This window comes from Hordeum vulgare, chromosome 3H, assembly GCF_904849725.1.
Source record: "Hordeum vulgare subsp. vulgare chromosome 3H, MorexV3_pseudomolecules_assembly, whole genome shotgun sequence".
Taxonomy (NCBI): domain Eukaryota; kingdom Viridiplantae; phylum Streptophyta; class Magnoliopsida; order Poales; family Poaceae; genus Hordeum; species Hordeum vulgare.
The window spans coordinates 91847087-91919175 of NC_058520.1; positions in this window are offsets into that span (position 1 = coordinate 91847087).

Here is a 72089-nt window from a genome sequence, read left to right on the forward strand (position 1 = left end):
GGTGTCGTCTCAACGGATTTAGACGGTGCCCTATTTAAAGTGAATGCTGCAGTTTCTAATGTGTATCCCCAAAATGATAGCGGTAAGGCAGTAAGGGACATCATAGATCGTACCATATCTAATAAAGTGCGATTACGACGTTCAGACACTCCGTTGCGTTGCGGTGTGCCAGGCGGCGTCAGTTGTGAAACGATTCCACACTTCCTAAGGTGTGTGCCAAACTCGTGACTCAAATATTCTCCTCCACGATCAGATTGTAGACACTTAATTTTTCTGTCACGTTGATTCTCGATCTCACTCTGAAATTCCTTGAAATTTTCAAATGTCTCAGATTTGTGCTTCATCAAGTAGATATACCCATACCTACTAAAATCATCGATGAGAGTGAGAATATAACGATAGCCACCGCGAGCTTCAACGTTCATTGGACCACACACATCAATATGTATTATTTCCAATAAGTCGGTTGCTCTCTCCATTATTCCTGAGAATGGAGTCTTAGTCATCTTGCCCATGAGGCACGGTTCGCATGTGTCAAATGATTCAAAGTCAAGAGACTCTAATAGTCCATCAGTATGGAGCTTCTTCATGCGCTTAACGCCGATCTGACCAAGGCGGCAGTGCCACAAGTATGTGGGACTATCATTATCAACTTTACATCTTTTGGTACTCACACTATGAATATGCGTAACATCACGATCGAGATTCATCAAGAATAAACCATTCACCAGCGGAGCATGACCATAAAACATGTCACTCATATAAATAGAACAACCATTATTCTCTAACTTAAATGAGTAGCCGAGTCGCATTAAGCAGGACCCTGATATAATATTCATGCTCAAAGCTGGTACTAAATAACAATTATTAAGGTTTAAAACTAATCCTGATGGTAGATGTAGAGGTAGCGTGTCGACGGTGATCACATCGACCTTGGAGCCATTCCCGACATGCATCGTCACCTCGTCCTTGGCCAGTCTCCGCTTATTCTGCAGTTCCTGCTTTGAGTTGCAAATATGAGCAACAGCACTGGTATCAAATACCTAGGAGCTACTACGAGCGCTGGTAAGGTACACATCAATAGTATATCACATATACCTTTAATGTTGCCGGCTTTCTTGTCTACTAAGTATTTGGGGCAGTTCCGCTTCCAGTGACCCTTTCCCTTGCAAAAGAAGCACTCAGTCTCAGGCTTGGGTCCATTCTTTTTCTTCTTCCCAGCATCTGTCTTACCGGGCGTGGCAACGGTTTTGCCGTCTTTCTTGAAGTTTTTCTTACCCTTGCCCTTCTTGAAACTAGTGGTCTTGTTGACCATCAACACTTGATGCTCTTTCTTGATTTCTACTTCTGCAGACTTGAGCATCGAGTACAACTCGGGAATGGTCTTCTTGTTGGGGTACGTAGCATAAATTCAAATTTTTCCTACGCTTATTCAGATCTTCCTATGGAGAGACCATTAACGAGAGAGGGGTAAGAGCATCTTCGTACCTTTGAAGATCGCTAAGCGGAAGCGTTGCTAGAACGCGGTTGATGGACTCGTACTCACAGCGATTCCGATCTAGTGCCGAACGAAGGCACCTCCGCGTTCAACACACGTGCAGCCCGGTGACGTCTCCCGCACCTTGATCCAGCAAGGAGGAGGGAGAGGTTGGGGAAGAAGTCTAGCAACACGACGGCGTGGTGTCGGTGGAGAGACGAGGTTTCCCGGCAGGGCTTCGCCAAGCGCCGGCAGAGAGGAGAAGGGAGAGGAGCAGGGCTGCGCCGAGAGAGAGAGATCCAACCGTGTCTCAAACCGCCCCGAACCTCATCTATATATAGGCGAAGAGGGAGGGGGCGCAGCCCTTAGGGTTCCCACCCCTAAGGGGTGCAGCAGCCCTTAGATGGGAGAGGGGTGGCGGCCAGGGCAAGGGGGAGGGGTGGCGCACCCCTCTGGTGGGCCTAAGGCCCACCTTAGTTAGGGTTCCCCCCTTCCCCCTTTTTTCTGGTGCACATGGGCTGGGTGGGGGGCGCACCAGCCCACTTCGGGACTGGTTCCCTTCCCCACTTAGCCCATCTAGCCTCCCGGGGTCTTCACCCCCCTTCGGTGGTCCCGGTGGTCCCGGTACGTTACCGGTGATGCCCGAAACACTTCCGGTGTCCGAAACCATCCGTCCTATATATCAATCTTTACCTCCGGACCATTCCGGAGCTCCTCGTGACGTCCGGGATCTCATCCGGGACTCCGAACAACTTCGGTAATCTCGTATAACAATTCCCTATAACCCTAGCGTCATCGAACCTTAAGTGTGTAGACCCTACAGGTTCGGGAGACAGGAAGACATGACCGAGACACCTCTATGGCCAATAACCATCAGCAGGGTTTGGATACCCATGGTGGCTCCCACTAGCTCCATGATGATCTCATCAGATGAAGCAGGTTGTCAAGGATTCAATCAATCCCGTATACGATTCCCTTTGTCTGTCGGTATAGAACTTGCCCGAGATTCGATCGTCGGTATACCTATACCTTGTTCAATCTCGTTACCGGTAAGTCTCTTTACTCGTTCCGTAGCATGTCATCGTGTGACTAACTCCTTAGTCGCATTGAGCTCTGGATGATGTTCTACCGAGTGGGCCCAGAGATACCTCTCCGTCACACGGAGTGACAAATCCCGATCTCGATTCGTGCCAACCCAACAGACTCTTTCGGAGGTACCCGTAGTGCACCTTTATAGTCACCCAGTTACGTTCTGACGTTTGATACACCCAAAGCACTCCTATGGTATCCGGGAGTTGCACAATCTCACGGTCGAAGGGAAAGATACTTGACATTAGAAAAGCATTAGCATACGAACAATACGATCTAGTGCTAGGCTTAGGATTGGGTCTTGTCCACCACATCATTCTCCCAATGATGTGATCCCGTTATCAATGACATCCAATGTCCATGATCAGGAAACCATGATCATCTATTGACTAACGAGCTAGCCAACTAGAGGCTTGCTAGGGACACATTGTGATCTATTCATTCACACATGTATTACTGTTTCCTGTTAATACAATTATAGCATGAACGATAGACGATTATCATGAACAAGGAAATATGATAATAACCATTTTATTATTACCTCTAGGGCATATTTCCAACAGTCTCCCACTTGCACTAGAGTCAATAATCTAGTTACATTGTGATGTATGGAACACCCATAGCATTATGGTGCTGATCATGTTTTGCTCGTGGAACAGGTTTAGTCAACAGGTCTCCAATATTCAGATCCGTGTGTACTTTACAAATATCTATCACTCCACTCTAGACATGGTCCTGGATGGAGTTGTAGCGGCGCTTAATGTGCTTCGTCTTCCGGTGAAACCTGGGCTCTTTGGCTATGGCAATGGCTCCAGTGTTATCACAGAAGAGTGTCATAGGACCCGACGCGCTTGGAACCACTCCAAGGTCGGTGATGAGCTCCTTCATCCAAATTCCTTCATGAGCCGCTTCTGAAGCAGCTATGTACTCCGCTTCACATGTAGATGCTGCCACGACTTCTTGCTTGCTGCTGCACCAGCTCACTGCCCCACCATTCAACACATATACGTATCCGGTTTGTGACTTAGAGTCATCCGGATCTGTGTCGAAGCTAGCGTCGACGTAACCCTTTACAACGAGCTCTTCGTCACCTCCATAAACGAGAAACATTTCCTTAGTCCTTTTCAGGAACTTAAGGATATTCTTGACCACTGTCCAGTGTTCCGCACCGGGATTACTTTGGTACCTCCCTACCAAGCTTATCGCAAGGTTTATATCAGGTCTGGTACACAGCATGGCATACATTAGAGAGCCCACGGCTGAAGCGTAGGGGACAGAACTCATCTTCTCTCTATCTGCTGCCGTGGTCGGCGACTGAGTCTTACTCAATCTCATACCTTGCAAAACTGGCAAGAACCCTTTCTTTGAGTTTTCCATATTGAACTTCTTCAGTATCTTGTCAAGGTATGTACTTTGCGAAAGACCTATGAGGCGTCTCGATCTATCTCTATAGATCTTGATGCCTAATATGTATGCAGCTTCTCCAAGGACCTTCATTGAAAAACTCTTGTTCAAATAGGCCTTTATGCTCTCCAACATCTCTATATCATTCCTCATCAATAATATGTCATCCACATATAGTACGAGGAAAGCTACAGAGCTCCCACTCACTTTCTTGTACAAACAGGCTTCTCCGTAAACCTGTATGAACCCAAACGCTTTAATCACCTCATTAAAGCGAATATTCCAACTCCGAGATGCTTGCACCAGCCCATAGATGGAGCGCTGGAGCTTGCATACTTTGTTAGCACCTTTAGGATCGACAAAACCTTCTGGTTGCATCATATACAACTCTTCCTTAAGATTCCCGTTAAGGAACGCTATTTTGACGTCCATTTGCCAAATTTCATAATCATAAAAGGCGGCAATTGCTAACATGATTCGGACTGATTTCAGCTTCGCTACGGGAGAGAAAGTCTCTTCGTAGTCAATTCCTTGAATTTGTCGAAAACCCTTTGCGACAAGTCGAGCTTTGTAAACGGTTACATTACCGTTTGCATCAGTCTTCTTCTTGAAGATCCATTTATTTTCTATGGCTCGCCGGTCATCGGGCAAGTCCACCAAAGTCCATACTTTGTTCTCATACATGGATCCTATCTCGGATTTCATGGCTTCAAGCCATTTGTTGGAATCTGGGCTCGCCATTGTTTCTTCATAGTTCGAAGGTTCACCGTTGTCTAACAACATGATTTCCATCACAGGGTTGCCGTACCACTCTGGTGCGGAGCGTACCCTTGTGGACCTTCGCGGTTCAGTAGTAACTTGATCCGAAGCTTCATGATCATCATCATTAACTTCCTCTTCAGTCGGTGTAGGCACCACAGGAACAACTTCTTGCGTTGCGCTACTTTCCTGTTCGAGAGGGGGTGTAATTACCTCATCAAGTTCTACCTTCCTCCCACTTACTTCTTTTGAGAGAAATTCTTTCTCTAGAAAGGATCCGTTCTTGGCAACAAAGGTTTTACCTTCAGATCTAAGATAGAAGGTATACCCAATAGTTTCCTTAGGGTATCCTATGAATACGCATTTTTCCGCTTTGGGTTCGAGCTTTTCTGGTTGAAGTTTCTTCACATAAGCATCGTAGCCCCAAACTTTAAGAAACGACAACTTAGGTTTCTTGCCAAACCATAGTTCATACGGTGTCGTCTCAACGGATTTATACGGTGCCCTATTTAAAGTGAATGCTACAGTTTCTAATGCGTATCCCCAAAATGATAGCGGTAAGTCGGTGAGAGACATCATAGATCGTACCATATCTAATAAAGTGCGATTACGACGTTCCGACACTCCGTTGCGCTGCGGTGTGCCAGGCGGCGTCAGTTGTGAAACGATTCCACACTTCCTTAGGTGTGTGCCAAACTCGTGACTCAAATATTCTCCTCCACGATCAGATCGTAGACATTTAATTTTTCTGTAATGTTGATTCTCAACCTCATTCTGAAATTCCTTGAACTTTTCAAACGTCTCAGATTTGTGCTTCATCAAGTAGATATACCCATACCTACTCAATCATCGGTGAGAGTGAGAACATAACGATAACCACCGCGAGCTTCAACGTTCATTGGACCACATACATCAGTATGTATTATTTCCAATAAGTCGGTTGCTCTCTCCATTATTCCTGAGAATGGAGTCTTAGTCATCTTGCCCATGAGGCACAGTTCGCATGTGTCAAATGATTCAAAGTCAAGAGACTCTAGCAGTCCATCATTATGGAGCTTCTTCATGCGCTTAACGCCGATATGACCAAGGCGGAAGTGCCACAAGTATGTGGGACTATCATTATCAACTTTGCATCTTTTACTACTCACACTATGAATATGTGTAACATCACGATCGAGATTCATCAAGAATAAACCATTCACCCGCGGAGCATGACCATAAACTATATCACTCATATAAATAGAACAACCATTATTCTCTGACTTAAATGAGTATCCGTCTCGCATTAAGCAAGACCCTGATACAATGTTCATGCTTAAAGCTGGTACTAAATAACAATTATTAAGGTTTAAAACTAATCCCGACGGTAGATGTAGAGGTAGCGTGCCGACGGCGATCACATCGACCTTTGAACCATTCCCGACGCGCATCGTCACCTCGTCCTTGGCCAGTCTCCACTTATTCCGCAGTTCCTGCTTTGAGTTGCAAATGTGAGCAACAACACCGGTATAAAATACCCAGGAGCTACTACGAGCGCTGGTAAGGTGCACATCAATAACATGTATAACACATATACCTTTAAAGTTGCCGGCCTTCTTGTCCGCTAAGTATTTGGGGCAGTTCCGCTTCCAGTGACCCTTTCCCTTGCAGTAGAAGCACTCAGTCTCAGGCTTGGGTCCATTCTTTTTCTTCTTCCCGACATCTGGCTTACCGGGCGCGGCAACAGCTTTGCCGTCTTTCTTGAAGTTCTTCTTACCCCTGCCTTTCTTGAAACTAGTGGTCCTGTTGACCATCAACACTTGATGCTCCTTCTTTATTTCTACTTCTGTAGACTTGAGCATCGAGTACAACTCCGGAATGGTTTTCTCCATCCCCTGCATGTTGTAGTTAAGCACAAAGCCTTTGTAGCTCGGTTGGAGAGACTGGAGGATTCTGTCAATGATGGCATCATCCGGAAGTTCGACTCCAAGTGAAGTCAGACGACCGTGTAACCTAGACATTTTGAGTATGTGCTCACTGACAGAACTGTTCTCCTCCATCTTACAGCTGAAGAACTTGTCGGAGACTTCATATCTCTCGACACGGGCATGAGCTTGAAAAACTAGCTTCAGCTCTTGGAACATCTCATATGCCCCGTGTTGCTCAAAACGTCTTTGGAGCCCCGTTTCTAAAATGTATAACATGCCACACCTGCCCAGAGAGTAGTCATCACTCCGCGCTTGCCAGACGTTTAGAATATCCTGGGGTGCTGCGGGAGCGGGAGGGTCACCTAGTGGCGCATTAAGGACATAAGCCTTTTTAGCTGCTTCAAGGATGAGCTTCAGGTTGCGAACCCAGTCCGCATAGTTGCTACCATCATCTTTCAGCTTGTTTTTCTCTAGGAATGCGTTGAAGTTGAGGTTGACGTTGGACATCTACAATATTTGTAAAGACAACTTTTAGACTAAGTTCATGACAATTAAGTTCATTTAATCAAATTAGGTATGAACTCCCACTTAAATCGACATCCCTCTAGTCATCTCAGTGATACATGATCCATGTTGACTAACCCGTGTCCGATCATCACGTGAGACGGACTAGTCACCATGGTGAGCAACTTCATGCTGATCGTATTCAACCATACGACTCATGTTCGACCTTTCGGTCTCTTGTATTCGAGGTCATGTCTGTACATGCTAAGCTCGTCGAGTCAACCTAGGTGTTTCGCGTGTGTAAATCTGGCTTACACCCGTTGTATGCGAACGTTAGAATCTATCACACCCGATCATCACGTGGTGCTTCGAGACAATGAACCTTCGCAACGGTGCACACTTAGGGGAATACGTTCTCAAAATTTTAAGAGGGATCATCTTATTATGCCACCGTCGTTTTAAGCAATAAGATGTAAAACATGATAAACATCACAATGCAATCATATAGTGACATGATATGGCCATTATCATCTTTGCTCTTTCGATCTCCGGCGTGACACCATGATCTCCATCATCGTGTCTCCGTGAAGTCGTCACGCCAACTACTACTATCACTACTACTATGGCTAACCGTTAGCAATGAAGTAAAATAGTAAGCACATGGCGTTGCATCTCATACAATAAATTAAGACAACTCCTATGGCTCCTGCCGGTTGTCATACTCATCGACATGCAAGTCGTGAAACCTATTACAATAACATGATCATCTCATACATCATACATGCAACATCACAACTTTGGCCATATCACATCACATGTCAAACCCTGCAAAAACAAGTTAGACGTCCTCTAATTGTTGTTGCAAGTTTTACGTGGCTGATTTGGGTTTCTAGCAAGAACGCCTTCTTACCTACGTGACAGCCACAACGATGATATGCCAAAGCTATTTACCCTTCATAAGGACCCTTTTCATCAAATCCAATCCGACTTGAGTAGGAGAGACAGACACCCGCTAGCCACCTTTATGCACGATGTGCATGTCTGTCGGTGGAACCAGTCTCACGTAAGCGTACATGTAAGGTCGGTCCGGGCCGCTTCATCCCACAATACCGCCGGAAAATAATAAGACTAGTAAGGAATGCAAATTGACAAACCATCGCCCACAACTTTTGTGTTCTACTCGTGCATAGAATCTACGCATAGAAAACTTGGCTCGGATGCCACTGTTGGGGAACGTAGCATAAATTCAAAATTTTCCTACGCTTATTCAGATCTTCCTATGGAGAGACCAGCAATGAGAGAGTGGTAAGAGCATCTTCGTACCTTTGAAGATCGCTAAGCGGAAGCGTTGCTAGAACGCGGTTGATGGAGTCGTACTCGCAGCGATTCCGATCTAGTGCCGAACGACGGCAGCTCCGCGTTCAACACACGTGCAGCCCGGTGACGTCTCCCGCACCTTGATCCAGCAAGGAGGAGGGAGAGGTTGGGGAAGAAGTCCAGCAACACGACGGCGTGGTGTCGGTGGAGAGACGAGGTTTCCCGGCAGGGCTTCGCCAAGCGCCGGCAGAGAGGAGGAGGGAGAGGAGCAGGGCTGCGCCGAGAGAGAGAGAGATTCAACCGTGTCTCAAACAGCCCCGAACCTCATCTATATATAGGGGAAGAGGGAGGGGTGCAGCCCTTACGGTTCCCACCCCTAAGGGGTGCGGCAGCCCTTAGATGGGAGAGGGGTGGCGGCCAGGGCAAGGGGGAGGGGTGGCGCACCCCACTGGTGGGCCTAAGGCCCACCTTAGTTAGGGTTCCCCCCTTCCCCCTTTTTTCTGGTGCACATGGGCTGGGTGGGGGCGCACCAGCCCACTTCGGGGCTGGTTCCCTTCCCCACTTAGCCCATCTAGCCTCCCGGGGTCGTCAACCCCCTTCGGTGGTCCCCCGGGACCACCTCCGGTGGTCCCGGTGGTCCCGGTACGTTACCGGTGATGCCCGAAACACTTCCGGTGTCCGAAACCATCCGTCCTATATATCAATATTTACCTACGGACCATTCCGGAGCTCCTCGTGACGTCCGGGATCTCATCCGGGACTCCGAACAACTTTCGGTAATCTCGTATAACAATTCCCTATAACCCTAGCGTCATCGAACCTTAAGTGTGTAGACCCTACGGGTTCGGGAGACAGGCAGACATGACCGAGACACCTCTCTGGCCAATAACCATCAGCGGGGTCTGGATACCCATGGTGGCTCCCACTAGCTCCACGATGATCTCATCGGATGAACCATGATGTCAAGGATTCAATCAATCCCGTATACGATTCCCTTTGCCTATCGGTATAGAACTTGCCCGAGATTCTATCGTCGGTATACCTATACCTTGTTCAATCTCGTTACCGGTAAGTCTCTTTACTCGTTCCGTAGCACGTCATCGTGTGACTAAGTCCTTAGTCACATTGAGCTCATGATGATGTTCTACCGAGTGGGCCCAGAGATACCTCTCCGTCACACGGAGTGACAAATCCCGATCTCGATTCGTGCCAACCCAACAGACACTTTCGGAGGTACCCGTAGTGCACCTTTATAGTCACCCAGTTACGTTGTGACATTTGATACACCCAAAGCACTCCTACGGTATCTGGGAGTTGCATAATCTCACGGTCGAAGGAAAAGATACTTGACATTAGAAAAGCATTAGCATACGAACAATACGATCTAGTGCTAGGCTTAGGATTGGGTCTTGTCCACCACATCATTCTCCCAATGATGTGATCCCGTTATCAATGACATCCAATGTCCATGATCGGGAAACCATGATCATCTATTGACTAACAAGCTAGCCAACTAGAGGCTTGCTAGGGACACATTGTGATCTATTCATTCACACATGTATTACTGTTTCCTGTTAATACAATTATAGCATGAACGATAGACGATTATCATGAACAAGGAAATATGATAATAACCATTTTATTATTTCCTCTAGGGCATATTTCCAACACTTCTCCATCCCTTGCATGTTGTAGTTCAGCACAAAACTTTGTAGCTTGGTCGGAGAGACTGGAGGATTCTGTTAATTATAGCATCATCCGGAAGTTCGACTCCAAGTGAAGTCAGACGACCGTGTAACCCAGACATTTTGAGTATGTGCTCACTGACAGAACTGTTCTCCTCCATCTTACAGCTAAAGAACTTGTCGGAGATTTCATATCTCTCGACACGGGCATGAGCTTGAAAAACTAGCTTTAGCTCTTGGAACATCTCATATGCACCATGTTGCTCAAAACGCCTTTGGAGCCCCGTTTCTAAACTGTATAACATGCCACACCTAACCAGATATTAGTCATCACTCCGCGTTTGCCAGCCGTTCAGAATGTCCTGGGCTGCTGCGGGAGCAGGAGGGTCACCTAGCGGCGCATCAAGGACATAAGCCTTTTTAGCTTTTTCAAGGATGAGCTTCAAGTTGCGAACCCAGTCCGCATAGTTGCGACCGTCATCTTTCAGCTTGTTTTTCTCTACGAATGCGTTGAAATTGAGGTTGACGTTGGCCATCTACAATATTTATAAAGACAAGTTTTAGACTAAGTTCATGACAATTAAGTTCATTTAATCAAATTAAGTATGAACTCCCACTTAAATCGACATCCCTCTAGTCATCTAAGTGATACATGATCCTTGTTGACTAACCCGTGTCCGATCATCACGTGAGACGGACTAGTCACCATGGTGAGCAACTTCATGCTGATCGTATTCAACCATACGACTCATGTTCGACCATTCGGTATCTTGTATTCGAGGTCATGTCTGTACATGCTAAGCTCGTCGAGTCAACCTAGGTGTTTCGCGTGTGTAAATCTGGCTTACACCCGTTGTATGCAAACGTTAGAATATATCACACACGATCATCACGTGGTGCTTCGAGACAACGATCCTTCGCAACAGTGCACACTTAGGGGAATACGTTCTCGAAATTTTAAGAGGGATCATCTTATTATGCTACCGTCGTTCTAAGCAATAAGATGAAAAACATGATAAACATCACAATGCAATCATATAGTGACATGATATGGCCATTATCATCTTTGCTCTTTTGATCTCCGTCTTCAGGCATCGCATGATCATCATCGTCACCGGCATGACACCATGATCTTCATCATCATGATCTCCATCAACGTGTCTCCGTGAAGTCGTCACGCCAACTACAAGTATCACTACTACTATAGCTAACCGTTAGCAATGAAGTAAAAGTAGTAAGCACATGGCGTTGCATCTGATACAATAAATTAAGACAACTCCTATGGCTCCTGCCGGTTGTCATACTCATCGACATGCAAGTCATGAAACCTTTTACAATAACATGATCATCTCATACATCATACATGCAACATCACAACTTTGGTCATATCACATCACATGTCAAACCCTGCAAAAACAAGTTAGACGTCCTCTAATTGTTGTTGCAAGTTTTACGTGGCTGATTTTGGTTTCTAGCAAGAACGCCTTCTTACCTACGTGACAGCCACAATGATGATATGCCAAAGCTATTTACCCTTCATAAGGACCCTTTTCATCAAATCCAATCCGACTAAAGTAGGAGAGATAGACACCCGCTAGCCACCTTTATGCACGGTGTGCATGTCTGTCGGTGGAACCAGTCTCACGTAAGCGTACGTGTAAAGTCGGTCCAGGCCGCTTCATCCCACAATACCGCCGGAAAAGAATAAGACTAGTAGTGGCAAGCAATTGACAAATTATCGCCCACAACCTTTTGTGTTCTACTCGTGCATAGAATCTACGCATAGAAAACCTGGCTCGGATGCCACTGTTAGGTAACGTAGCATAAATTCAAAAAAATTCCTATGCATATTCAGATCTTCCTATGAAGAGACCAGCAACGAGAGAGGGGTGAGTGCATCTTCATACCTTTGAAGATCGCTAAGCGGAAGCGTTGCTAGAACGCGGTTGATGGAGTCGTACTCGCGGCGATTCAGATCGCGGTGTGATTCCGATCTAGTGCCGAACCACGGCACCTCCGCGTTCAACACACGTGCAGCCCGGTGACGTCTCCCACACCTTGATCCAGCAAGGAGGAGGGAGAGGTTGGGGAAGATCTCCGGCAGCACGATGGCGTGGTGTCGATGAAGAGACGAGGTCTCCCGGCAGGGCTTCGCCAAGCACCGATGGAGAGGAGGAGAAAGAAGAGCAGGGCTGTGCCGAGGGAGATGGAAAACTGTGTTTCCAAAAGCCCAAAAGTACCCACTATATATAGGAGGAGGGGAGGGGGGTGCTGTCACGCCCAAGATGCGACCCTATCCTCAATTTGGCACGAGGGCCTTGTCAGGGATAGAAGCGCATCTCGTCGTGTCGCAAGAATGGATATCGTTACAAGTACATGTACTGAAAAGAAGAGATATATTAAGAGTTGGCTTACACTCGCCACAAGCTACATTAGAGTCACATAAGTACATTACATAAACATCAAGAATAAGAGCAGGGTCCGATTACGGACGAAAACAAACGACAAAAGAAGAACGACGTCCATCCTTGCTATCCCAGGCTGCCGGCCTGGAACCCATCCTAGATCGATGATGAAGAAGAAGAAGAAGAAGAAGCAACTCCAAATGAACAATCAACGCGCTCGCGTCAAGTAACCTTTACGTGTACCTGCAACTGGGGTGGTAGTAATCTGTGAGCCACAGGGGACTCAGCAATCTCATTTCCAAAGGTATCAAGACTAGCAAAGCTTAATGGGTGAGGCATGGTTAAGTGGTGAGGTTGCAGCAGCGGCTAAGCACATATTTGGTGGCTAAACTTACGAGTACGAGAAGTAGAGGGGGAAGATCTACGCATAGCGGACGTGAACTACAGATGATCAAATGAATGATCCTGAACACCTACCTACGTCAGACATAACCCCACCGTGTCCTCGATCGGAGAAGGAACTCACGAAAGAGACAGTCACGGTTATGCACACGATTGGCATGTTTTAATTAAGTTAACTTTAAGTTATCTAGAACCAGTGTTAAACAAAGTTTCCACATTGCCACATAACCGCGGGCACGGCTTTCCGAAAGATTTAACCCTGCAGGGGTGCTCCAACTAGTCCATCACAAATTACCACAAGCCGCATAGAAATCCTCAATCACGAAGCTCGCGATCTCGTCGGATTCCCTGGTGGAAAACCTCAACTCTGAGATTACCCAAAGCATCACCGGAATCCCGATGCACAAGATATCTCGTCAAAGGTAAAACTAATCCAGCAAGGCCGCCCGACGTGTCGACGATCCCGATAGGAGTCGCGTACCTCGTTCTCAGGACACGGCGGATAAGCACAGCGTACGGTGGCCTGATAGAAATCTCCCGAGTTGCCCCGGGTTGGCCCCGCAAACGGCTCTAGTTTTGGACCAGCACCAACAGCACTGGCCCCCCTGTAGTATGTAGAATTACTCCTCGGGTAGCGCTAACTCCCTATGCATTTCAATATTAGCAAGTTATTATGTTGGGCAAATAGTACCAATGTTGGGCCTTGCCAGACCAGCCTTAATCCAAACCGAATTATCGAGGGGGTCCCCGTAACAACCCCGATCGTGTTAGGAGCGCTCAATTATGGAACATAACACCGGTAACCGAAACTAAGGGGGCAAAGGTGGAACAAAACACCAGGCTAGAAAGGCCGAGCCTTCCACCTTTTACCAAGTATATAGGTGCATTAAATTAAATAGCATTTAATAGGATTATAACAAGGAACCCATGCTTTCACATGGAAGCAACTGCACCTGCAACTAGCAACGCTATCAACAGGGTTAAGCAAGCAGTAACATACCTAATCAGTGGTTTGCTAGGTTGAACAGGTTGATGGTTTCATGGCATTGTAGAGAGGCTGATATTTAACAGGTGGTAGGCAACGAGACGTAAACGATAGCAACGGTAAAGCTAGCATGGCAATGATAGTAATGGTATCTGGGGAAATGATCATCTTGCCTGAGATCCCGCTTGGAAGAAGAATGCCTCCGTGAAGCAGACGAACCGACGTAGTCGAACGGGTCCTCACAATCCGGCACGCTGCGAAACTCTAACGAGACGGAGAAACCGGAACCAAGCATCAACACACGATATTCACCACACGATGCACAACACATATGATGCATGAGCTATTGAATACATGCAAGTCACGGCATGACAATTCACACAATCAAACACTACACATTAAGTGAAGTTCAACATGCACGAGTTGCATATTGACGAAACTCCACGTTGATTATTTAGTTCACTCCCGGTTATTTACACGGCGATATTAATGTTGTCAAACATGCAAGAGGTGAAGCGGAAATTAAACTACCTATCTAGGCATTTTAAATGAGGTCGGAAATGACATATAGCATCTCCGAAACGACCTCACATGTTAATTTACAATTCTGTCCAGGTCTAAATTAATACCTTTGATTGGTTGTTAAACAGAGAAACAAATAGGTTCACGTGATTCTACGCGTCAAGGCAAGCAATCTAGACATAAAGAACATCTCCAACGGAGCTACGGATCAAAAGATACAGGCACCGCGAGATATGATGGCATGAATGCAATATGTGTGCAACGACGTCTACGAGCACTTCAACACATTCAAATAGCAAGAGAAAATGAAACTACACGAGATTCTAAGCAAGTTTCAAGTAGGACACGATCAAAACGGAGCTACGGTTCGAAAACTACGAGCAAAACAAGAAAACACTACAAACTGCCAAAATCAGCCACATAGCACTTTCTACGCCTCACAACTTCGGCTACACAACTCCGATAAACTCAAGCAAGGCATGGCACGGAAGAGGGCAAGAAGCACTAATACGAACAGCTGACAACAACTAGCGTGGCAACAAGGAGCACTAGGAAAAGAAGACACAAAATGGCATCTCACGCACTAAATCAGACTTGGTGAAAATATCATCTCCTGAAAGTGCAGTTTTCAGCCTGAAGCTATATTGACAGCAGCAAAACCTATAGCTACAGGTCTCCAAATGGCATGAAACTTCACAGCATGCTAGAGAAACAGAAGGGGTACAACTAACTCCATTGGACCAACCTCAAAAGAGCTACAGATCACAAGATGCAAGCGAGACAAGACAGCGACAAAATAATACCAGATTCCAGACTTAGAAATATTTCAGCTCCTCTAAAACAGCACTATTCAAGCAACTCAAGGGCAGTCAAACAACACCTAAACATGCATTTCTATTGCAACCAAAAATACCAGAGGCTATACAAAACATCCAAGATCAAATCACTAGTTGACAACTAACTCAAACGAGGCCCGGAATAAAACCTACGGATTAAACAAAAGGGCATCACGATAAAATATCTCGCGAACTAACTTCCTCAAAAGCTAAAACTAATTGCACAGAAAAATCCATGGGATTTTTCTACCCCGGAAACATATATAAAATGTGGGGTTTGCAACACAAAATCTTGCCACACAAAAAATGCGGGAGAATAACCTATATACGGGAAATAATCTAACGGGCAATCCCTACACACAAAAATACGAGTGACCGCTCTAAAATACGTAGAAATATGGTCCCTAAAACATGGACATTAACTCTATGGCATACGGGCAAACCGGATACGCACGGAAATTAACTACGGAATGTATCCTAGTTAAACAGCACGTAAAACGAGGCATTAGGCACTCTAAACAGCGTTAAACAAATATGCAAGTTTCAAAATCAGATTCTACGTGAAATTCTACACCAAAACGATATACGATACATCGCGAGTGGACTTACGGATATTAAACTACGGACGTTTAAATATACGTCTATATTCTGGAATTAATTAATTCCTAAAAACCTACATGGGCCAAAAGGGCAGCGATAAATAGCAAAAATAAAAAAAGGCGGGGAATAGCTCACCTTGGGGTGGCTCTCGGGCCGCTGGTGGAGCTGGGCCAGGCGGCAGCTGACCTGGGCCTCGGGGCGACGCAGAGGGAGGCCCAGGCGCTGCGTGCTGCCGGGCCGGGGCGAGCTGGCCCACGTGGCCAGGACGAGGCCGAGCCGGCCTGGGGCGCTGCGGCCCAGGCGCGCTGGTGAGGGCTCCCGTTCCTGGCGCTGGGCGCCGTCGCTCTTGTGACCGAGGCGCAAGCCATGGCGGCGGTTGAAGAAGTCCGGCACGAATCCGGCACGGCCGAGGTCTCCGGCGAAGGCTGACTGGATCCCGGCGGCGGCGGTTGCGGCGCAAGGCGGCGGCCGGCAAGGGCCCTGAGGACGACGGGGAAGGCGCGGGGCGGCGACTCCTTGACGGCGGCGGCGCTCCTTCGCCGGATCTGGCGGCAGCGGGTAGGCTGCATGGGCTGGCCGAGCTGAGGCAGGGTCGGGCCGGCTCCTCCGGCAGGGCGGCGCAGACCTCCGGCAGGGGCGGCGCTCGGGGCAGGGAGAGAGGAGCTCGGGCGCAGGGAGATCCATGGGGCTCGGCTAGGGTTTGCCTCGGGCCCGATGGGCTTCGGCGGGCTTGACCCTGGCTCTGGCGGGCCCGGCGGCTGGAGGTGGGAGACAGGGGAGAGAGAGTGGCTAGGGTTTGGTGGGGTGGCGCGGAAAACGAGGAGGGATTAGGGGGAGGCTGTCCCAAAATTAAGGAGGAGGGGGTATTTATAGACAAATGGGGGGCTCGGTTAACCGGAATCGCGATCCGGATCCAACCGCGGGGTCGGATTCGGACGATTCCGAACGCGGGGCGTGCTACGGCCGTGTTGTGTAGACATCCGGAGACGAGAGGGAGAGCGGGCGGCACAGCACGAGTTTTAACAACACCGATAGACGTCCGACGAATAACCGAAGACGGTGCCGCTACGGTCGACCGTTCGGGTACCAGTCGGTCTCCGATCGCGACGAAATTCGACAGGCGGCCTAGCTACATCAAATCGCAACCGCGTGCCAAGTTTCACCTCGATCAGAGAGAGTTTTAAACGTACTTTAAAAACAGGGTTTCGACGGTGCCGCGGGCGCGTGGGTGTGCGGTCGGGCTCGGAACGGACAACTACGGATACCGGCAACTACTAACGGATGCAAGTTTTGAAAACGGGCGGCAACGGAGATGCCGATGCAATGCTGATGATGCGCATGATGCGATGATGACACGACAAATAAAATAAGCCAAACGACGAAAACGGAAAGAGAGGGGAAGCTTCTAGAACGTCGGCATCGGGCTGTCACAGGTGCCACCCCTAGGATTCCCACCATAGGTGGTGCAGCAGCTCCCCCAGATGGGAGGAGCGGCGGCCAGGGCAAGGGGCAGGGGTGGCGCACCCCTCGGTGGGCCTTAGGCCCACCTGCGCCTAGGGTTTCCCCCCCTCTCCACCTCATGCGCCTTGGGCTGAGTGTGGGGGGCGCACCAGCCCACCTAGGGGCTGGTTCCCTCCCACACTTGGACCATCTAGCCTCCCGGGGTCGTTGCCCCCTTCCGGTGGACCCCCGGGGCCACTCCCGGTGGTCCCGGTGGTCCCAGTACGTTACCGGTGACGCCCGAAACACTTCCGGTGTCCGAAACCATCCGTCCTATATATCAATCTTTACCTCCGGACCATTTCGGAGCTCCTCGTGATGTCCGGGATCTCATCCGGGACTTCGAACAACTTTCGATAACCTCGTATAACAATTCCCTATAACCCTAGCGTCATCGAACCTTAAGTGTGTAGACCCTACGGGTTTGGGAGACAGGTAGACATGACCGAGACACCTCTCTGGCCAATAACCATCAGCGGGGTCTGGATACCCATGGTGGCTCCCACTTGCTCCACGATGATCTCATCAAATGAACCACGATGTCAAGGACTCAATCAATCCCGTATACAATTCCCTTTGTCTGTCGGTATAGAACTTGCCCAAGATTCGATCATCGGTATACCTATACCTTATTCAATCTCGTTACCGGTAAGTCTCTTTACTCGTTCCGTAGCACGTCATCGTGTGACTAACTCCTTTAGTCACATTGATCTCATGATGAAGTTCTACCGAGTGGGCCCAGAGATACCTCTCCGTCACACGGAGTGACAAATCCCGATCTCGATTCGTACCAACCCAACAGACACATTCAGAGGTACCCGTAGTGCACCTTTATAGTCACCCAGTTACATTGTGACGTTTGATACACCCAAAGCACTCCTACGGTATCCGGGAGTTGCGCAATCTCACGGTCGAAGGAAAAGACACTTGACATTAGAAAAGCTTTAGCATACGAATAATACGATCTAGTGCTACGCTTAGGATTGGGTCTTGTCCATCACATCATTCTCCCAATGATGTGATCCCGTTATCAATGACATCTAATGCCCATGACCAAGAAACCATGATCATCTATTGACTAACAAGCTAGCCAACTAGAGGCTTGCTAGGGACACATTGTGATCTATTTATTCACACATGTATTACTGTTTCCTGTTAACACAATTATAGCATGAACAATAGACGATTATCATGAACAAGGAAATATGATAATAACCATTTTATTATTGCCTCTAGGGCATATTTCCAACAACTGAGGGGGCGCCGGGAGTGAGGAAGAGAGACGGAGCGCACGTACGGGGTGGATAAGGTGGGCATAGCAGCAGTGCGGGTTGGTGCGCAGCGCTACAACTAAATAGACTAGCAGCAACGCTGGTTTAGGAAGTGCACTACTACTATACCTAGGCTATCGGGAATGGTGTGGCAGGTATAGTAGTAGCGCGTTTTATAGGAGACACGCTACTGATATGAGTTTATTAGTAGTGTTGGTTTTGTACACGCGCTACTGCTAAGTACCAGCAGCGTGTCCTTTTAAAAAGCGCTACTAGTAAGTTTCTGTTTATAAGGTTTTCCCTAATAGTGGTCAATTAAGTATCCCAACGTGTGGTAGTAGCTAGTCTTGGATCACATACACGGAACTCAGTTCCTAAGAACGGCTCCAATGAGACAACCCGCCATGTACTCCTACATAGCCTCTCCTCGGTACGTTTACCAAATTAACCTTTGTCATCGGAACATATTTATTCACTCAAGTCCATCACCCAGATGAAACAAGCCTGACACAACTCTAAGCATAGCAAGCATAGCATGTAAACACATCATGGCTCAAGCATCTACGAGGTATGTTAGGTTGCAAGGTTTAGCTATTTACTGTGAGACGGAAATGCAAAGGAAATAGGTCAACTACCGAGGAAAAATCATTTACCATGATGTGTCCTAATGCAATAAATGAGAGAAGGAGCGAGAACATGGGATTTTATCGAAATGCTCAAAAGGGGTGCTTGCCTTGTTGCTAAGCAGGGGAATATATCCCTTCAGTCGGGTAATCGGAGGTATCCGGTGGAGTAGGGCCTACCGAAGTAAACAACAACAATCAATACAATTCAAGCACGACGATATGATGCATGATCATGGCATGAAAATGAAATGTAACATGTGCTAATGTAGCTACCATTTCTTTAGTTGAAGCTGATTTGAATCAAAGTTCAAATATCACTTCAAATAAGGTATTTTTCAAATACCCTTTTAATTGATTTGACCTGATGCTCAGGTATAATTTTTTTATCATGCATAAAAATAGCACCATTAAATTCCTTGGATTTTTTTGATCAATTTTCACATATAAATTATTTTGATCTAAGTTACAGATTAATTTATATGATTTTTTGAAGTTTTGAACTAATTCTAGAATTGTTTTAATTACTGAAATCCAATTATTGCGCCAGCATGGCATCAACATTGTATGAGCTGGTCAATCTGGCCGTTTCTGGTCAAACCTGACCAGTGCGGCCCACTGGTGAGTGTCTTAGGCAATAATTTGAATTAAAATTAAGCTTAAGCGTTAATTAGCAGGGTTGGCCCGCTTATCAGTGTCCGATGAGGATTTAAATAATTAATTATTTTATTTAGATTAATATTAATTAACCAGAGGCTCACCCGAGCTATCATAGACTTAGGGGGTCAAACCCTCCGGCGGTGAGCCTCCGGCGACACCAGGAACTACGGAGGTCTCGGAAATGCTCCTCCAACGACCAAATGGACGCCGGAGGGCACCGTTAGAACGTTCGTTCGCCTGTGCATCCATTTTTGCAAGTCTCGGGGGTTGAAGAGGCCGGAGTCGACGCCGGCGAAGAGCTCGGCGGCTGCCAGAGCTCGAGCCTCGTCGAGGTCATCAAACCAATGCGCAAAACGGCGAGGAATTGGCTCCTATGGCATCTACTCGACGAGGTGGAGCTACAGGTGGCCTCAGAAGGACCAGCCGATCACCGGAGCCTCACCAGCGACGAGCTCCCGCGGAGGATCTCGTCAAGCTCCGGGGGAATTGGAGGCTACAACTAGGGGGAGAAGGGGAAAACGATGGGAAGGGGTTCCTCGGCTCACAAGGGATGCAGTGGCGTCAAGACCGGGCTCGATGACGGCTTCTAGACGGTGAATCGACAACGGCGATCTCGGTGGCCGGAGGTTGAAGACGACGGCTTTAGGGTTTTGCATGGGCTCTTGGCATCGTTTATTTGCACGTGGAGCTACCGATCGTCGAGGTGGAGCTATTGCATGGCTCAGAGGTGAGGTTGGAGTGCTGGAGCAAGCTGTCAACGGTGACCTTGCACGGCTGCCATGGCGGACAGAGAGGAAGCTAAGAGGAGAGTGAATGGGGAGATGAGAGCGACGGGGACGGCTTCATCGACTCTATATCCTCATTGCTAGCACGACGGATGAGGCAATCAAGCACGCAGCTGCGTGCTATGCCCATGGAGAGCGGCGGCCACCTCCTCCTCTCCCTACTGGCAGAGGTGGAAGACGACACGAAGGAGGGGATGGGCTAGGCCTAGCGACACATAAGCTTCTTCTTCTCTTTCTCCTTTTTATCTTTTTCTGTTTAATAATTTCTGACATTTGTTTTATTTGTTTTGGCTCCAAACTAATTCCTAAAATACTAGAATTATTTGTGGGGGTTTACTTAGATTATTTTCAAGCTCCACAAAATAACTCAGCATTTTATAATAACTAGGTAGTTATAGTTATTTATTTTGGTAATTTCTAGTGACTTCTGTGGATTAATTTAAATGCCAAAATTGTTTTAAAAATTTCCGTGTAATATTGTTGCCAACATTTAACAGAAAAGATGAACATTTTTAAGGCCATTTTGGGTTCATTGAATAAACACATCATTTGAATTGGTTTAGGTAGGGTGAGGTGCTAGGGTTTAATCAATCCCCATTTCATTCTTAATGCAAAAAGAAAATATGATGCACACTCTAACTAGGCACCAAGTAGTGAAATCTAGGGATGTGACAACTCACGCCCACTCAAAAGAATCTCGTCCTGAGATTTAGGAGTCATCGGGAAGAGCGCGAGGTACTCAAGTCGGAGACGGTCCTCCCTTTCCCAAGTTACTTCTTTTTCAGAATGATTTGACCACTAAACCTTGAGAAACTCGAGGTTTCAACGTCGAGTGGTATGATCAGCTTGATCAAGAATACGGACAGGGTTTTCTCGGTATGAAAGGTTATGCTGGAGATCAAGCTTTTCGTGGTCTACTTCACGGATAGGATCCGAGAAGAAACGCGTGAGTTGCGAGACGTGGAAAACATCATGAACCTTCGAAAGATGCGGTGGAAGTTCCAATTGGTAGGCAACCTCTCCTTCTTTGGACAGAATACAAAAAGGACAAATGTAACAAGGAGCCAAATTGCCTTTGATACTGAATCGATGGGTACCTTTCAAAGGTGTAACCCGAAGGTAAGCCTTCTCGTCAACTTTGAAGGTCATTGTCTTATGATGACAATCATATTGGCTCTTTTGACAAGATTAGGCTGTTTTCAACTTCTCACGAATAATGCGAACTTGCTCTTCTGCCTCCTGGATCATATCCAGACCAAAGAGTTGCCTCTCCCCGGTTTCTAACCAGTTAAGAGGTGTTTGACACCTTCGTCCATAGAAAACTTCTAAAGGAGCTTTCCCCAAGCTTGATTGATAACTATTGTTATAAGCAAATTCGCTAAATGGAAGACACTTCTCCCAATTCATTCCAAATGATATAACACAAGCTCGAAGCATATCTTCTAGGATTTGATTGACTCGTTCTACTTGACCACTTGACTGAGGGTGGAAGGCAGTGCTAAAGGAAAGATGAGTCCCCATGGCATTTTGAAAACTTTCCCAAAAACGAGAAGTAAAGATACTCCCACCATATGAATTAATTTCCAAAGGAACACCATGAAGAGACACTATTCGAGAAATATATAACTCCGCTAGCTGACTAGCTATTATACTTTCTCGAACAGGAAAAAATGAGCCACTTTGGAAAGACGGTCAATGACCACAAAGATAGCATTATTCCCTCTCTTGGTCGTGGAAAATCTGGTGATGAAATCCATACCGACTTTATACCATTTCCACTCAGGAATAGCTAAAGGTTGAAGGGTGCCAGCACGCCTATGATGTTCTGCTTTAACTCGACGACAAACGTCGCAATTTGCAACAAACTGAGCAATTTCTCTCTTCATCCTAGTCCACCAGAACCTCTAGCGTAGGTCATGATACATTTTAGTACTACCAGGATGAATCGTGAGAGGAGTTTCGTGAGCCTCCTTAAGGATCAATTGTCGCAGACGTTCGGTCTTAGGGACCACCAAACGCTTCTGGAAGAACACAACACCTTGCTCATCCATAGAGAAATCTTTAGCATTTCTGCTAGCAATATTCTCCTTGATCCGGGATATACCCTTATCATATTTCTGCACAACTATGATTTGATCCCTAAGAGTAGGTTTTCCCACCAAGGTGTAAAGTAATCCGTGAGGAACAATGTGGAGGTTTAACTTCTGAAATTCCTCATGGAGAATTGGTTGACTTTGTTGTAACATCAAATTGTTATAATAAGATTCACGACTTAGTGCATGAGCCATGACATTGGCTTTCCCCGGGGTGTAAGTTATACCTAAGTCGTAATCTGTGATCAACTCGACCCACCGTCTTTGCCTGAGATTCTAATCCGGCAGGTTGAAAATGTATTTCTGACTTTGGTGATCAGTCTAAATTTCACAACGATTACCCAAAAGGTAATGTCGCCAGGTTTTTAGTGCATGGACTACAGCTGCAAGCTCAAGATCATGTGTTGGATAGTTATCCTCACGTGGACGCAACTGTCGAGATGTGTATGCAAACACATGACGATCCTGCATGAGAATGCAACCTAATCGTTGTCGTGAGGCGTCGCAATAGATAACAAAGTCCTTGGAGAAATCTGGTGGTACCAACACAGGTGCGGAAGTCAGGCGTCTTTTCAATTCCTGAAAACTTTGCTCACGCTGTGGGGTCCACTCGAACATTTTATCTTTCTTGAGGAGTTGAGTTAGAGGCTTTGCAACCTTGAAGAAGTTCTTGACAAAGCGACGACAATAGCTTGCTAGGCCAAGAAAACTCCTAACTTTCTCAAGGATTCAGGTTGACTCCAATCAATCTTGTCTTCTTTGTATGTTTTATGTAACTTTTTATATCTTTTTGGGGACTAACTTATTGATTCAGTGCCAAGTGCTAGTACATGTTTTTCCATGTTTTTGAATCTTTTCAGATCTGACTTTGGAACGGAGTCCAAACGGAAGAAAAACCCCAAAATGATTTTTTCCCGAACGAAGAAGTCCACGGAGACTTTGGGCCAGGCCAGGTGGGCCCCAGGGAGCCCACAAGGGCCCACTCCGCCACCAGGGGGAGGCGGCGGTAGGCAAGCTTGTGGCTTCCCTGGCCGCCTCGTGACCTAGGTTTTGGGCTTATATATTCCCAAATATTCCGCAAAAAATCAGGGGAGCCTCGAAAATACTTTTCCGCCATCGCAAGCTTCCGTTTCCGCGAGATCTCATCTGGAGACCCTTTCTGGCGCCCTGCCGGAGGGGACTTTGGAGGTGGAGGGCTTCTTCATCATCATCATCGCCCCTCCAATGACTCATGAGTAGTTCACTTCACACCTACGGGTCCGTAGTTAGTAGCTAGATGGCTTCTTCTCTCTCTTGGATCTTCAATACAAAGTTCTCCATGATCTTCATGGATATCTATCTGATGTAATCTTTTTGGCGGTGTGTTTGTCGAGATCCGATGAATTGTGGACTTGTGATCAGATTATCTATGATATATATTTGAGTGTTTGCTGATTTCTAATATGCATGATTTCATATCCTTGTAAGTCTCTCCGAGTCTTGGGTTTTATTTGGCCAACTAGATCTATGATTCTTGCAATGGGAGAAGTGCTTGGTTTTGGGTTCTGCCATGTGGTGACCTTTCCCAGTGATAGAAGGGGCAGCAAGGCACACATCAAGCAGTTGCCATCAAGGGTAAAAAGATGGGGCTTTTATCATTGGTTTGAGATTATCCCTCTACATCATGTCATCTTGCTTAAGGCGTTACTCTGTTCTTATGGACTTAATACACTAGATGCATGCTGGATAGCGGTCGATGTGTGGAGTAATAGTAGTAGATGCAGAAAGTATCGGTCTACTTGTTTCGGACGTGATGCCTATAGAAATAATCATTGCGTAGATATCGTCATGACTCTGCACAGTTCTATCAATTGCTCGGCAGTAATTTGTTCTCCCACCGTCTACTTGCTTTCATGAGAGAAGCCACTAGTAAACACTACGGCCCCCGGGTCTACTCACATCCATCGTTTACAACTCCGCTTTTACTTTTCTTTGTTACTTTGTTACTTTCAGTTCTCACTTGGGAAACAATCTATAAGGGATTGACAACCCCTTCATAGCGTTGGGTGCAAGCTTTTGTGTTTGTGCAGGTTGGTGAGGTACTCTTCCGCCGGATTGATACCTTGGTTCTCAAACTGAGGGAAATACTTACCGTCTCTTTGCTACATCACCCTTTCCGCTTTGAGGGAATACCAACGTGCCGTAGTAGGAGTATTTCTGGCACAATTGCCAGGGGTGCACAGCAAACATCAGAAGTATTTCTGGCGCCGTTGTCGGGGAAGAGGATCGCTTGCCGAGGAGGATCGTGAAGAATATTCTCCCGACAACACGCCTATTTCTCGCACCGTTGCCGGGGAGGACAAATCAACATCTATCCAAGTAGGTCTCACAAACTCTTCTCTTGCATTTACTTTTTTGCCAATTGCCTCTCTTTTTCCTATCCCCCACTTCACATTTGCCGTTTTCATTCGCCTTTCTCCTTCGCTGTTTTCTCCTTTGCCTTTTGTCGTTCCCCCTTTTCTCTCGCTTGCTTTCTGTTCGCTTGTGTGCTATGTTCCCTCAATATGCTTGCATCTTTGCTTGCTGAAAATCTAGTGATATGGATCCTCATCCACTTGCTAGTCTCTTTAAGAGACCCACTCGTGTGGAACAAATTGCTATTGAGTTGAGGGAAATTGCCTAATTCTTTGGAGTTTTGCGTAAGATGCCTGAATCTGAAAATTGTGAGGAAGAAATTCATGAAGTGATTCACGAGGGCTCCATGGATGAAAAGCATGATTGCAATCGTTTCACTATAAATTCTATTAGTGATAATCATGCTAAAATTATACAAAACCCTAAGCTTGGGGATGCTAGTTTTGCTTTGTCCACTACTTGTTGCAATAATCATGATTAGGGTGATGATCTTTCTTATGATCTTGAAAAAAATTTCAAACCCCATGATGAATATGATATTTGCAACAATACTGAAAGTGGGATTGGAGAACGCATGACTTTATTTGATGATAATCCCACTATTTTTGAAGAGCGTCAACTTTGCATGCATGTGGATCATGAAAAGAATATCATATGGGATAGTTACATTGTTGAATTCGAATATGATCCCACATGTAATTGCTATGAGAGAGGAAAATATTTTGGTAGAAACTTTCATGTTACCAAATTACCTCTTGTTATGTTGAGATTGCTATTATCTCTTCCTTCTTCCTTGCATATGGCAACTATTGGTTGTCAAGACAATCTGTTTTCCTATAAAATGCCTATGCATAGGAAGTATGTTAGACTTAGATGTGATTTTCACATGCTTTAGGATGCTATCGTTGTGCTTCAATTCTTGTCTTTTGTGAGAGCATCATTGAATGCCTAGATAAGGGCGTTAAACAAAAGCGCTTGTTGGGAGGCAACCCAACGAATTTATCCTTTTCTTTCTGTTTTGTGTTTTCCACACTTTCATAATTCTGTTATGATTGTGTTTTTTGTGTTTATTTTTGCATTTGTGCCAAGAAAAACCGTTATGATTAGTCTTGAGGATGATCGTTTGGTCATGTTGGGAAAGACAGAAACTTTCTGCTCACGAAAAGAATTTTCATTTTTTTGTGTAAGAGCTTTTGAGTTGAGTCTTCTTGCTGCTGATTTCTACGCAAATTCTTCAGACTGTCGTAATTTGTCAGAAGTTTTGAAGTACCAGAGGTATACGAAACATACAGATTCCTACAGACTGTTCTGTTGTTAACAGATTCTGTTTTTGTTGTGTTGGTTGCTTATTTTGATGAAACTATGGATAGTATCGGGGGGTATTAGATTGGAAGTACAGTAACCCAACATCAGCACAAGTAGAATTTAAGTTTGCTACAGAACCTAAGGAAGTGGTGGTTTGCTTTCTTGTACTAATGTTATCACGAGTTTCTGTTTAAGTTTCGTGTTGTGAAGTTTTCAAGTTTTGGGTGAAGTTCTTATGGACAAAAAGATAAAGAGTGGCAGGAGCTCAAGCTTGGGGATGCCCCAGGCACCCCAAGAGATTCAAGGATGCCGTAAAAGCCTAAGCTTGGGGATGCCCCGGGAAGGCATCCCCTCTCTCGTCTTCAATCCATCGGTAACGTTACTTGGGGCTATATTTTTATTCACCACATATTATGTGTTTTTGCTTGGAGCGTCTTGTATCATAGGAGTATTTTATTTTTGTTGTGTCACAATCATCCTTGCTGCACACCTAGAGAGAGAGACATGCACACGCCGTGATTTTGTCGAGCTTCACTTATATCTTCTGGTAGACAATTCAGCTCACATGTGCTTCACTTATATCTTTTGAGCTAGATACTTTTTCTCTATGTGCTTCACTTATATCTTTTGAGCTAGATACTTTTGCTCTATGTGCTTCACTTATATCTTTTAGATCGCAGCGGTGCATGGCTTGGTAGTTGATCTATTCTTTGAAAGTAGTTTCAAAAGGGGTAGTTATCCAAAGGGATACGAAAACTTCCTCCTTCATGTGCATTGAATAGTTGGAGAAGTTTGATTCATCTCAATTAGTTTTGAGTTGTGGTTATGGTAATATTGAATTCATGCTAGTAAGGTGAGGTGGATCTAGAAATACTTGTGTTGAAGTTAGTGATTCCCGTAGCATGCACGTATGGTGAACCGCTATTTGATGAAATCTGAGAATGATTAGTATATTGATTGCAATCCTTTGCGTGGCCGTCGGGATCGCGCGATGGTTTATACCTACCAACCCTTCCCCTAGGAGTATGCGTTGAATGCTTTGTTTCGATTACTAATAAAACTCTTTGCAACAAGTATATGAGTTCTTCGGTTTAGATGCAGTTTCACCTTCCACCGTCACTATCTTCTTAGTGCCGTGCAACTTTCGCCGGTGCACAAAACCCACCATTAGCCTCCCTCAAAACAGCCACCATACCTACCTACTATGGCTTTTTCAAAGTCATTTCGAGATATATTGTCATGCAACTACCACCATGACATGTGCCACCACGTCTACTTGCCTTTGCATGATCGTAAGATAGCTAGCATGATGTTTCCATTGATGACTATGCCATGCTAGATCGTTGCCACGGTACACTACCAAAGGCATTCCATATAGAGTTATAATTGCTCTAAGTTTTGAGTTGAAAGTGTGATGATCATCATTATTGGAGCATTGTCCCATGTGAGGAAATAAAAGAGGCCAAAGAAGCCCATAAAAAGAGGCCAAGGAGCCCACAAAATTGAAAAACAAATGAGAGAAAAAGAGAGAAGGGCCAATGCTACCACTTTTTCCACACTTGTGCATTTTGAGCACCATGATCTCCATGATTGAGAGTCTCTCGTTTTGTCACCACCATATAGCTACTGGGAAATTCTCATTATATAACTTGGCTTGTATATTCCAATGATAGGCTTCCTCAAAATTTGCCTGAGGTCTTCGTGAGCAAGAAAGTTGGATGCACACCCACTAGTTTTCTTTAAGAGCTTTCACTTACTTGTAGCTCTAGTGCATCATTTGTATGGCAGTCCCTACTCACTCAGATTGATATCTATTGATGAGCATCTCCACAACTCATTGATATGCCTAGTTAATGTGACTATCTTCTCCTTTTTGTCTTCCAACCTCCACCATACTCCACACCATATATAATGCTATAACCATGGCTCACTCTCATGTATTGCATGAGAGTTGAAAATGTTTGAGAAAGTAAAGGTGTGAAACAATTACTTGGCCAATACCGGGGTTGTGCATGATTTAAATTCGTTGTGCAATGATGATAGAGCATAACCAGACTATATGCTTTTGTAGGGATAACTTTCTTTTGGCCTTGCTATTTTGAAAGTTCATGATTACTTTGCTAGTTTGCTTGAATTATTATTGTTTTCACGTCAATAGCAAACTATTGTTTTGAATCTAATGGATCTGAACATTCACTTCACATAAGAGGAATTACAAAGGACACCTATGCTAGGTAGCATGAAAGCATCAAAAATTCATTCTTATCACTTCCCTACTCGAGGACGAGCAAGAGTTAAGCTTCGGGATGCTTGATATGTCTCAAACGTATCTATAATTTTTTATGGTTTCACGCTGTAATCTTGTCTTCTTTGTATGTTTTATGTACCTTTTTATATCTTTTTGGGGACTAACTTATTGATTCAGTGCCAAGTGCGAGTTCCTGTTTTCCGTGTTTTTGACTCTTTTTAGATATGATTTTGGAACGGAGTCCACACCGAAGAAAAACCCCGAAATGATTTTTTTCCCGAACGGAAGAAGTCTAGGGAGACTTTGGGCCAGGCCAGGTGGGCCCCAGGGAGCCCACAAGGTCCCACTCCGCCACCAGGGGGACGCGGCGATGGGCAAGCTTGTGGCTTCCCTCGCCGCCTCCTGACCTAGGTTTTGCGCCTATATATTCCCAAATATTCCGCAAAAAATCAGGGGAGCCTCGAAAATACTTTTCCGCCGCCGCAAGCTTCCATTTCCGCGAGATCTCATTTGGAGACCCTTTCCGGCGCCCTGCCGGAGGGGACTTTGGAGGTTGGGGGCTTCTTCATCATCATCATCGCCCCTCCAATGACTCGTGAGTAGTTCACTTTAGGCCTACGGGTCCGTAGTTAGTAGCTAGATGGCTTCTTCTCTCTCTTGGATCTTCAATACAAAGTTCTCCATGATCTTCATGGAGATCTATCCGATGTAATCTTCTTTGGCGGTGTGTTTATCGAGATCCGATGAATTGTGGACTTGTGATCAGATTATCTATAATATATATTTGAGTCTTTGTAGATTTCTTATATGCATGATTTGATATCCTTGTAAGTCTCTCCGAGTCTTGGGTTTTGTTTGGCCAACTAGATCTATGATTCTTGCAATGGGAGAAGTGCTTTGTTTTGGGTTCTGCCATGTGGTGACCTTTCCCAGTGACAGAAGGGGTAGCAAGGCACACATCAAGCAGTTGCCATCAAGGGTAAAAAGATGGGATTTCATCATTGGTTTGAGATTATCCCTCTACATCATGTCATCTTGCTTAAGGCGTTACTCTGTTCTTATGGACTTAATACACTAGATGCATGCTGGATAACAGTCGATGTGTGGAGTAATAGTAGTAGATGCAGAAAGTATTGGTCTACTTGTTTCGGACGTGATGCCTATAGAAATAATCATTGCATAGATATCGTCACGACTCTGCACACTTCTATCAATTGCTCGGTAGTAATTTGTTCACCCACCGTCTATTTGCTTTCATGAGAGAAGCCACTAGTAAACACTACGGCCCCCGGGTCTATTCACATCCATCGGTTACAACTCCGCTTTTACTTTGCTTTGTTACTTTGTTACTTTCAGTTCTCACTTGGCAAACAATCTATAAGGGATAGACAACCCCTTCATAGCGTTGGGTGCAAGCTTTTGTGTTTGTGCAGGTTGGTGAGATACTCTTCCGCCAGATTGATACCTTGGTTCTCAAACTGAGGGAAATACTTATCGTCGCTGTGCTACATCACCCTTTCCGCTTCGAGGGAATACCAACGTGTCGTAGTAGGAGTATTTCTGGCACAATTGCCAGGGGTACACAGCAAACATCAATGACCAGTATCAAAAAGAACACAGGTTGGGTGACGATTGACAAGGAGCGTACCCAAGATGACGTCGGGATCCTCCGCAGCTTCTTCCGTTGAAACATAGTTCACGCGGCCACGCGCAGGAGTTGACTTTACATAAAATGCTTTGCCTGGCTTGACACCCCAACAGACTTTCTAGGTTGTTTGGCAGCATTATTCTGAGGACACTCGCGTGAATAGTTACCTGGTTCTCCACACTTGTAACAGATCACTTGATTGGCACGTGGTGTAGCATTGGCAACTGGACCACCATAAGTCTTGGCTGGAGGGTTGGTATGATTTGCAAGAGGCACCACATAGGATGGCCTCGCGGTGTATCTTGGTGGCGGAGAACTATTCGGGACCCACACCCGACGCTTCTGAAATGCTGAGCCGGATGAGGAGCCAGAATCATGAGAGTGCTTCTTTATTTCTTCATAGTCAGTATGACCAGTCTCAGCACTGATCGCCTTGTTGACAAGAACTTGGAAGCTCATACATTCATGAAGGCACAGATCACGACGAAGTTTGGGGCTCAGTCCCTTGCGGAACCTTGCTTGCTTCGGGGAATCCGTTGAAACCTCTTTAGTTGCATAACGGGGGAGGTTTCCAAACTCACGGCTATATGCATATAGAGTGAGATTCCCTTGAGTGAAAGCACAGAACTCCTCTCTCTTGCGATCCATTAACCCTTTTGGAATGTGATGCAGACAAAAAGCTGCGCTGAAATCAGCCCAGGTGGCTTCTGGTCCGGCAGGACGCATAGCTTCATAATTCTCCCGCCACAGATTGGTGGGGCCTTCCAGAAAGTAAGCAGCAAATGTCACCTTATCAACCTCAACAACGTTGGCAGAACGTATCTTGCATGAAACTACAAAGCCAATCATCAGCGTCGAGGGGGATCGACGGAATGATGAAACTTGGGTGGATTGAGCTTCACGAAGTTATTGAGGGTCACTGCGTCATTTTGCGGCTGACGAGCCGTATTCTGCTCAATATGCTCTAACACACGGTTGCTTTATCTCTTATTCTTTTCTGCCTCCAGCATAACCTCCGCTAGAGAGGGCGGGTGAGGCAGGTTTTCCTCAGCTACTTGACTACCCTCTCCCTGCTCATGGGCAGGAGCACGGTTGGGCCTAGTGAACACCATTGTGACAAACAAACTCATAGCTTAGACTAGATCAACATCAACTCTAGCTAAGGAATTAAGAAATGCACTGAACAACATGGAATGCAGAAATGAACATCCGAACAACATGGCAACAAGCAAACTGCTAAATATACACCATGGTTCATACACTCCATAACATAGTTCATTACAAACTCAAGCTAAAGAACAAACTGCTAAAAAGATGATACTACTCATCAGAGGATTTTCAAGCTTCCTATACATTATTTATCTATGCCTCCGGAACTCATCTCACACCTCATTCATATTCCACAAGACACGCACGACTGTGGACAATATAACTGCTACAATACTACTGTTCCACTCACAAACTCAAGCATCCGCGTAGAACATCTTATACAGGTTTCCTCCGTGACCTGGGAGCTGAACCTGAGGGTCAGGAAACACCCTAGCCTAAGATCCCTAGAAACAAGAAGGACACGGATGTGGCCTCGGTCCCCTGACTGGTGGCAACAGAGGTCCACAAAGAGTGGTGACACCTCCAATAGCAGGCCAATCAACGTGAGATAGCAAATGAGTCCTAACTGGGTTCAACATCTCCATGTCTCTATAACCTGTCTCAATGACAGGTGTCAGTCGTGTCAAAGTTGTCCACACACGGCACGAGTAGGATAAAGCTCCATGCGAAGAGCACGAGCATCTCGGTCTCTATTCTCTAACATCTGGGTGGTAACCTGTAGCAACGGGTCCTCCAAAGAAGAATCAAAGTAAAATCCACTGAGATAACCTTCTTCTCCTCGCTGAGAAGCTGGAATATAACAGAACTCTAAATTCTGCAACAGTGCATGATTTGCACTCATGATGGTCAACATTGAATATGCGGCATCCTGGACCGCCATGTCAACGGTAACCCCCAATCCAGAAGACCAATGGATTGGCTCCTCAACTCCACGGTAATCTGGATATACCCTAACAGTACACATATACGGCTCTGGTTAAAATAACGATACTGCTCCTCCACTATATACTCTGGGTACCAGCGGTAACCAGCTACTGATATCATCCTGACCCGGTACCTCAATGCACCTAGTCAAACGGACTACCTCACGAGCAGGACGACGAGGCATCTAAAATTGGAAATAATGCACAGGCATTAGAGCTCTAGCAAAATCAGACATAATAACGTCTAGAAATGCTCGAAAACAATTTTGAGACATCCTGCAAAAGATGGGATAGCAAAACCACTCAACTGTCACGTTCAAGGTTCCATGGTCAACAAATATATTTTTTCCTCAACAAACTGGAAAACTCGAATTGACTCTCGAACCACTTTCCTACAATCCATAGGGTAGTAACACGCGATCCTCAGAGATAGGTAAGAAGCCTAGTTTTTAATCCTCGTAGAAAAGATGAGGGAGACCAGAATAGCATTACGTTCCCTTCCACAATCAATTACCTTTTATATAACTAAAGAATTTCTAGACTCGACTTCGACCAGTTTGGCTTGGTAATCCTACAGTCAGTTAGGCTCTGATACTAACGCTGTCGGGGCCCCGATCCTAAGCCATAGGAATCTAGCCTATAACGCACAACATCACATTGTGGTCTCAAGTACGGTTAACCCCACGACTGTCACCTTACCTTGGTCAGGACCGTTTGCGTCTTTTGACTCACGTATGCAATATGTCGCTGGCATTCCAATGTCAAAGAACCCGGGTCGACATAACTAGTTATAAAAGCAAGTGGCACATCCGTACAAAGACAGGCATACATAACCCATCAAAGGAGGTGTCGGTCATGAGCGTGTGTAGACGAGTCGTAGCGAGATACAAGGACTCCATTACACCGCGTGACATTTCCCCGGAGGAACAGACACAAGAGCTAAGAAGGATACATGCCGGTCAACCAATGTGTAGAGAGGCTCAGTGGAATCACAAAGGGGCATTTCTCTGTAGAGAGTACAAATAAAGGTGCACAACTAGGTGTTGAACCCCATACATATCACAACACATCACACATACGCATGACATACTCAATATGCATAGATACAACAATGGCATCACAACATAACCATACAACATCACAACATTTATTTAGAAGACTCGGAAGAGCCTTGCATAATAAGTTCATACAGGTAGGGGTCACATAACCCGACATTCAAGTCATACAAACAAAATCATATAAGTCATGCGGAAGCATTAGCTATCTGAGTACACACAGATGAAAGGAAAATGCGTAAAGCATGACTATCTACAGATCCCTTCTGAAAGGGCCAGGTCGTAGCTGGGACAACAACTACTCGTCATCATCGACGTCTAGGTAGAACCCACCATATGGTTCGTGGGTGTCTTCTGGAACATTTATTATGCAAACATGAGTACAAAGTACTCAGCAAGACTTTAAATCAGATCTATCTACTCATGCACAAGTATCAACAAAGGGGGTTGTGGGGTTTCGTGCAGCAAGCAATCTTTGACTCTTGTCTAATCTATACTACGACTTGAATTATTTTGAACACGTTTTGATAAGTCGTTCACGAGTCCACTACCACCACAACAATACACTATCATGGCTTCTTTCTCGTTTCCCTACGAGAATGCCGTTCATGATACTCACACTTATCTTGATACTTTTACGAGTAGCCATTAAAGTTAAATATGAACAACATATGTCTCCAAGTCGTCCATATCCGCGAACGCGGCTATTCGAATAGATCATTACCCTGCAGGGGTGTACTTCTTCACACACGCTCTCGCCACTTATCGCCATGTTCACTTTATGCACCTCGGCAACCTTCAAGAGGAAGCCCAGCGAGGTAGTCGCCCACGACCGTTAACCACGCTAATACCTAGTCCAGGTTTATCGCCTATTTGAGACTGAACCCGCACGGAAGTCTGGCCGAAGTTTCCGCTACGGCCCCAAAAGATGTGTGGAGGGTTCCCAAGCCCACCATTCGGGTGCTACTTGGTACACCGTGCCACTGCATACCGTGTCACACTCCACCTCTAAGGTCAGCACCGTGCACGGCCTCCAGCATGACTACAAACACCAGAAACTACTTGCAATTCCTTGAGCGAGTACTAGGCGATTAATAAGCCGAGAGGGTCAATTAAGTATCTGAACGTGTGGTAGTAACTAGTCTTGGATCACATACACGGAACTTGGTTCCTAAGAACGGTTCCAATCAGACAACCCGCCATGTACTCGTACACAACCTCTCATTGGTAACATTACCAAATCAGGTTCAACACTTAACCTTTGTCACCGGAACACATTTATTCACTCCAGTCCATCACCCAGATGAAACAGGCCTAACACAACTCTAAGCATAACAAGCATAGCAGGTAAGCACATCATGGCTCAAGCATCTACCAAGTATGCTAGGTTGCAAGGTTTAGCTGTTTACTGTGAGAAGGACAGGGCATGCAAAGGAAATAGGTTCAACTACCGAGGCAAAAGCATTTATCACGATGTGTCCTAATGCAATAAATGAGAGCAGGAGCAAAAACATGGGATTCTATCGGAATGCTCAAAAGGGGTGCTTGCCTTGTTGCTCAGCAGGGGAATATATCCCTTCAGTCAGGTAATCGGAGGTATCTGGTGGAGTAAGGCCTACCGAAGTAAACAACAACAATCAATACAATTCAAGTGTGACAATATGATGCATGATCATGGCATGAAAATGAAATGTGACATGGGCAAATGTAGCTAACATTTCTTTAATTGAAGATGATTTGAATCAAAGTTCAAATATCACTTCAAATAAGGTATTTTTCAAATACCCTTTTAATTGATTTGACCTGATGCCCAGGGATAACTTGTTTTATCATGCATGAAAGTAGAACCATTGAATTCCTTGTATTTTTTTGATCAATTTTCATATATAAATCATTTTGATCTGAGTTGCAGCTTAATTTCTATGAATTTTTGAAGTTTTGAACTAATTGTGGAATTGTTTTAATTACTGAAATCCAATTATTGCGCCGTCATGGCATCAACATTGCATCAATTGGTCAATCTGGTCGTTGCTGGTCAAACCTGACCAGTGAGGCCCACTAGTTAGTGTCTCGGGCAATAATTTGAATTAAAATTAAGCTGAAGGGTTAATTAGCAGGGCTGGCCCACTTGTCAGTGTATGATTACGATTTAACAAATTAATTATTTTTATTTAGGTTAATATTAATTAACCAGAGGCTGACCCCACCTATCATAGACTCGGGAGGATCAAACTCACTGGCGGTGAGCCTTCGGCGACACGAGGAACGGTGGAGGGCTCGGAAATGCTCCTTTGGTGACCAAATGGACGGCGGTGGGCACCGTTAGAATGGTCGTTCGCCCGTGCATCCATTTTTGCAAGTCTCGGAGGCTGAAGAGGCCATAGTCGACTCCGACGATGAGCTCAGCGGCTGCTGGAGCTCGGGCCTCGTCAAGGTCATCGAACCATTGCGCAAAACGGCTGGGGCTTGGCTCCTGCAGCATCTACTCGACGAGCTGGAGCTACTAGTGGTGTCAGAAGGACCAACCGATCACCGGAGCCTCACCGGCATGAGATCCCGCGGCGGATCTCGTCGGTCTTCGATGGAATTGGGGGCTACAGCTAGGGGGAGAAGGGGAATACGATGGGAATGGGTTCCTCGGCTCACAAGGGATGTAGTGGCGTCGAGAGCGGGCTCGGGGATGGCCTGGAGATGAGGAATCGACGGCGGCGAGCTTAGTGGTCGGAGGTTGAAGACGACGGCTTCAGGTCATTGCAGGGGCTCTTGGCGTCGTTTCTTCATGCGTGGAGCTGTAGATCGTCGAGGCAGAGCTATTGTGTGGATGAGTGGCGAGGTTGGACGGCCGGAGCGAGCTGTCGACGGTGACCTTGCATGGAGGCCATGGCGGACAAAGGGGGCGAGAAGAGGAGAGTGAATGGGGGAGATGAGAGCGACGGGGACGGCTTCATGGAGTGTATCTCCTCGTTGCCAGCGTGACGGAGGAGGCAAGCAACCACGCAGCTGTGTGCTGTGCCCATGGAGAGCGGCGGCAACCTCCTCCTGTGCCTACTAGCAAAGGAGGAAGACGAGAAGAAGGAGGGGATGGGCTGGGCCTGGCGACACGTAAGCTTCTTCCCCTCTTTTTCCTTTTTATCTTTTTTTGTTTTATAATTTGTGACATTTGTTTTATTTGTTTTGGCTCCAAACTAATTCCTAAAATACTAGAATTATTTGTGGGGGTTTATTGGGATTATTTCCAAGCTCCACAAAATAACTCAGCATTTTATAATAACTAGGTAGTTATAGTTATTTATTTTGGTAATTTCCAGTGACTTCTATGGATTAATTTCAATGCCAAAATTGTTTTAAAAATAATATTCATCCCTCTAATATTGTTGCCAACATTTAACAGAAATGATGAACATTTTTAAGGCCATTTTGGGTTCATTGAATAAACAAATTATTTGAATTGGTTTAGTTAGGGTGAGGTGCTAGGGTTTAATAAATCCCCATTTCATTTTAATGCAAAAATAAAATATGATGCAGACTCTAAGTAGGCACCAAGTAGTGAAATCTAGGGATGTGACAACTAATATGATTCTTATGTGTGTGATTATGATAGTCTCTTTGATCTATTGAAATAGTTTGGGCAATTAGATTGATATTTCTTCGGTGAGAGAGGTGCGTTGTAGTAGGTTCAACCTAGCGAATTTCTATATCCTAGTGACAAAAGGGGACAATATGCGGCTTTGTGTTTTCACTACTAAAGAGAAAACGATGGGTTTATTCATATACCTTGAGTTCACTTTGTCTACATCATGTCATCGTTCTTCGTGCATTACTGTGTTTTACTTAATACTCTAGATGCATGTTGGATAGCATTCGATGAGTGGAGTAATAGTAATAGGTGCAGGTAGGAGTCGGCCTATTTGTTTGTGGACATGATGCCTATATACACATGATCAGTGCCTTGATTATCACATAACTATATACACATGATCACTTTGCCCAATAGTAATTTGTTTACCCGTAGTATGCTATTTTTATGAGAGATGCCATTAGGGAAAAAGTATGCCCCCTAGGTCTATTCCCAATATATTTACAAAACCTTAAATACCTTGCTGCCATTTACTTTTATTTTACTTTATTTTTCAATTTACAATTATATACAGTTATCTACACACCTCACTCGCTTGCAAATAACAAGTACAAGGGGATTGACAACCCTCTTGCCCATGTTGGGTGCAAGTTGTTTGTTCTTTGTGTGATGCCGCTGAAGGTGGTTGTAGTTGATATTCCTATTAGTTTGATAAATCTTGGTTTCATAACTGAGGCAAATACTTACCCACATTGTGTTGTGATAACCCGTTCCACTTCACGGAAAACCCAACACATGTCACAATTATCACTCGGCGACTTCTCCAGACCGTTTGTGTCAAAGGTCCACTCGCAAACTATTCCCCCCCCCCATAAAGGAGTACTTCCCACAGAGCAAAGGTGCAGATGTGCAGAAGAGCGCCATAAATGACATCAAGCCATCCACAAGAGACCTTGTGTAAACAATTCCTCTGTAAATTTATTTTTAATATCCATAACAGTTGTTTGGGCAGTTTGGATTGTATGGCTAGAAACCACGAGTTAATCAGAAATAAAGAGCAATCTTTACAGTTCAATGTGTTCATGTTGTATCACATTTTCTACTTCTTTTCCCCTTTTTCCGATATTTAACACTAGCACAAGCTTGTTTCATACACATGTTAGATGCGATTGGCTAATCGCCCGGGGCTTGGCTATTACGCTCGCCCTAAGCAACATTCCAACAACATCTTTTATCACGTATATTTGGTGTCTTGGATATTGTGTTATATGCATTGATTCTGAATTATGTCTTGGGTCAATAGTTGGGTTGCCCGACTGTTGTGCTTACCCCGTTATGTTCCGCTTATGCAGCTAAAAGCGTAAAGGGAGAACTACTGCTATTGTATGTCTAGCTCATCTCGTTATGTACCTCAGTGGAGAAAGCTAAAAACCGACCGTCATAATAAACAAGAACTGGTGTGCGATCTGATCACTAGTATCAAAAACTGATGGGGGTTCACCAAATTATATGGAAGGTTTGAATTTATACAAACCAAGTGACAATGGTTTTAATACCTCGGTATGTCTGAACATCACACTCTACAAGGGGGCTCGTAACTAGTGTTCGCAGTTAATCTCATATGGTCAAGTGAAAGCAATAAAGCCACATAGTGTGATTGCCTTGTTTCCTTCGGCACTACCACCTCCGGGCACCAAGACGTTGTCCAAGGGTAACGATGCAAAAGCCGGAAACACCCCTGATAGCATCTACCAGGGTGTTGAAGCCGCCTACTGGAAACTTTCAAGTTAAAACTGTCGCACAAGAGTCAAAATAAAACAAAAAAAAACATGGTATACCATGCAAAGCTAAAAATCATTGTAGAGAGGTTTAAACCATTCATACATGATAGTATATTCGTTCAATGATTACATCCTCGGAGCACTGGGCTTCTATCGCCCGAGCACCCTCCATGACATTGGAAAAATATCGCTCGGGGCGCCTATTCTTCTTTCTAGGCGGTGGAGGTGCGTTGGACATCTTGGTGGGACTTACCTCCGGCCAGTGCATCGTGGTTCTTGCGATGGCCATCCGAGCTCCCTCTGTGTACACGGATTGCTTCATGATGTTAATCTGTGGCGTGACAGCGATCAGTATCTGCACCAGATCAAAGTAGCTGCTCGACAACGGATGTGTAGGCCATAGCCTGACGCAGAGATCCTTCATTGTTGTCTCTGCTATCCGATGCAGGTCCATTAGCTGTTTCAACTCATCAGAGACAAGGAGAGGTTGCTCCCGGGCATGGAATTGCGCCCAGAACAGCCTTTCCTCCGTATCACTCTCATGGGATTCGTAATGCTTTGAGGCATCGACCTCACTCTTTGAGAGGTTCGCAAACATGCCCGAAGAATGGCATACTCGGGTAAGCAACGCAAACTTTTTTCCTCCAAAAACACACTAGAGTAAGTATCTCATTGTGACATCCTCGACTTTTGCAACAGTAATTATTGTAATTAAGCTACAGTGATCAACCGCTAATGATGCCACGTCATCGAATTCCCATCTCTGACCCGCGTGGATTCAAGTCTGTCCGGATCCAAAATTTGAAAACAAAAGAAAAGTATTTTATAAATCCATGTTAAGTATTAAAAGAATATGTATATGAAAGAGAGAATTAAAGGTATGTATAATAAATTGTAAAAGAAAGTATAATAAAAGAAAGTATTTAAAAAGAAAAATCAAATAGTAAAATAAATAATAAAAGAAAGAAAAGAAATTAGAAAGAAAGAAATAATAGAAAAGGCGAAATAAAACAAAACAAAACAAGACAACAAAAAAAAAGAAAAAGAAAAAGCAACCCCCCACCCCCCTGGCCGAGCTGGGCCAAAAGGCCCAACTGGCCAGGCCCCCGCGCCCCCTCCCGCTCAAACCCTAGCCCCCCTGGCTCGCTCCCTCTCCCTCCCCTTAGCGCCGCCACCCCCCCACTCCCTCGTCCCAGCCCCTCACCCCACGAAAGCCCCCACCCCCCACGCTCTCTCTCTCCCGTAACCCTCCCCCACGAAAGCCCCCACCCCCACGCCAGATCTCCTCCCTCCCCCACGATCCCTCCTCTCCACCTGCTCCCACTCCACCGCCCGATCCCTCCTCCTCCTCCCTCCTCGGTCCTCCCGCCGGCGGCCTCTCTCCCCGTCGGCTCCTCTCCTCCCGCCGGCGAGCTCCCCCGTCGCCCCCCCCCCCCCCACGGCCTCCTCCCTCCCGCCGGCGGCCCCAAGATCTCCTGCCGGCCGAGGCCCTTGTTTCACCCCGCGGCACCACCCCCCCTGGAGACCGACCCCAAGAGCCCCGCCGGCCGAGCCCCTCCCCGTCGGCGGCTCCATCCCGGGGGCCCCTCCTCACCGGGGCCCCTCTCGGCGAACCTCCGGCCGGCTCCTCCTTGCCGGCACGACCGACCGTCCTCACCGGCATCACCACCACCGTGTCATCACCGCCGTCAACCCCGTCCTTCCCGCGAATTCCGGCTTCACCGGCCCCTCCCGTCAGCGTCGGTGAGCCCCTCCTCGGGCTCCTCCCACCGTCGCGTTCCCCTCACCGCCCTGGTTCCGTTCCGGCAAACGGGACCCCGATCCGTCGACGGTAGACTCCGGTAGGAAGGATTGAACTTTTGGTTCTTCTAGGTGGAGTTAGCAAAGAACCTGTGTGTTTATTTGTTAACAGAGAGAGGGAGATGAGAGTTTTGAGAGAAAATAAAGAAAAAACAAATGTTGTATTCGGTATGTATGTATGTATGTATTTGATACCCGTATATATGTATGTATTTGCGTATATAGGCATGTGGAGAAATACGACATGTGTATGGTTATGTATTTGTGATTGATGAAATGAGTAAATGGCCTTAGGCCAGTTACCAGTGGGGCCAACGCACCCGCTGTCTATGACAGGGAGGCCCCACGCGATAATTAAAAATAATAAATAAAAATAATGTTTTTATTAAATAAATAAATAAATAGATATATTAATTAAATTAATTAATTAGAATAATGAGAGAATGCCACGTGGGTCCCTCATTAAATTAATCTGATAAATCAATATTTAATCGATATTAAAACTTGTGCCTATGACGTTCGGGACCCGGTGGTCAGTTGACCAGTCAACTGCTGATGTCAGCATGACATCGCGATGATGTCATAATGGGATTTTATTAAAATAGATAAATCTGTTTTTAATTCCTAAATAATTAAGAAAACTTTGAAAATTAATATAAAATAATCCGTAAGTCAGATCGAAATATTTTCAACATGAAAGTTGATCAGCAAAACGAGACGAACCCGGATACACGGCCCGTTCGTCTGTCACGCGTCCCTAGCATAGAAAACAGGGAACTTTTCCATCGTTTCCAGTATAAACGGTAGTAGCCCGAGACCCGGAAAATATCGTCAGATATTCTTCCGACCCGTCTATGACGGATGTTGCTGCGTTAGCTCATGTCTAGCCTGCATCTTGCCATGTCATGCTTTGTGTTGCATCGGTGCTATTATTTATTGTTTCTTCCCCCTCTTCTTACCGATAGACCCCGAGACTGACGCTGCTGCCGGTTACATCTACGACCCTGCCGATCAGTCCTTTGCCGCAGAGCAGCAAGGCAAGCAAACCCCCTTGATCATTCCTATATCGCCTATGTCTTTCTTCCTACTTCTTGCATTAGTATTCTGCTACTGTTGTAGTTAGCTCCTATATCTGATGCATAGCCTATTTTTGATGAACTGCTACTTTTAGTCCTGTACTTTAATATGCTTAGTATAGGTGGAGCAGTCATCCCCTCTGACCCCGTAGATCAGTTGCCCCGCTTGTTTTCAAATCTCGATCTCTGATCGACGAGCCAGACCCGACACAGCACATTCACCCCCCTTCGTTGTACGACGCTATAGGGATACTATCGGGTACCGAGGGTGACACCTCGTTAAGTACTCCTGATGATATCTCTGTAGTATAGCTAGTCGGTCGTGGTTATCGAGGGTGATTCCTCTTTCACCATTCCCGACGATGCCCCTATCGTGCAACCCCGCGAGTTTGGGACCCCCGAGGGTGATTCCTCTAAGCCCACCTTGACGGGTACATCGTTCGGAATCCAACGAGGGTGATACCTCGGATTCCCCCCGATGTTACAACCACACAGTTACTCGACCATGTTACTGGGATCTTTGGGGATTAGTTGTAAGACGGGTGGATTCCCGTGAGATTGTGTTGGTGGCCTAATTAAAATGCTAATGGACTTGGGTATTAGATCTGGGTTGGTCGGAGACCTTTTCGCACTAACCGGCTATGCGGGAAGAATTATGGGTACTCGGAGTCGCGGTATCAACCGAAGCTTTTCAGAATCCAGCAATGTAGCGGCGCGCGCCCGAGTGGTCCCGAGATGCATTGCGCTTGTGATTAAGGGATGCCAGGACTGACGTCGGCTGCCCACGCCACGTGCAGGAGCGTGAAGGGGAACTGGGCCCACGAACCCTTTGTGCTTAGGATTTAGACCGGCGGGCTGGCCTCTCTGATTAGTCTTAGGTGGGGCTGCGACGTGTCGATATTCCGAGGCCGGGCAGGACCCAGAAAAGTATGTCCGGCCAGAGTGTTATCGAGCGTGACGGGACATGTTGTGCACCCCTGCAGGGATGAAAATTAACTATTCAGATAGCCGTGTCCACGGTTACAGGACGACTTGGAGTTGTGCCCCGATCTTTTACAACTACAATTGTTACTTAACTGGAATTAGTTTGCCTCGGGATTGCTTCCTCGCAGGGAGTCAAGGGAGGATCTTTAGGCGTGACCTCACTTTAATTTTGCTGCAACAATATGACTATTTATGTTTTACCCGTGTTCTACTCTCGTCTATTGCTGCAAGACCCTGAAGATGCTAGTCTTCGATAGGAGTAGGCCTTCTCCCTCTATTCTTGCTTTGCTGCAGTCAGTCCACATATAAGCCCCCCCTTCTTTGATACTGATGCATAATTAGAATAGTTCTGATGTAAGACTTGCGAGTACTTTGGATGAGTACTCACCGCTGCTTTGCTCTCCCCTTGTTCCCTTGATCCGTTTGCTGCGACCAGATGATGGAGCCCAGGAGATGGACGTCCCCGCCGCCGACGACTTCTACCCCGACGGTGCCTACTACTACGTGGAGGCCGCTGATGATCAGGAGTAGTTAGGAGGTTCCCAGGCAGGAGGCCTCGCCTCGTTCGATCGTTGTATCTTTTGTGCTAGCCTTCTCTAAGGCACCCCATGTTTTATGTCTGTACTCAGATATTTGTTGCTTCCGCTGACTCGTGTGTTTATCGAGCTTTCGTATTCTAGCCCTCGAGGCCCCTGGCTTGTAATATGAAGCTGATGTAATTTTCATTTGTGTCTAGAGTTGTGTTGTGGTATCTTCCCGTGAGTCCTCGGGTTTGATCGTACGCATTTGCGTGTATGATTAGCGTACGATTAAAACGAGGGCGTCACAAGTTGGTATCAGAGCCGACTGCCTGTAGGTAGCCCCCTTTCCAACTCCTTGGCCGAAGTTGAGTCTAGTGTTTGAAAAACATTACTAACACTGATGTTGTGGCTTACGGGCCCACATCTCAATTGGGTGGTATTAGTATCTTTTATTCCTTTCCTATACTTTGGGCTCTACTTTCTCTTCTCTTTCGGGTCAAAGATTTTACTAACTCTAACATTAGGTTCTCGAATCACATCGATCCGGAGCGCTGGACTATCTACTCTTTTTCTCCTGAATATGTATTACACACACTGTCATTGACATCCGTCAATCTTATTTTCAGATGCGTCCCGCAAGACAGCACGTGCGCCTGACACAGGCCACTGAGACGACTGGGTTCCCGGCCATTTTGGTCGATCTCCTGACCAGGCTGGGATATCGCTGGTACCCCGAGTACACTGTCTTCGAGGATTTCCGCGAGTACAACCAGTACTAGTACCAGGCTGAGGTTCGCATCTTCGACCAGAGGGGCGGCGAGACCCTCGAGCGCCACGTGTTCTGTGGTATTGGAGTGTCGGTCGAGATGGCCGTCCATGATGCGGCCTACATCGCTATCACCCGTCTCCGTGGAGCGTACCCTCACCTGGAGGAGAGCCCTTTCAGATACATCCCGCATGCTCCTGCTGGGGATGAGACTGGGTCTGATCTCACTGCCTACGCTTCTGACGTGCGGGAGTGCAGCGACCGTTCCTACGTCGCTGTCTGCGCCCCCTACATGACGCGTCGCTACGACGCACGGATTCTGGTGTAGTACACTGAGGCAATGGATCGTGCTTTCCGAGCTCTGAGTGTGGAGTTGTATGCTACGCGCGCTCGTCTTTACGACGCGTTGACAGAGCTACAGCCATCACACTGTCCGAGGGTTCCACCTATTTGCATCCGCGAGCCGAGCAGGACAGAGCTACCATCAGCTCTCGAGTGGACTGATGTTGGGGGTAGAACCCCTGCACTTGGACCTCAGCTGCTCGACTGGATGCGGTACCCTCACCAGAGTCACAACGGGACACAGGGTCATGTCCCTACCTTCTATCACCGCCAGCTACCAGGATTCGATCGTCCTCTCCGACGTTGATGTAGCCTTATCGCTACATCTTGTTGTGGTACTCTTCCACCGCGTGCCTGCGCGCCGCCTAGTGAGTCCAGGGTATCGTCTAATGCGTCCGGGCTATCGCCAAATTTCGAATTTTTAATCGTTAGTCTGTAATCGAACTTATGTATGGGTCTGTATGTCGAACTCAACTACTATGGAGTATCTATCGCATTCCCCTTTCATTATGCTTAATTACTTCATGAATGCGTGCGATGCCTTTGCAATTACTTTAAGCTAACTACCCCTGCTAAATATTTAACAGGATGGTTAGACCAGCTGGCCGCCCGCGTGCCCCTACCAACGATGCACCACCCCCGCCTCCTGAGTATATGGCGGGGATGATCCAACAGTTTGAGCTGAACCGCCAGTTTATGCAAGGGCTCATGGATCTGTTCCAAAGGCCGAACATGAACCAACCACAAGGCGTGACACTGCAAGACTTCTGCCGTCTCAACCCTGCGATCTACGCAGCTCAACTCAGCCTCTTGATGCTGATGACTGGCTCCATGACATTTCTTATGAGCTGGAGTCTGCCAATGTGCCCGTGGCGAGCTATGTCAACTTTGCCGTCTACTTTCTGAAGGGTCCCGCTGCTCAATGGTGGGACAGCCACAGGCGCTCTCAGCCCGATGGAACTATCATCACTTGGGCAGAGTTCAAGGCTGCTTTCCGTGCTCGATACATTCCCCATGGAATCATGGACCGGAAGAAGCGTGAGTTCCGCAACTTGGTCCAGGGCAACAAGACTGTGGATGCTTATCAGCAGGAATTTCTGGAATTATCTCGCTATGCTGAAGAAGACATTGCGACTGATGCACGTAGGCAGGAGAAGTTCCGTGAAGGCCTCCACCCTGATATCAAGCTGACACTCCTCGTTCAGGACTATGTTGATTTCGCCACCCGGGTGAACAAGGCTATTCAGGTTGAGATTGGTCTGCAGGAATACAAAGATAGCAACAAACGCAACCGTGACATGGGCTCATCTTCGGGCTCATCTGCACAGAAGCGGAAGATCTGGATTCCCAACAACATGTACCATGCACCTGCTCCTACTCCGAGGCCGTCCTATGATGTACCTCGCCTGCCTCCTCCACCACCTAGGCAGCCGAGGCTTCCAGCCCCACCACCTCGAGTTCCTCCTTCCCGTCCTGAGGACGGGCTGTGCTTCAAGTGTGGTCGTCCAGGTCACCGTGCTAGAGACTACAGGCAGAATCGGAATCAGTTGGCACTTCCCGCAACTGGCAGTGGCAACAACCAGAACCGCAACTTCAACACTAAGCCTGCTTATGTTCGTGGTCAGGCCAACAACATTGATATGGGTCAAGCTCAAGACCAGCCTGCTACCTTGATGGGTACACTTCTCGTTAACTCACTACCTGCTTCTGTATTGTTTGATACAGGAGCATCGCATTCCTTTATGTCGGAAAATTTTGCATACATGCATGACATTAGGAGCGAAGAGATGAACATCCCGATAGTGGTAAACACCCCTGGGGGCGAATGCCGAACCTCTGTGGTTTGCCCCCATGTTCCAGTTGAAATTGAAGGATTAGAATTCCTTGCCAACCCCATCCTACTAAAGTCATCCAACATTGATCTCATATTGGGGATGGACTGGTTGAAAGCTCATACGGCATCGATCGTTTGTGCCACCAAGACCGTCCACCTCCTACACCCTTCAGATGAAGTAATAAGCTACCATGTGCATCTCGTCCATAATGCTGAGGCACGACTGTATGCTTTGAATGCATTAAATGCGTCGCCTCTCGAAGGGATTGAAAACATACCAGTGGTCCGAGAATTTCAAGATGTCTTTCTAGAAGAACTTCCGGGGATTCCCCCTGCTCGAGCTGTCGAGTTTGTCATTGACTTGGTACCCGGTACCACTCCTATTGCCAAGCGTCCTTATAAAATGCCACCACATGAACTCCTTAAACTTAAGCAAGAAATTGACAACTCGCTCCGTCTGGGTTTCATTCGTCCGAGTTCCTCTGCTTGGGGAGCACCTTCTCTCTTTGTTAAGAAGAAGGATGGGACAAATCGATTGGTTCAAGACTACCGTCCTATCAACCAGGCCACTATTCAAAACAAATATCCTCTCCCTCGGATAAATGATTTGTATGATCAACTTGCTGGTTCCACCGTTTTCTCTAAGCTCGACTTGAGATTGGGATACCACCAGATCCGTGTTCGCAAGGAGGATATTCCAAAGACCGCCTTTGTTACTCGATATGGATCATACGAGTACACCGTCATGTCCTTCGGCTTAACCAATGCACCGGCAACCTTCTCTCGACTGATGAATTATATATTCATGGACTACCTCGACAAATTTGTCGTGGTATATCTGGATGATATTCTGGTATTTTCGAAGAACAAAGAAGAGCATGATGAGCATCTTCGTCTTGTACTCGATAAGCTTCGGGAGCATAAACTCTATGCAAAGTATTCCAAATGTGAGTTCTGGCTAGACGAAGTGACTTACCTTGGTGATGTGATTTCCAAGGATGGTATTGCGGTCAACCCCGAACGTATTCAAGCTATTCTTGACTGGACTCCCCCGAAGAATGTCAAGCAAGTCAGAAGTTTTCTCGGACTCGTCAGCTATTGTCGTCGATTCGTCGAGAACTTCTCCAAGATTGCCAAGCCCATAACCAACCTGCTTCACAAAGGTGTTAAGTATGAATGGACTAATAAATGTCAGGAAAGTTTCCAGGCGCTCAAGGACAAACTGACGTCCGCTCCAATACTTGCTCCTCCAGATACGAAAAGGGATTTCGTCATATACTGTGATGCTTCTGGTCAAGGAATAGGTTGTGTCCTAATGCAGGATCGCAAGGTGATCGCTTATGCTTCACGTCAACTGCGTGCTCATGAAGAGAACTACCCAGTTCATGATCTCGAGCTTGCCGCAGTCATTCATGCATTGAAGGAATGGCGACAATACCTTGTCGGTAATCGCTGTGAAATCTACACCGACCATTAAAGTCTGAAGTACTTGTTCACTCAACCAGAGCTGAACCTGCGTCAACAAAGATGGATGGAGCGTATAGCAGATTTTGACTGTAGTATATCTTATACCCCTGGCAAGGCTAATGTAATGGCTGATGCCTTAAGTCGCAAGTCATACTGCAACCACCTCCAGGTTCATCAGGTTCACGATCGTCTGCAAGAGGAATTCCGTAAGCTGAACCTCCACATTGTTCCTCAGGGTTACCTTGTTCCCCCTCCTGAAGATTGTCAAAAGATGAACCTTCGTGTTGTTAATCAGGGTTCCCTCAGTAACCTAGTGGTTGAACCAGATCTTGTGAGCTCCATAAAGAATCTGCAAGACTTTGACGATGATGTCGAGAGGATTAAGAGCTATATTGTGAAGGGTAAACCCTCCTTTTTCACTGTTGATGAAGGTGGCGCCTTGTATTTCAAGGGTCGCCTATTCGTCCCAAATAAGAAGGAAAATCTCAGGATGACTGGGAAGGTGATGGAAGAAGCTCATGACACACCATTGTCTATTCATCCGGGTAGTACCAAGATGTACCCAGACATCCGGCAAAGATTCTGGTGGCCCAATATGAGACAAGACATTGCACACTATGTGGCAGAATGTGATATATGCCGGCGTATCAAAGCAGAACACCAAAAGCCTGCTAGAACTCTGCAACCTATCTCTATTCCCGAGTGGAAATGGGACCACGTTGAAATGGACTTCGTCACTGGTTTTCCCAGGTCTCAGAAAGGTAATGATGTTATTCTTGTCGTCATTGATCGACTGTCCAAAGTTGCACATTTCCTGGCCGTCAAAGAAACGATTAATGCTAGTCAGCTGGAAGATCTTTATATGTCAAGAGTTGTTTCACTTCACGGTATTCCGTTGGTAATCAGTTCGGACCGTGGCAGCTTGTTCACTTCAAAATTTTGGGAAAGTTTTCAGAAGGCTATGGGGACTCATCTGTCCTTCAGCACTGCATTTCACCCTCAATCCCAGGGACAAGTTGAACGAGTCAACCAAATTCTCGAGGACATGCTTCGAGCTTGTGTCATTTCTTTCGATAAGAAATGGGAGGAATCTCTCCCGTATGCCGAGTTCTCTTACAACAATAGCTATCAAGCTAGTCTGAAGATGGCCCCTTTCGAAGTATTGTATGGGCGAAGGTGTCGAACTCCTCTGAATTGGTCAGAAACTGGGGAACGATCACTCTTCGGTCCGGATATTATTCAACATGCCGAAGATCAAGTCCGCATTATTCATGGGAATCTGAAGGCGGCTCAGTCTCGTCAGAAGAGTCAGTATGACCGTCATCATGAAGATATGGTCTATCAACCTGGCGAAAAGGCTTATCTTCGTGTCACACCAATGAGAGGTGCACACCGTTTCGGAATCAAGGGCAAGTTAGCTCCTCGTTATATTGGTCCTTTCACCGTTCTCGAAAGGCGTGGAAGAGTGGCTTATCAATTGGAACTGTCGGCGAACCTTTCTTAGGTTCACGATGTCTTCCATGTTTCTCAGCTCCGTCGCTGCTTCAAGGACCCTATTCGAGCAGTGGATCACGATATGCTTGAACTACAACAAGACCTCTCTTATAAAGAGCATCCGGTCCGCATTCTCGACCAAGCTGAACGTAAGACTCATCGCAAGGTCACCAAGTTCCTTAAGGTACAGTGGTCAAATCACTCTGAAGATGAAGCCACTTGGGAACGCGAGGATCATCTTCGTGATGAATACCCCGGGTTCTTTCCATTTACCTCTTAATTCTCGGGACGAGAATTCTTGTTAGTAGGGGAGAATTGTGACATCCTCGACTTTTGCAACAGTAATTATTGTAATTAAGCTACAGTGATCAACCGCTAATGATGCCACGTCATCGAATTCCCATCTCAGACCCGCGTGGATTCAAGTCTGTCCGGATCCAAAATTTGAAAACAAAAGAAAAGTATTTTATAAATCCATGTTAAGTATTAAAAGAATATGTATATGAAAGAGAGAATTAAAGGTATGTACAATAAATTGTAAAAGAAAGTATAATAAAAGAAAGTATTTAAAAAGAAAAATCAAATAGTAAAATAAATAATAAAAGAAAGAAAAGAAATTAGAAAGAAAGAAATAATAGAAAAGGCGAAATAAAACAAAACAAAACAAGACAACAACAACAAAAAAAGCAACCCCCCACCCCCCTGGCCGAGCTGGGCCAAAAGGCCCAACTGGCCAGGCCCCCGCGCCCCCTCCCGCTCAAACCCTAGCCCCCCTAGCTCGCTCCCTCTCCCTCCCCTTAGCGCCGCCACCCCCCACTCCCTCGTTCCAGCCCCTCACCCCCACGAGAGCCCGCACCCCCCACGCTCTCTCTCTCTCTCTCCCGTAACCCTCCCCCACGAGAGCCCCCACCCCCACGCCAGATCTCCTCCCTCCCCCACGATCCCTCCTCTCCACCTTCTCCCACTCCACCGCCCGATCCCTCCTCCTCCTCCCTCCTCGGTCCTCCCGCCGGCGGCCTCTCTCCCCGTCGGCTCCTCTCCTCCCGCCGGCAAGCTCCCCCGTCGCCCCCCCCCCACAGCCTCCTCCCTCCCGCCGGCGGCCCCCAGATCTCCCGCCGGCCGAGGCCCTTGTTTCACCCCGCGACACCACCCCCCCTGGAGACCGACCCCAGGAGCCCCGCCGGCCGAGCCCCTCCCCGTCGGCGGCTCCATCCCGGGGGCCCCTCCTCACCGGGGTCCCTCTCGGCGAACCTCCGGCCGGCTCCTCCTCGCCGGCACGACCGCCCGTCCTCACCGGCATCACCACCACCGTGTCATCACCGCCGTCAACCCCGTCCTTCCCGCGAACTCCGGCTTCACCGGCCCCTCCCGTCAGCGTCAGTGAGCCCCTCCTCGGGCTCCTCCCACCGTCGCGTTCCCCTCACCGCCCCGGTTCCGTTCCGGCAAACGGGACCCCGATCCGTCGACGGTAGACGCCGGTAGGAAGGATTGAACTTTTGGTTCTTCTAGGTGGAGTTAGCAAAGAACCTGTGTGTTTATTTGTTAACAGAGAGAGGGAGATGAGAGTTTTGAGAGAAAATAAAGAAAAAACAAATGTTGTATTCGGTATGTATGTATGTATGTATTTGATACCCGTATTTATGTATGTATTTGCGTATATAGGCATGTGGAGAAATACGACATGTGTATGGTTATGTATTTGTGATTGATGAAATGAGTAAATGGCCTTAGGCCACTTACCAGTGGGGCCAACGCACCCGCTGTCTATGACAGGGAGGCCCCACGCGATAATTAAAAATAATAAATAAAAATAATGTTTTTATTAAATAAATAAATAAATAGATATATTAGTTAAATTAATTAATTAGAATAATGAGAGAATGCCACGTGGGTCCCTCATTAAATTAATCTGATAAATTAATATTTAATCGATATTAAAACTTGTGCCTATGACGTTCGGGACCCGGTGGTCAGTTGACCAGTCAACTGCTGATGTCAGCATGACATCGCGATGATGTCATAATGGGATTTTATTAAAATAGATAAATCTGTTTTTAATTCCTAAATAATTAATAAAAATTTGAAAATTAATATAAAATAATCCGTAATTCAGATCGAAATATTTTCAACATGAAAGTTGATCAGCAAAACGAGACGAACCCGGATACACGGCCCGTTCGTCTGTCACGCGTCCCTAGCATAGCAAACAGGGAACTTTTCCATCGTTTCCAGTATAACCGGTAGTAGCCCGAGACCCGGAAAATATCGTCAGATATTCTTCCGACCCGTCTATGACAGATGTTGCTGCGTTAGCTCATGTCTAGCCTGCATCTTGCCATGTCATGCTTTGTGTTGCATCGGTGCTATTATTTATTGTTTCTTCCCCCTCTTCTTACCGGTAGACCCCGAGACTGACGCTGCTGCCGGTTACATCTATGACCCTGCCGATCAGTCCTTTGCCGCAGAGCAGCAAGGCAAGCAAACCCCCCTAGATCATTCCTATATCGCCTATGTCTTTCTTCCTACTTCTTGCATTAGTATTCTGCTACTGTTGTAGTTAGCTCCTGTATCTGATGCATAGCCTATTTTTGATGAACTGCTACTTTCAGTCATTTACTTTAATATGCTTAGTATAGGTGGAGCAGTCATCCCCTCTGACCCCGTAGATCAGTTGCCCCGCTTTTTTCAAATCTCGATCTCTGATCGATGAGCCAGACCCGACACAGCACATTCACCCCCCTTCGTTGTACGACGCTGTTGGAATTATGCCCTAGAGGCAATAATAAATGTATAGTTATTATTATAATTCCTGTATCAAGATAATAGTTTATTGTCCATGCTATAATTGTATTGAATGAAGACTCATTTACATGTGTGGATACATAGACAAAACACCGTCCCTAGCATGCCTCTAGTTGGCTAGCCAGTTGATCAATGATAGTCAGTGTCTTCTGATTATGAACAAGGTGTTGTTGCTTGATAACTGGATCACGTCATTGGGAGAATCACGTGATGGACTAGACCAAAACTGATAAACATAGCATGTTGATCGTGTCATTTTGTTGCTACTGTTTTCTGCGTGTCAAGTATTTATTCCTATGACCATGAGATCATATAACTCACTGACACCGGAGGAATGCTTTGTGTGTATCAAACGTCGCAACGTAACTGGGTGACTATAAATATGCTCTACAGGTATCTCCGAAGGTGTTAGTTGAGTTAGTATGGATCAAGACTGGGATTTGTCACTCCGTGTGACGGAGAGGTATCTCGGGGCCCACTCGGTAATACAACATCACACACAAGCCTTGCAAGCAATGTAACTTAGTGTAAGTTACGGGATCTTGTATTACGGAACGAGTAAAGAGACTTGCCGGTAAACGAGATTGAAATAGGTATGCGGATACTGACGATTGAATCTCGGGCAAGTAACATACCGAAGGACAAAGGGAATGACATACGGGATTATACGAATCCTTGGCACTGAGGTTCAAACGATAAAGATCTTCGTAGAATATGTAGGATCCAATATGGGCATCCAGGTCCCGCTGTTGGATATTGACCGAGGAGTCTCTCGGGTCATGTCTACATAGTTCTCGAACCCGCAGGGTCTGCACACTTAAGGTTCGACGTTGTTTTATGCGTATTTGAGTTATATGGTTGGTTACCGAATGTTGTTCGGAGTCCCGGATGAGATCACGGACGTCACGAGGGTTTCCGGAATGGTCCGGAAACGAAGAATGATATATAGGATGACCTCATTTGATTACCGGAAGGTTTTCGGAGTTACCGGGAATGTACCGGGAATGACGAATGGGTTCCGGGAGTTCACCGGAGGGGGGCAACCCACTCCAGGGAAGCCCATAGGTATTTGTGGGGGTCACACCAGCCCTTAGTGGGCTGGTGGGACAGCCCACCAAATCCTATGCGCCAAGGAAGAAAAATCAAAGGAAGAAAAAAAAAGAGGAAGAAGTGGGAAGGGGGAGGGACTCCCTCCCACCAAACCAAGTAGGACTCGGTTTGGGGGGGGGGAGTCCTCCCCCCTGGCTCGGCCGACCCCTTGGGGTTCCCTTGAACCCCAAGGCAAGGTCCCCCTCCCTCCTCCTATATATATGGGGCTTTTAGGGCAGATTTGAGAGGACTTTCTCACGGCTGCCCGACCACATACCTCCATAGTTTTTCCTCTAGATCGTGTTTCTGCGGAGCTCGGGCGGAGCCCTGCTGAGACAAGATCATCACCAACCTCCGGAGCGCCGTCACGCTGCCGGAGAACTCTTCTACCTCTCCGTCTCTCTTGCTGGATCAAGAAGGCCGAGATCATCGTCGAGCTGTACGTGTGCTGAACGCGGAGGTGCCGTCCGTTCGGTACTAGATCGTGGGACTGATCGCGGGATTGTTCGCGGGGCGGATCGAGGGACGTGAGGACGTTCCACTACATCAACCGCGATCTCTAATCGCTTCTGCTGTACGATCTACAAGGGTACGTAGATCACTCATCCCCTCTTGTAGATGGACATCACCATGATAGGTCTTCGTGCGCGTAGGAAATTTTTTGTTTCCCATGCGACGTTCCCCAACAGTGGTATCAGAGCTAGGTTCATGCGTAGATGTCTTCTCGAGTAGAACACAAAAGGTTTTGTGGGCGGTGATGTGCGTTTTGCTGCCCTCCTTAGTCTTTTCTTGATTCCGCGGTATTGTTGGATTGAAGCGGCTTGGACCGACATTACTCGTACGCTTACGAGAGACTGGTTTCATCGTTACGAGTAACCCCCTTTGCTCAAAGATGACTGGCAAGTGACAGTTTCTCCAACTTTAGTTGAATCGGATTTGACCGAGGAGGTCCTTGGATGAGGTTAAATAGCAACTCATATATCTCCGTTGTGGTGTTTGCGTAAGTAAGATGCGATCCTACTAGATACCCTTGGTCACCACGTAAAACATGCAACAACAAAATTAGAGGACGTCTAACTTGTTTTTGCAGGGTATGATTGTGATGTGATATGGCCAATGATGTGATGTGATATATTGGATGTATGAGATGATCATGTTGTAATAGAAATATCGATTTGCACGTCGATGGTACGGCAACCGGCAGGAGCCATAGGGTTGTCTTTATACTAACATATGTGCTTGCAGATGCGTTTACTATTTTGCTAGGATGTAGCTTTAGTAGTGATAGCATAAGTAGCACGACAACCCCGATGGCGACACGTTGATGGAGATCATGATGATGGAGATCATGGTGTGGCGCCGGTGACAAGAAGATCGTGCCGGTGCTTTGGTGATGGAGATCAAGAAGCACGTGATGATGGCCATATCATGTCACTTATGAATTGCATGTGATGTTAATCCTTTTATGCACCTTATTTTGCTTAGAACGACGGTAGCATTATGAGGTGATCTCTCACTAAAATTTCAAGACGAAATTGTGTTCTCCCCGACTGTGCACCGTTGCTACAGTTCGTCGTTTCGAGACACCACGTGATGGTCGGGTGTGATAGACTCAACGTTCACATACAACGGGTGCAAAACAGTTGCGCACGCAGAACACTCGGGTTAAGCTTGACGAGCCTAGCATGTGCAGACATGGCCTCGGAACACATGAGACCGAAAGGTCGATCATGAATCATATAGATGATATGATTAGCATAGGGATGCTTACCACTGAAACTACTCCCGACTCACGTGATGATCGGACTTGGGATAGTGTAGGTGGATCATGAACCACTCAAATGACTAGAGAGATGTACTTTTTGAGTGGGAGTTTAGCATGTAATTTGATTAAGTTGAACTCTAATTATCTTGAACATAGTCTAAGTCCACTTTGAATATATTTGTGTTGTAGATCATGGCTCACGCAAGTGTCATCCTCAATTTTAATACGTTCCTAGAGAAAGCTAAGTTGAAAGATGATGGAAGCAACTTTGTAGACTGGGCTCGTAATCTTAAGCTAATCTTACAAGCTGGAAAGAAGGATTATGTCCTTAATGCTGCGCTAGGAGATGAACCACCCGCTACGGCTGATCAGGATGATAAGAACGCTTGGTTAGCGCGTAAGGAGGACTACTCAATAGTTCAATGTGCAGTCTTGTATGGCTTAGAACCGGGACTTCAACGTCGCTTTGAGCGTCATGGAGCATTTGAGATGTTCCAGGAGTTGAAGTTCATCTTTCAGAAGAACGCCCGGATCGAGAGGTATGAGACCTCCGATAAATTCTATGCTTGCAAGATGGAGGAAAACTCGTCTGTCAGTGAACATGTGCTCAAAATGTCTGGGTACTCAAACCGTCTAGCTGAACTGGGGATTGAACTCCCGCAAGAAGCTATCACTGACAGAATCCTCCAATCAGTGCCGCCAAGCTATAAAAGCTTTGTGTTGAACTACAACATGCAAGGGATGAACAAGTCTCCCGCCGAGTTGTTTGCGATGCTGAAAGTCGCAGAGTCTGAACTCCGTAAAGAACATCAAGTGTTGATGGTGAGCAAGACCACTAGTTTCAAGAGAAACGGCAAAGGCAAGAAGGGCAATTCGAAGAAGAGCGGCAAGCCCGTTGCCAATCCGCCGAAGAAACCCAAGGCTGGACCTAAGCCTGAAACGGAGTGCTTCTATTGCAAGGGTATGGGTCACTAGAAGCGCAATTGCCCCAAGTATCTGGCAGATAAGAAGGCGGGCAAAGAAAAATCAGGTATATTTGATATACATGTTATTGATGTGTACTTAACCAGCTCTCGTAGTAGTGCCTGGGTATTCGATACCGGTTCTGTTGCTCACATTTGCAACTCGAAGTAGGAACTGCGGAATAGACGGAGGCTGGCGAAAGACGAAGTGACGATGCGCGTAGGAAACGGTTCCAAGGTTGATGCAATCGCCGTCAGCACCGTGTCACTTCAACTACCATCGGGATTAGTTATGAACTTAAATCATTGTTATTTAGTGCCTGCGTTGAGCATGAACATTATATCTGGATCTTGTTTATTGCGAGACGGTTACTCTTTTAAGTCTGAGAATAATGGTTGTTCTATTTCTATGAGTAACATCTTTTATGGTCATGCACCGAATGTGAGAGGATTGTTCATATTAAATCTCGATAGCGATACGCATATACATAACATTGAGACCAAAAGAGTTAGAGTAAACAATGATAGCGCCATATTTTTGTGGCACTGCCGCTTGGGTCATATTGGTGTAAAGCGCATGAAGAAACTCCATGCTGATGGACTTTTGGAGTCACTTGACTTTGATTCACTTGACACGTGCGAACCATGCCTCATGGGCAAGATGACTAAAACTCCGTTCTCCGGAACAATGGAGCGTGCAAGTGACTTGTTGGAAATCATACATACCGATGTGTGTGGTCCGATGAGCGTGGAGGCACGCGGCGGATATCGTTATTTTCTCACCTTCACTGACGATTTGAGTAGATATGGTTATGTCTACTTAATGAAACACAAGTCTGAAACATTTGAAAAGTTCAAGCAATTTCAGAGTGAAGTAGAAAATCATCGTAACAAGAAGATCAAGTTCCTACGGTCTGATCGTGGGGGTGAATATCTGAGTTTCGAGTTTGGTACTCACTTAAGACAATGTGGAATTGTTTCGCAGTTAACACCGCCTGGAACACCACAGCGTAATGGTGTGTCCGAACGTCGTAATCGTACTTTATTAGAAATGGTGCGATCTATGATGTCTCTTACTGATTTGCCGTTATCGTTTTGGGGTTATGCATTAGAAACAGCTGCATTCACTTTAAATAGGGCACCATCGAAATCCGTTGAGACGACACCATACGAACTGTGGTATGGCAAAAGGCCAAAGTTGTCGTTTCTTAAAGTTTGGGGATGTGATGCTTATGTCAAAAAGCTTCAGCCTGAAAAGCTGGAACCCAAAGCGGAAAAGTGCGTCTTCATAGGCTACCCAAAAGAGACAGTTGGGTACACCTTCTATCTCAAATCCGAGGGCAAAGTGTTTGCTGCTAAGAACGGAACTTTTCTCGAGAAGGAGTTTCTCTCGAGAGAATTGAGTGGGAGGAAGATAGAACTTGACGAGGTTGTCGAACCTCTCATCCCTCTGGATGGTGGCGCAGGGCAAGGGGAAACCCCTGTGATTGCGACGCCGGTTGAGGAGGAAGTTAATGATGATGATCATGAAACTCCAGTTCAAGTTTCTGTTGAACCACGCAGGTCGACGAGATCACGCGCTGCTCCAGAGTGGTACGGTAATCCCGTCTTGACAATCATGTTGTTAGACAGCAATGAACCTGCAAATTATGAAGAAGCAATGGTGGGCCCAGATTCCAACAAATGGCTAGAAGCCATGAAATCCGAGATAGGATCCATGTATGAGAACAAAGTATGGACTTTGGAGATACTACCTGAGGGCCGCAAGGCTATTCAGAACAAATGGATTTTTAAGAAGAAGACGGACGCTGACGGTAATGTGACCGTTTATAAAGCTCGACTTGTGGAAAAGGGTTTTTCACAAGTTCCAGGAATTGACTACGATGAGACTTTCTCTCCCGTAGCGATGCTTAAGTCCGTCAGAATCATGTTAGCAATAGCTGCATTTTTCGATTATGAAATTTGGCAGATGGATGTCAAAACGGCGTTCCTTAACGGTTTCCTTAAGGAAGAGTTGTATATGATGCAACCCGAAGGTTTTGTCGATCCTAAAAATGCTGACAAAGTGTGCAAGCTCCAGCGATCCATTTATGGACTGGTGCAAGCATCTCGGAGTTGGAACAAACGCTTTGATGAGGTGATCAAAGCATTTGGGTTTATACAAGTGGTTGGAGAATATTGTATTTACAAGAAAGTGAGTGGGAGCTCTGTGGCGTTTCTAATATTATATGTGGATGACATATTACTGATTGGAAACAACGTAGAGCTTTTGGAGAGCATAAAAGGTTACTTGAATAAAAGTTTCTCTATGAAGGACCTAGGAGAAGCTGCTTACATTCTAGGCATTAAGATCTATAGGGATAGATCAAAACGCCTGATAGGACTTTCACAAAGCACATACCTTGATAAAAGTTTTGAAGAGGTTCAAAATGGAACAGTCCAAGAAAGGGTTCTTGCCAGTGTTACAAGGTACGAGATTGAGTAAGACTCAGTGCCCAGCAACTGATGAAGATAGAGAGCATATGCGCTCCGTCCCCTATGCTTCAGCCATAGGCTCTATCATGTATGCGATGCTGTGCACTAGACCGGATGTTAGCCTGGCCATAAGTATGACAGGCAGGTTCCAGAGTAATCCAGGAGTGGATCACTGGACAGCGGTCAAGAATATCCTAAAGTACCTGAAAAGGACTAAGGAGATGTTTCTCATGTATGGAGGTGACGAAGAGCTCGCCGTAAAAGGTTACGTCGATGCAAGCTTTGACACAGATCCGGACGACTCTAAGTCGCAAACCGGATACGTATTTATTCTTAATGAGGGTGCAGTAAGCTGGTGCAGTTCCAAGCAAAGCGTCGTAGCAGATTCTACATGTGAAGCGGAATACATGGCTGCCTCGGAGGCGGCTAAGGAGGGTGTCTGGATGAAGCAGTTCATGACGGATCTTGGAGTGGTGCCAAGTGCACTGGATCCAATAACCTTGTTCTGTGACAACACTGGTGCCATTGCCTTAGCAAAGGAACCAAGGTTTCACAAGAAGACCAGACACATCAAACGACGCTTCAACCTCATCCGCGACTACGTCGAGGAGGAGGACGTAAATATATGCAAAGTGCACACGGATCTGAATGTAGCAGACCCGCTGACTAAGCCTCTTCCACGGCCAAAACATGATCGACACCAGAACTGTATGGGTGTTAGATTTATTACAATGTAATTCACATGGTGATGTGAGGGCTAGATTATTGACTCTAGTGCAAGTGGGAGACTGTTGGAATTATGCCCTAGAGGCAATAATAAATGTATAGTTATTATTATAATTCCTGTATCAAGATAATAGTTTATTGTCCATGCTATAATTGTATTGAATGAAGACTCATTTACATGTGTGGATACATAGACAAAACACCGTCCCTAGCATGCCTCTAGTTGGCTAGCCAGTTGATCGATGATAGTCAGTGTCTTCTGATTATGAACAAGGTGTTGTTGCTTGATAACTGGATCACGTCATTGGGAGAATCACGTGATGGACTAGACCGAAACTGATAAACATAGCATGTTGATCGTGTCATTTTGTTGCTACTGTTTTCTGCGTGTCAAGTATTTATTCCTATGACCATGAGATCATATAACTCACTGACACCGGAGGAATGCTTTGTGTGTATCAAACGTCGCAACGTAACTGGGTGACTATAAAGATGCTCTACAGGTATCTCCGAAGGTGTTAGTTGAGTTAGTATGGATCAAGACTGGGATTTGTCACTCCGTGTGACGGAGAGGTATCTCGGGGCCCACTCGGTAATACAACATCACACACAAGCCTTGCAAGCAATGTAACTTAGTGTAAGTTACGGGATCTTGTATTACGGAACGAGTAAAGAGACTTGCCGGTAAACGAGATTGAAATAGGTATGCGGATACTGACGATCGAATCTCGGGCAAGTAACATACCGAAGGACAAAGGGAATGACATACGGGATTATACGAATCCTTGGCACTGAGGTTCAAACGATAAAGATCTTCGTAGAATATGTAGGATCCAATATGGGCATCCAGGTCCCGCTGTTGGATATTGACCGAGGAGTCTCTCGGGTCATGTCTACATAGTTCTCAAACCCGCAGGGTCTGCACACTTAAGGTTCGACGTTGTTTTATGCGTATTTGAGTTATATGGTTGGTTACCGAATGTTGTTCGGAGTCCCGGATGAGATCACGGACGTCACGAGGGTTTCCGAAATGGTCCGGAAACGAAGATTGATATATAGGATGACCTCATTTGATTACCGGAAGGTTTTCGGAGTTACCGGGAATGTACCGGGAATGACGAATGGGTTCCGGGAGTTCACCGGAGGGGGGCAACCCACTCCGGGGAAGCCCATAGGTATTTGTGGGGGTCACACCAGCCCTTAGTGGGCTGGTGGGACAGCCCACCAAATCCTATGCACCAAGGAAGAAAAATCAAAGGAAGAAAAAAAAAGAGGAAGAAGTGGGAAGGGGGAGGGACTCCCTCCCACCAAACCAAGTAGGACTCGGTTTGGGGGGGGGAGAGTCCTCCCCCCTGGCTCGGCCGACCCCTTGGGGTTCCCTTGAACCCCAAGGCAAGGTCCCCCTCCCTCCTCCTATATATATGGGGCTTTTAGGGCAGATTTGAGAGGACTTTCTCACGGCTGCCCGACCACATACCTCCATAGTTTTTCCTCTAGATCGTGTTTCTGCGGAGCTCGGGCGGAGCCCTGCTGAGACAAGATCATCACCAACCTCCGGAGCGCCGTCACGCTGTCGGAGAACTCTTCTACCTCTCCATCTCTCTTGCTGGATCAAGAAGGCCGAGATCATCGTCGAGCTGTACGTGTGCTGAACGCGGAGGTGCCGTCCGTTCGGTACTAGATCGTGGGACTGATCGCGGGATTGTTCGCGGGGCGGATCGAGGGACGTGAGGACGTTCCACTACATCAACCGCGATCTCTAATCGCTTCTGCTGTACGATCTACAAGGGTACGTAGATCACTCATCCCCTCTCGTGGATGGACATCACCATGATAGGTCTTCGTGCGCGTAGGAAAATTTTTGTTTCCCATGCGACGTTCCCCAACAGACGCTATAGGGATACTATCGGGTACCGAGGGTGACACCTCGCTAAGTACTCCTGATGATATCTCTGTAGTATAGCTAGTCGGTCATGGTTATCGAGGGTGATTCCTCTTTCACCATTCCCGACGATGCCCCTGTCGTGCAACCCCGCGAGTGTGGGACCCCCGAGGGTGATTCCTCTAAGCCCACCTTGACGCGTACATAGTTCGGAATCCAACGAGGGTGATACCTCGGATTCCCCCTGATGTTACAACCACACAGTTACTCGACCATGTTACTGGGATCTTTGGGGATTAGTTGTAAGATGGGTGGATTCCCGTGAGATTGTGTTGGTGGCCTAATTAAAATGCTAATGGACTTGGGTATTTTATCTGGGTTGGTCGGAGACCTTTTCGCACTAACCGGCTACGCAAGAAGAATTATGGGTACTCGGCGTCGCGGTATCAGCCGAAGCTTTTCAGATGCTAGCAATGTAGCAGCGCGCGCCCGAGTGGTCCCGAGATGCATCGCGCTTGTGATTAAGGGATGCTAGGACTGACGTCGGCCGCCCACGCCACGTGCAGGAGCGTGAAGGGGAACTGGGCCCACGAACCCTTTGTGCTTAGGATTTAGACCGGCGGGCTGGCCTCTCTGATTAGTCTTAGGTGGGGCTACGACGTGTCGATATTCCGAGGCCGGGAAGGACCCAGAAAAGTATGTCCGGCTAGAGTGTTATCGAGCGTGACGGGACATGTGGTGCACCCCTGCGGGGATGAAAATTAACTATTCGGATAGCCGTGTCCACGGTTAGAGGACGACTTGGAGTTGTGCCCCGATCTTTTACAACTACAATTGTTACTTAACTGGAATTAGTTTGCCTCGGGATTGCTTCCTCGCAGGGAGTCGAGGGAGGATCTTTAGGCGTGACCTCACTTTAATTTTGCTGCAACAATATGACTATTTATGTTTTACCCGTGTTCTACTCTCGTCTATTGCTGCAAGACCTTGAAGATGCTAGTCTTCGATAGGACTAGGCCTTCTCCCTCTATTCTCGCTTTGCTGCAGTCAGTCCACATATAACCCCCCCCCCTTCTTTGATACTGATGCATAATTAGAATAGTTCTGATGTAAGACTTGCGAGTACTTTGGATGAGTACTCACCGCTGCTTTGCTCCCCCCTTATTCCCTTGATCCGTTTGCTGCGACCAGATGATGGAGCCCAGGAGATGGAGGTCCCCGCCGCCGACGACTGCTACCCCGACGGTGCCTACTACTACGTGGAGGCCGCTGATGAGCAGGAGTAGTTAGGAGGTTCCCAGGCAGGAGGCCTCGCCTCCTTCGATCGTTGTATCTTTTGTGCTAGCCTTCTCTAAGGCACCCCATGTTTTATGTATGTACTCAGATATTTGTTGCTTCCGCTGACTCGTGTGTTTATCGAGCTTTCGTATTCTAGCCCTCGAGGCCCCTGGCTTGTAATATGAAGCTGATGTTATTTTCATTTGTGTCTAGAGTTGTGTTGTGGTATCTTCCCGTGAGTCCTCGGGTTTGATCGTACGCATTTGCATGTATGATTAGCGTACGATTAAAACAAGGGCGTCACACTCATACCATCCGCATTTGCTTGATTTGATGGATCTCCTTCTGATGGCTATGTGCTCCCTTTCGTGCCTCCTGAATTGTTGTGGTTGTAGAGGACAACTCGGAAGATGTTTCCCTATTTTTCTGCTCAAGGACCTCACATTTAGTGACGGCATCCTTGAGCTCTTGTTTCACCTCAGTGACCCTGCCTCATGCTTGCCACTGATAGACATCACCTTCAATAGTTCGGCAGCCTCCTATTTGGCAACTTCTTGCCTTGCTTTGTTCGGCTCGGCCTTGAGCTTCTCTATCTCTGTGGCAGTAGCTATGGCTGTCATGCAAATAATTTCAGTTTATGGATACAAATAAGAATACCTAACTTTGATGAGAAAATTAATCTTAAATATTCCAATTCGGACTTACCTTGTGCGTCATCAAACCGCTTATTAAGAAGGTGAAGTTCTTCCTCGGAGCTCTTAATCTTTCAATTCATTTCCGCCAACTCCATGGAGTTGGGGGCTGCTGCCGAAGACGATCTCTACAGAAATGCTTGTTAGACTCCTAAGTTATTAGATTTTTGAATCCTCTAATGGTTATTTTTATCATCCTACGAGAGTCTTTGGTGCTACGGCTCATTTTTTTAAAATATATTATTATATGGGTGTGTTTTCTGCACTACTTTGACCCCCGCATGAGTTTTTGAAACTCACACACAACTTAGGGGCTACTAAATATAGAGATTGCTTATAGACCCATAAAATACAATTACTTTGTAAAAAGAGAATGTGAATTATCTTTAATCCTGTGAGGAGGCCATCGAAAGCCTCCTTCAATCCATTATCAGCGGATCGGATACTTTTTAGAACAACACTTAGAAGATTGCGGTGTTCTTCAGGGATGGAAGAGTCATTTAGACACTCCTCCATCAGGACCGGCCACCCGGTTTGGGGTCTCTCTTATGTGGACGAATTCGGGTGCGGCGTTGCAGTTTCTCCTCTTGGAGAAGCTGGTACGGGTGGTTCAAGAGGTTAAGAGGTCTCTGGAATTGTCTTCGGAGAAGTCCTGGAGTGTCTAGACTCTCCATCTTTGCTTTCGAGGAGGGACTCGTCCTCCTGGTCTTCAATGGCCGAGGTGTTAGCCTCGGCCATGATGTCATGACCCTGTCCATGGTTTCTTGCTCCGGGGGGTTATCTCGATACACTACCTCCCTGATATCCTCGATAGTTGAGGGGCATGTTATATGAAGCGGTCCCACTTTACGCCAGGTTGCCCAGCAAGAAGTCCCCCTCCCAAATTTGATTGGTGGGTAAATCATGTGGCGGGCTATAATACGGAAAGAAGGCCTTACAGTCAATAACAGAATCTCAATGTGACAGGATATTTGAGTTTTCAGATCCATACATTTGCGCTCGGGGCTTCACCCGTAGGGTCCTTCGAGGAACCCTTTGAAAAATCCTTGGATTCCTCGTCGAAGACCGGAACATCATCGAATAGGGCTACCTCGTCCCTACATTGCCTTTTTGGGGCAGAGGGAGCTTGATCTCCCTTGACGTCTTCAGACGTCGCTCTCTTCTTCGTGTGGGAGGAACCACTCTCCTCAGTGTCTTCTTCCCCTTCTCCCTCTAGATGAGAGGGAGCAAGCATGTCTTCAAACCAGGTGTCCGGAGGTCCTTTCGACCGAAGACTCTCTTGGGCCTTCTTCTTATCCTTTTTCTTTTCTTCCTTCTCCTTCGGAGTTGTGTATGGATTCTTGACTAGCATGGCTGTCAATAAGGTCATCCTCAAGTCCTTGGGAAAGGGCTCTAGATTGTTGATATACTAGGACATTTTCAGCCAGATCTATGGATGTAGAAGAAAAGAGAGACAAGAGCCTTGTTCAAATAAAAAAACCAAACCTATGATAAAATTTTACATTCTAAGAGGGTTAGTAACATTGATGCCAATGTCCCCCTCTTCGGCCGTCCAAGACTTCTGTCGCTTGAACAACAGCTTCCACAATTTCTCGTGCGTAATACGGAAGAAGTTCCGCATATAGGAAATATATTATAGGTAGAACACTACTAGTAGAGCGGTTTTAGTGCCCCACGCTACTGTTACTTAGCACTAGTGCGTGTCATCACTACGCGCTACGGGTAAGCCATAGCAGTAGTGCCGGTCAGTTGCCACCCCACTGCTAATATGTGAGGTAGACCTTACACTTATGGGCCGGCGATAGTAGCAGCGCGCGTCACGTATCGGCACTACTACCAAGATAATTAACAATAGCATGTCCTCAAACCCTGTCGCCCCCCTCACTCTCCTCACTCTCCGCCTCTTCACTCTCTCCCTCTTGATCCCTGCACCCTCGCGTCTGACGCTGTCCCACACCGATCACCGCTGCTGCCTACTATTGTTGTCGGTCGTCTGCCACCGCCGTCTCGCGCTCTCTGCCCTCCCACTCTCTCCGTCCCGTCACACGCCCGTCGCCTCCCAACTGAGTTTGCTCTTCCCTCCACTTCCCTTCCTCCCTCCTCCCTCCACCTCCCTCCCTCCCTCCTCCCTCCACCTCCCTCCCTCCCTCCTCCCTCTGTTCTTGCAAAGATTAAAATGGTATTGGGTTTTTAAATAGAATTGAATAGGTTTTAAATAGAATAGTGTAGGCATAGAAAATTTAGTAAAAATATTTAGGTATAGAAATAGAATAGAATAAAAAAATAGGTACAAAAATAGAACATAATAGGTTTTTGAAATTTAGTTATAGAAATTGTTAGTAACAAAATTTAATTAATTTTATGTCATTATCACTTTAGCAATAAAGAATGCTATATGTCATTATTGGAGTGTATGCTTTTGCAGGAAACAACTTCGAGTGGCCTATGTTTTGCTAAATGTTAATTTATTTCCATTTTGGCAAATTTCACGTGATCGGTATGTCCTGTTTTTAGAAAAGATCATGCCAAAATTTTGATTTTAGCATGACTTGTGCTAGAAAGCAGGAAATATTGAGTGCACGTGATTTATTAGAATAGGAATTAGATGACATTCCTACAAAACATAGGCCATTTTTATGTCGGTACTCCATAAATGGCATGTTATAATTGGCTAATGCTTATAGGGTTGACTTTCAGAGTGTCGGAGCTCCTTGTGTGACTTTTAGTATGTTCTTGATGGAGGAATATCGACTATTGCCGTGGGTGTCGCTTCCTCTTATTTTATTCTTGCAATATATACCTCGGTATAATGCGCAAGGAGAGAAGAAGAGGTCCGACCATCACCGATAGTTGAAATATTGGAGGAAGAGTCCCGACTGTCATCGTGGTGGTCGCTTCCTCCTTAGTTCTCATGTGCTAGAGATTTTGGAAATGCACGGGGGAACGAAGGGAGGAGCGATCATCACCGAGGACTAAAATAGTACTGTGAGGGAGTGTCCACCAACATACACCATCATATCAATGTGAGATAGTGTGCACCATATATACCATGAGATATGAGAGTTTTCCAAGGAAGCCTCGATAGACCGAAACTCAACCCATGTTAATTTTTCATATACACCAATAGTTATGGTCAATTTTTAATATTTGAATCATGACCACAGGAAATGTCCCCTAAGTACGAGGGGTTCCGTGAGTGTGATCATTGCGGTGAAGATCGGGGTCTCTGCGACAGGCCTCATCTGAAAACGGCACGTTCTTCGCCATCAAGCTTGGCGAGACCATTGATGTTTGTACGGTACTCAACGATGACCACTATTTTTTGCTTCTTTCCTTTGTGTTTATCTGCTTCGATCAACGTGTAATTTCTGTTTTGTACAATTCTATTAGTGCATCCCGAGCCATGCAAGACGGTATATCTTCGAGAAGCTCGGTTTCCATGAAATGGAGAATATGGAGACGAGGAGAGCTCACTTGAGGACTAAACATGGTTTCACATTTGTGGTTACACTATACAATGCAATTAATTACTTGAATTTTGGTTGCTCAACTCGGGAAGCTCTAGGCAAGGCATATGGATTTCATGAGGATATAGAAATAACCTTTGATATTCGCCCTCAAGATGATATTGAAGGTAATATCAACATTTTGGTGGATGTCGATATGCCTCCATTTTTACCCATATGTGAGTTTGACAACCATATTTAATTATTTAAAAGTAATTTGCATTGTTTATTTAAAAATAATTGGTGTTCATCCCTACTTAACTTGTTTATTTTTAAATGACAGCTTATTTCCTGTCTTCGAGTGAAACATAGAAGATAGTAGACACGACACACTACACTTATGGATCACATCTAACTTGGGAGCAGAAATATTTTCTGTCACCATTCTTAATGGTTGCCTATCTACTAGGGACGACACGAATTATGGAGATGTCCTAAATTACACATTATACATGCCACTAGTGCATAGGTTGAGGGCTGATGAAATTCGTGCAAATACCTTGGTAAGAGTTTCTAACTACACTACTATTACATAAATTACATTGATAATTATGCTATTATTATGTAAATTTCCTTCTAAGTAGGCTACTATTATGTTCTTTAACATAAACTGCCAAATGATGTTGTACCTCCGTTGATGCACGGTTAAGGTGAGATGGTAACTACAAGTCGTCTGTGCATCCCTTTCATTTTTAAATACTCGACTAAGCACAACCACGAGGAAAACTTCAAATTAAAGCATGGAGAGTAATAAAGAAGGATCACAAGCCACAAGTTGAAGACCATTGGATCTCTTTACTTCATCATGGAAACTTGGTTCTTTTTCTGTTTTATAACAGTTTACATTGGAGAGAGGACTAGGTCCTATGACATATTTTAACTTAGCATGATCGATTAGGATGATGATTGTCATGGTGTTTTTCTATTTTATGCCATTTTAACTTGGTATGATTAAGATGATAATGGGTTGTTAGATGATTAAGAGGATGATGAGCTCTTATATGATTAAGAGGATGAATAATTGTTAGATGATTAAGAACATGATAAGTTATATGAAAGATATTAGATTAAAGCGGTTGGATGCAAGTGACCAAGTTGAATTAGAGTAAAATATGATGTTCCACTTTGTAACATCATATTTTCTCTCTAACCCAACTTGATCACTTGCACCCATCCACTTTAAACTAAATGTAGTTTTTTTGCAAAATTATTATTGTTGTTGTATATTAATATGTATAACCGTGTGAAAATACAAAATAAATATAAAAAAAGAAATATGCGGGATTAGTAGTGGCACTGGGTAAAAAACAGTGCTACTGGTAAAGTCACATATCAGTAGTGCATATGGGCTAGCAGCGCTACTGATATGTGACTTTACGAGTAGCGCGGGTCATGAAGTGTGCTACTGCTAAAAATTATCTATAGAGTTGTAGTAGTAGCGCGCGTACCAGCGCTACTCGTAGCTAAAAGTCTCGCGCTACTAGTAGGGTTTTCCCTAGTAGTGATATAATGGTCGGATCGCCCAACTGTAAGACCACATCGGAGTAGCCCGAAGTTGACAGGGATGAAGGTGGCGATGTAGCATGACTTGAACTACATTGGTCAGCTCGATTTTCTTTTCCAGCAAAATGGACATGCATTTTGTCTGCGTCTTCACCTTTGAAGCCTCGCCGAATCGAGGAACTTCTTTGTCCAGGACACTAGTCGGATGGGAGGACCGGATCTGAATACAGGAGGTGTTTCCCCTTTCGCGTCGTGTGGTTCGGTGATATAGAACCACTCCTTTTGCCATGCCTTGATGGTGTCTATGAAGTTACCTTTCGCCCTTTGAACCAAAAGGAGCTTTCTAATCATTGCTCCCCTGCAGTCTGCCTATGCGCCATTTACTACTTTTGGTTTTATGTTGAGGACTTTCAGCCATAATCCTAATTGGGGCTGGACCCACAAAAAGGATTCACAAACTATGATGAAGGCCGAGATATGCAAAAAAATAATTTGGGGGAGATCATGGAAATCTAACCCATAGTAAAACATTATGCTCCGAACAAACGGGTGGAAAGGGAAGCCAAGACCCCTAAGAAAATGGAGGATCAAATCCACCCTCTCTCCTTCTCTAGGCTTAAGGATGACCTGGCCGTTCTCCGGAGCATGGTGGACGATTTTTGCCGACAAATAGCCGGCGCTCTTCAACTCCAAGATGTCCTCCTTAGTGACACAGGAGGCCTACCACTTGCCTTTCGAGCCGGAGCTGGCCATGGCCGAATTAGGGAAGAGGTTCAAGGGGATTGGAGGAAGGAGAGAGCTTGAAGGCTTGAGCTTTGAGGATTGGGAATGGCAACGGCGATGTGAGATATGGAAAGCGTAAGGAGGCTGTGGCGGCGGTCTTCCTTTTATAAGCTACTGAAATACCAAAAGCCTCTCTACTGCGTCGTTAACTTCGCCATTTCCCGATAAATCGTGCTATTATGTGCGTGTGGGATAACCCAAATCCTAAACCATATCCCTATAAAAGAGGGACACTATCTCCTTGATGGAACGTGTGAATAAAGAATTTATCAAACCACACTTAAGTAGTGGGTCATTGGTCTTGACCAGCCGCGACCTTTCGTTAAAAAGGATGTCATACAAAAACACAACCCGCTATCGAACGGTTAGTGTGAGAGGATAAATTCTATCTTTATGAATATATATATATACATATATATATATATATATATATATATATATATATGGAAGATGCATCCTACCATTAGTTGGTAGTTACCTCTATATAATTTGGAAACGGGGAGGTCATCGATGGTCGAGCTATTACCGACTGAATGTAAGAAGGGGAGAACTCGCCCTCCAAGACGGAGACTTTGGAGGCATGAAGCAGTTGGAGGTTAAGACTACGTCATTGGAGGCTAGTTCAGGGGCTACTGAGGGAGTCCGGGACTAAGAGGTTTTCGGGCTACTTACCTATTTCTATGGGTCGGACTCTAGGGCCATCCTATTATCATTATTCGACTCCGGATAATTAAGGCGATGTTGTATCCAAGACGGACTCTATTAAACATTTGGCATGTACCCCACGACCACATGATTATCAGCATGTTTCCTCCTTAATGTAACCGACATTGTGTAACCCTAGTACCCCTCGTATCTATATAAACCAGAGATATTTAGTTCATTTGACAAGTTAAGACCTAGCATTTAGACCACAACATACGATCTCGAGGTAGATCAACTCTGTATTTGCTATCCTACCATCAGTATAAAAAAGAGCAGGACATAGGGTTTTACCTCCATCAAGAGGGCCCAAAGTTGGGTAAACACCGTCTCCTTTGTCTCCCGTTACCCATGGATGCAAGATCCACCGTTCAGACACCCTACCCCAGATCTACCGGTTTTGACATCGACAGATGGAGTTCTTGCCGGTGCTGATGGGGGTCAGCGGACCGTCCAGCGGCGGGCGACCCATCGGAGCATAGGAGAGCAAGGGGCGGTGAGAGGAGTGAGAGGCACAGGTGTGAATGGAGTAGTGGGCGGTGATAGGAGAGGGAGAGGGAGTTATGAGACATCACGTCCGTCTCCCATGCTCCCCGAGGCATGCATAGAGAGCGACACGTGGCCACGCTCCGCCTCGGTGCGGAGAAACTTTTGATTCGGCGGTAGCTCACCAGCCAAGCTTGTGGGTGCTTTAAACTTCGCGATATGCTAACCTAGATGTGAATGCAGGTAACCAAACAATCCAGTTTCTTTCTACGCAGGTCTGATTGGGACTTATGCAGGCAACCAAATGCGCCTTATATAATCATGATGTAAATTCCTCGCTAGGATGAGAATGGTGTCTTCTAAAGAATACTCTACATTAACGGGGAACCAAAACACCAAACAAGGTATATGATCCTCGAAAAAGATAACAAGTACTCCCGATGAAACCCACATTAGTTGACCTATTTAAGAGTTACTAAACATTAGTACTATGAAATAAATTAATGCCTTTATATTGCATGCATCTTTGACTTCAGAAAAAAATTGCTTGATTCCAGAATTGAACTCTATCGACGATATCTCCTTTAGCGATGCCTTCATCTTAGGACGCGTGTAATATATGAACCTTCTTACCTGGTGGTTCTACGTGATTTTCCTTTTTTTTTTGAACAATAACGGGGGAGGCTCCCCACCTGAATGAATTATGACAGCGTCGCAGGGGCGAGGTTACATGGAAGCGCTACCGCGCGAGGAGAGGTATTGGCGCCATGACTTAGCGCCGACCTTCTAAACAGAGCTCCTAAAGCTAACAGTCCACAAGGTCAAATCATGAACGATGTTATTGACTATTACAAGCATGGGGAGCTGGATACCCCTAAAAACTACAGAATTCCTAGAGTCCCAAATATTCCAAGGGATTGTGGGAGCCACGGAGGACCAGGTCTCCATATCAAGATGGAGCGAGTCAGCGACGTCCCAGACCGCGTTGATGAAAGTCGGGGTAGGAAGCAGGAGAGGAGACCACACCTCCATCGAGTGAGGACACGAAAGAAAAATATGCGCAATATCCTTGAGAGGTGCAGCACGGCGAGCACGCGTGATGTCTGAGACAATAGTCTTGCGGAAAAGGTTGGCCTTGGAGCTCGGGCGCCCTTTGAAAAAGAGCCACACGAAGACCTGTACCTTAATGGGCACCCGCGAGGCTCAAACAAGGGTGCTGTTAGAGTCATAGTCAGGCACCCTGGCGAGTAGACTGTAGCCGTTCCTGGTGAAGAACGGTAGCCTATGAGTGAGGTATCTTTCGTTAACGGCGTCGTTCTGATAGAAATCCTACAACAAAGATAAAACGGAAGCAAGCTCTACGGAAGCAACTGCTGTAAGGCAATTTCGCAGGTTAACAAGCAACCCATTTTCCTTTTCTTTTTATATACGAGTAATTACTAATATATACTCCCTCCGTTCCATAATACAAGAGCGTTTTTGACATCAACGTAGTATCAAAACGTTCTTATATTATGAGAAGGAGGAAGTATGATGCCAGAATTTCCACGTGGCCAAGGATCGATCTAACGAGTAACGACTCGGTCGGGTTTTTCCTTTCCTGCTGTTTAGCATGACGAGAACGTTCGACCAGAAGCCAATCTGTCTCGTTGTCCATCATCGCCTGGGCACAAGACCGTTCAAGATTATTGGAGCTCATACAACAATAAATTATGCAGTCCAGTTTCCGCAGAAGGCCTCTGATCTGCGCCTGCGGCCTACATTGTCATGTGGAATTAGCTCTTCAATTCAAAATGGCAGCCGTTAGTTCCATTCCATAAGACAGCCAAATACGTTTTCACTATGATAGATATATAATCTCTGTTTCGTGTTGCTTCCGAGTCGCCGGCCGGGACATGCAGCCGGTTGTGGGTCAACAAAATTCCGGTGCCATCCCAAAAGCTGAGTCAGTCACAGGACAACACATGGAGTACTACTACCACTTCTTTTCGTGTAGTACTTCCTCCTAGACCTGTGCGGCTCCACCTTTTGCAGTGGACTGGACTGCCATGCACACTGATTGATTGATGTGAGGGGAAAGTTGGGACTCATGACACCAAAGGGATTCTCAATCTCTCTCTCATCTCCATCCGTAGCTGTGGCTGAACTAGCGGTTTGCCTTTTATTCATAGGCATCCACTACCCGCCCCGGTTACTGGACGGCCTCTTCTTTTCTCTTTCGACGCTTCACAACCAAAGATATATATACCACACGCGAAAAGAATGTACGCACCTGTTTAGTTACCTGCA